This window comes from Cricetulus griseus (assembly GCF_003668045.3).
Source record: "Cricetulus griseus strain 17A/GY chromosome 1 unlocalized genomic scaffold, alternate assembly CriGri-PICRH-1.0 chr1_1, whole genome shotgun sequence".
Taxonomy (NCBI): Eukaryota; Metazoa; Chordata; class Mammalia; order Rodentia; family Cricetidae; genus Cricetulus; species Cricetulus griseus.
The window spans coordinates 32,051,363-32,123,145 of record NW_023276807.1 but is presented as its reverse complement, the minus strand read 5'-3'; the positions used below and the strand labels follow the sequence as shown (position 1 = coordinate 32,123,145).

Below are 71,783 nucleotides of genomic sequence, written 5' to 3'. Positions count from 1 at the left end.
GGCACTCTACTGAGCTCTGTCCCCACCCAGGAAAATGCTTACACAGACCAAGAGAGCATTTCTCAGAGGTGCAGTAGCCTGAATGAATGAATGAGTGTGTGAGTGGATGGATGGATGGGTGAATGAATGAATGAGTGTGTGAGTGGTTGGATGAGTGAATGAATGGATGAATGAATGAGTAAATGAATGGAAAATGGCCAGTGACTACCTCAGAAACATTCAAATGCTGAGCAGAAGGCTAGAGGCATTTGCCTTTGTCTCAGAGCTGAGTCTGTAGATTGGCTGCAGACCAGACCTCAGGTACATGATGAGCCTGGAGCCTGCGTTCGGAAGGCGTGTGGGAGACACACAAGACACACGCACAGCAGGGAAGCACCATGAATCACCCCGGCATCACCAGCCGTGTCATGCTATGTGACGTGCTTGGTTGGCGGGACTTCAGCTCTGACTCCCACCCCTCCCACCCCTTCCCTGACTGCCCAAGGAGCTCACATCCTGGAACCCACATCGGTGAACTTTCTCAGGAGTGACTCCTTGATACTAGTGGGTCCTGAAGTTAATGCCTCTCTTTTGCACCATTCCCCTTGGGGTTTAGGATAGAGTATACACCTACCCTTAGTAACTCATCCTGCAGAGGTTAGAAGTGGGAGCCCACGATGTCAGCTCCAGGCACAAGCTGAGTGCCCTGACTCTGAGTCCACCAGCAAAATCAGAAGAGATACTATTGTCTAGCAGCTCTGACTCTTGCCTATGAGTCTCCTGACTCCCCTTGCCTCAGTTTCCCATTGCAGAGTACTCAATGAACACAGGGTGAGTGACAAGGCACCTTCTTAATGGGGAATAGAAGCATCTAGACTAGATAGGGAAAAGCATATAGCCCCCTGGAGCCCCTGAACTGGCACCTGGTGGGACATGCATTCTGCCAATGCTCGGGACTGTGTCCAGCCGCCTTGCTGTGGCCAGTGACCTGTCATTGACTCACAGCCAGCTGTGGGTGATGCTGGGAGAAAGTGGCCCCCAGCTGAGCTCATGAACTCGAAATTAGCTCTCTATGCCCCCTCACCACGAACAGCCTCCCAGCTTCTACAAGCACACATGTCCCAGGCTGCCCTTTCCCAACCACAGCTGTGGCTATTGCATCTTATTTCAGCCCCGTGAAGCCTCTTGAAATGTCAGCATTGCAACTGAGCTAAGAGTCACCAGGTTCAACCCTCTTGTTCATTCAACACGGGAAGCAGGAGAGCGTGATGGGTTTCAGGTCACACAGCAAACAACTGTGTGGTTGGAAACTGACCACAGGCTTCACGAACTCACATGCAGCTGGCCTTGGGGGGCACTCTGCTGCAAGCAGCCCCTCGCCACATTTCTGGTGCCTCCCAAACCCATACCTGTGGATCCGTTTGCTATTTTGTAAGTCAGTCACTTCGAGCTTCTGGGTCAAAATTCTAAAATGAAACTAATTACAGTGTCGCTCCCCCAGGTTGGTTTGAGAATTTTTGTGAGTTCAAATATCTGAATTACTGCAAATTCACAACTATTACCCTCCAGGCATTTAATCCCACACTGAGGAGACAGAGGCAAGCAGAGTTCTGTTGAGTTCCAGTTCAGCCTGGTCTACATCCTGAGTTCCAGACCAGCTAGGGCTTCACAATGAGACTCTGTCTCCAAAACAAACCAAAAAACCTACCAGCTAGTTGGACAAGGTGACACACACTGTGGTTTCAGCTTTTAGAAGGCTGAGAAGATCTTGTATTTTAAGCCAGCCTGGGCTATATATAGCAAATTGTGCCTGACTGTGGAGGAGACTCTGTCTTAAAAGCCCCCCCCCCCCGTAAAAAGTTTCCTATCACTCTTTTTTTTTTTTTTAGATGGAAGATAAGTTTGTATTTATGTACAGAAAACTTAGCGGTGAGTGTACATTTAACCCAGTTTAGTAGCGAGTTCTTTAGCCTTTGCCTTTTACAGCTTGGCAATTCGAGCCACAGATTTAGGAGCCAGGACATTGCCTCCCCAGTGGCGTCGGATCTCATCATATCTGTCGTTGTAATTGGTCCTAATAGCTTCCACCAGCTTAGCCAGAGCACCCTTGTCTTCCGAGTTAACCTGTGGTACATGTTTTCCTGTGGACCAGTCATCCCAGCCTGGCTTTTCCCTTGATGATGCAGTAGCGGACCCCCATCTTCCGACAGGGCAGGCAGGAAGACCACCAGCTAGAAGCAAGCATGAGCTGTAGCTAGACGTTTGGAGCAGCAGCAGCAGCTACAGTGCTACTTTGTGGCAAATGCTCAGGGTTAAAAAGTTCATGTAATTGCACATCAAAGCTACTTCAGTCAATCCTATCATTCTTATGTGTTTGTTGGCATCATCAGACTTGGTCCTTGGTGTACAAGTTCTGGAATTCAATTTTATCAGTTTGCCCACAGGTAAACAGATTCCCAGAGGGAGGCCACAGAAGCAGACTTTCAGAAACTAACAGTGTTTCCATGGGGACAGATGTTGGTGTAGTCAGAAGGACCACAGAGGGCACAGACTCTGCCCTCCATTCTGGTAGTCACTGTTCAATGAGGACAGCTGGGGACTCTCCAGAGTCAGACTGGGCAAGCTTAGGGAAAGAGTTCTGAACAAAAGGTGAACCTCAGTTTGTCCTTCTGCAAAATGGGACAATCACAGCCTTCAGATTGGAGCTGTGAGGAGGGAGCTGCATTAGACCAGGTGACAGGATGCCTGGTCTGTTGCTTTCTTGCCTCCTCTGTCTTCTTTCATGCTTCTCCATAGTCTACCGGAAGCCGGTTGTTTCCGGCTCACAGCTGCCTCCCCCAGAGCTAGCAGCATAAAACTGACAAACCCCTCCTGTTCCAGGCCCCTCCTTTACGGGTCATCAAAGCTCCTTCCCTTCATGCCAGATAAGTTGCAGTCCCAGAACACGTACAACATTGAGGTGGTCTTGTTGCAACCCCAGAGAAATTGTTTAGCCGATGACTCGGTGAATTAATACATGGAACCATTCCCAGAAACTCCAGCAAACTCATCCGAAGCGCTGAACGTTGGGCAACACTCAAGATTCCACAGCCCTAGTCCACCTCAAAGCCAGGCTGTTCGCCCCTTGTCACTTTCCATCTCTCTCTTTGACACAGTCACCTTCCATGTGCCTCGGCCCCCACTGTGCAGTCTGGACAATCAGGGCAACTGAGGGCAGTCACAACCATTTTGTTGCCAGTAACCACTGCCTGCTGGCCAGTCAGAAGCCCTGTTATGCTCCCCAAGTCACATCTGTCACCTCCCCACCCTGCCCAACCTCCTTGGAAGAAAACTGACTCTTCTAGCTGTTGACCCAGCTCTACCAACAGCCTCAGGGCCAACGGAACTCCAGGGGCCCCCACCTCCAGGGCTCTGCTCTGATGAACCCCCTCCTCACATCACGTGACACTGCCACTCTGAATTCTACCCACGGAGGAGAACAAGCACCTCAGATGGAAAAGCCAGCTTATCTATCCTCCTAGGATCGTACATTGCTCTGAAAGCTGGGAGGCTGGGCATTCACTCTGTTCTCAGATGTTGGGAAGTGCCTTGGGCACTGTCTCTAGCTTGGTTCTAGCTCTTTTCCCACCATTGGTTCCCTGCTCTGGTCCCCATATGTTTCTGGACCACCAATAGTCCCTATTTTTCTATGGGAGGATTCCAAGAGCTTCCAAACCAGAAGACCCTAATGGATCACCCTGTCTAGTGGAGAAGGTCCCTAGACTCATTTGAAGGCATTTCTAACAGGGTTGTATGAACTAAGCTCTGCCTTCAGTGCCATGGGCAGGAATGTGACAAGCCCCATCCTAGACTACAAGGAAGTCTGTACAATGAAGACTAGCACCCTTAGTCTCCTTGGAGAAACACTTGATTGTAGCCCAAAGTGCTTCCCATGAAGTCAGAAACTGAGAGCCAGCACAGACAGTGTAAGCTCCTGGGCCAAGGTCATCCAGCAACTCTGTCACATCATCCTATCAAGGGGCACTCAAGACTTCTAGTTCTAGTTCTCTTTTCTTTTTCCAGGACAGGGTTCCTCTGTGTAGTCCTGGCTGCCCTGGATCTCACTCTGTAGACCAGGCTGGCCTCAAACTCACAGAGATCCGCCTGCTTCTGCCATCACTGTCCAGCGAGTTCTAGTTCTTAAGGATTCTTGACATTCACTCTCAACCTCCACCAGTGGTTATGGTGGGAGAGACAGAACATATGCTATGGGGAGGGCTTCATAAAGAGGTCATTTGAGAGGAGCCCTGAGAGGGACTTGTGACTCCTAAAAGTGGGGAAGAACCCGCGGGACATCGTGGATAAGGACTGGTGTCCGGGAAAGCAGGCAGCTGAGAAGGAAGAACAGACTTTGGAGAAAAGAGGGAAGGATGGAGGGAACCTGAAAGACAGGCAGGAGTTGAGTCTCAGGACTCTATCCATAAGCTGAGTGATGGAGCCCTGCTTCAGACTGTCGGAATCACTGAAGATACAGGAGTGTAGAAGGTAGAGCTCCAGGCTTGATTGGAAAGTGCCTGGAAGCAGCCACTGGAGAGAGGAGATGGGGAGAAGGAATCCCCTTTTAGACCAGTCCAGAAAACCACACAGGCTAGCTGTCAACAAGGCCCATGCAGTAGAACAACAAGCTCAAAGCCAAGCAGCATTGCACCAATGGGAGCTGTTCTTATCACTAAAACAAAGAGCTGTTGTCTTAATTGGCATTTTCCTGGGGACAAATACTAAGAATTTGAATATATTTTATGTGTTGCAGATATTAAATTTAATTTTTCAGTTTATTATTTTAAATATTTGTTTGTTTGTTTTTTGAGAGGGGTTTCTCTGTGTAGCCCTAGCTGTCCTGAATCTTGCTCTGTAGACCAGGCTGGCCTCGAACTCAGAGATCTGACTGCCTCTGCCCCTGAGTACTGGAATTAAAGTCATGAACCACCATGCACAGCTTAAAACCTTATCTTCACAATGTGTATATACGTGTATTCATTGTATGTATGTGGGTGTGTGCACATGAGTGCCTTTTCCCATGGTGGCCAGAAGAGGGCATCAGAACTCTTGGCACGGAGTTACAGGTGGTTGTGAGCTGCCTAATGTGGGTGCTGGGAGTGGAAGGGCAACTTGCACTCTTAACTGCTGAAGCATCTTTCCAGCCCCTGGATATAATTTATTACAGACTCATCTCAAGGATTACCAGTTGAGCGGCAACAGTCAGACAGCAAAGGAAGACAGCTCTGAGTAATCTGTAGGCAAGGGAGCCAGTGTCCATGGGCTGGCTCATATCGGCCCACTAATGCATTTTATTTAAAATCTGTTTAGTCTGGCCTTAACTGCACTAGCTTTCTGCTTTAGTTGGTATTGTAGTGTCTCTATATTTCAGCTATGTCTCTATTAACAATATAGATTTTCAATTTGGTTCTTATACAGCAGGATGGCTCAGTAGATAAAGGCACTTGCTGCCAAACCTGATGACCTGAGTTCAGTCTCCAGGATCCATATGGCAGAAGGAGAGTACTGACCGCTGAAAGTTGTCCTCCTGTCTCAACACTGTATGTCATGTACATACACACACACACACACACACACACACACACACACACACACACACTCACACTCACGCACACTCACGCACACTCACTTATACAGACAGGGAGAATAAAAAGTAAATTAAGGGGGCTGGAGAAACGGCTCAGTGGTTAAAAGCACTGACTGCTCTTCCAGAGAATCTCAGGTTCAATTCCCAGCACTCACACCATTTATCATAGGATCTAATTCCCTCTTCTCGAATGTAGAACACTCATATATAAAATATAAATAAATAAAATATTAAAAAATAAATTTAATAAGTTTTAAGTCTGAAACTCTAAAACTCTTTGCCTTTTAATGGGAATTTTTATCATTTTACATATAATACTTTTATATTTGGATTTAAACCTAGCTTCTTGCTAACTACTTTTGACATGTCTCACTTTCCTTTTTCTCTTCCTCCTTTGTTTTCCATAGAAATGATTTTATTTAATCGAGTTATTAAATTTAAAGTCACTCTTGATTTTTTTGTTCATTGAATTGCATTGTATAGACTTTGGGTCTATTTAATTTTGGTGTGTGGTAGCTTTCCTTATTCACAAGTTTTTTTTAATAATTAAGTTTATAAAATTTGAAAAAATTAAAATTTAGTATCTACCTAAAGATTACAGCTTGCATTTGTAAAAAATCTTAATATTGGTTGATTTTTTTTTTTTTGCTTTCTTTTCCAAAATCCAGGTAAGGTTTTTCAAAAACTTAACTCCTGTATACCATCATTACCATATATACATAATCAATATCCTTGGTACTGATTTATACCATTTGCATTGCTCTTAGTTTGACCTTCCAGTTAGGGTCATCCTGCTAAGAGAATCTATTGATATGGATCCTTGGTAGTTATATCCACCTTAAAATGTTTTTAATATTTTTTTAAATCAAGACAGTCTCACTATGCTCCCCAGACTAGTTATAAAATCTCTGGGCTCACGTGACCCCTCCGGTCAGCCTCTCAAGCCTCTGGAACTATAAGGGAGGGGCACATTACCATGCCCAGATTCTCTCCAATTCTGTTCCTCTAAGAACATACTGATTTTGCTTTTGACTAATTTTTCTAGGTGCTGAATACACTGTGCAACTTTTTATTCCAGTCACTGTGGCGTTTTAAGTTACAGCATCAAATGTATAGCTAGTTTTCATTTCCAGGGAGGCAAGTAGGGTTGAAACATTGAGTTGCACACTCATGGCCAATGATATAATCACTCATGCATACATTATGAACCTCTGTAAAAATCAACAACCCATTTAGGGGAGCCTCCAGACTGCTGAGCATGGTTGGAGAGATGGCTCAGTGGCTAAGAGGTCCGAGTTCAGTTCCCAGCACCCACATCAGATGGCAAACAACCGCCTGTAACTCCACTTCCAGGGAACCCAACATCCTCTCTTAACCTTCGTAGGCACTTGGAATCACACATACATACCCACACAGACACACCACACAAATACACAAAATTTAAATAAATAAAAACTTTTTAAAAAGCCACGCGTGATGACACCCGCCTTTAATCTCTGCACTCAGGAGACAGAGATGGGCAGATCTCTGTGTGTTCAAACTGACTACTCAGGGAGTTACAGGACAGCCAGCCAGAGCCGCACAGTGAGACTCTGTAAAAACAGATTGCTGACTCTGGGGATGCCCTGAGATTGCGTACCCAGAGAGGTCAAAGAAGCTGTCCCTCTCACAGACCTTGCCCTGTGTGTTCTTTTATTTTTAATTCTGTTTTTTTTTTTCTTTTCTTTTCTGAGACAGGGTTTCTCTGTGTAACCCCAGCTGTCCTAGAACTCAATCTGTAGACAGACTGACCTCAAACTCACAGAGATCTGCCTGCCCCTGCCTCCCGAGTGCTGGGATTAAAGGCGTGTGACAGCACCTCTGAGCTGCCCTATGCATTCTTTATCTGGATACTCTTTTACACCCTCTTAAACAGCCTTTGTCATAAATCACAGAACAAGCAGTGTTGCTCTCGGTTCTGTACATCTCTCCAGCAAGTGATGTGAACCCAAAGAGAGCGACAGGAACTCTTCAGCTAACAGCTGACAAGTCAGAAATACAAGTCCTTTGCAATTGGCATTGGCGATAGGCATCATCCCTAAGGTGAGCCTTTACCTTGAGGTGTCTCCACTACTTTTGGTGTGAGAATTGAGTAAAATTGTGCCAAGGTCCTGCTGCAGCCTAGGTTCAGGTCCTGAGATGTGAAGAGGCATCGGAGGAAAAAGAATTAATTATTCAACCACCAGAAGAGTTTCACACAAGTGGCCAGCCAAATCACTCAAGCTGTCTTTATTTATACTTCAAAAACAAGCAAGTTTATTCCACCTTCCAGCATTAACTTCCAGAAAAAAGAAAACAGGGGTGTTTTTTCCTGTTTTACATAAAAACAACCTTTAAAATAAAAACAATGCTCATCGTTTTGTTAGCTTGGCTAAATATGGAGCCGGGCACATCCCATCCTGACAAGCCAGAAAGTGATAAACACAGGCATACGTTCTTAAGAACAACATCATTCAAAACTTAACAAAGCATGTTCACAGAAACAGGGGTCATCTGCCATAAACCGATTGCATAGTAAGCTTGGATTTCTCTAGCTGTTCCCTTGTCCCACAAAAGGGTTCTGCACACTTAAATGTCTCTATAAGAAACTTGAGAAGCATCAGCACCCAAACAATTTTAGGGGAAAATATTGGGAAAAAATGGGGTTTCTGGGAATGATCACATCTTGATTACATGCATGATCACATGATCCGTGCATGACCAAGAAAGTGAAACTAAACTGTCAAGAGAACCAACATTATGAGAGAGAAGAAAGCATGCAGGCCACTTGGTCCCAGCAGTGTTCTGCACTGTCCCAAGGCCACTCACTGGTCCTTGCTGAGTGAAGACCATTTCCACAGGTTTTGCCTCACAGAGACCCATTAGGCGAACACTCATATGCTGATACAAAACCTTGCCACAAAGTTCCCAACAAAACACCCACCGGGCATCTGATGGAGGACAAACTGTCAGTGGGAAGAATTCTCACACACCCATCAGATGTGTTGTGTTTTGTGTTTTTCCTACCTCATAAAGCACTCCAAAGAATTCCAGCTTCCTCCAGACTCTCATCCTTCCTTGGAGAGATCAACTAGCCATCACTCCTTTCAAGGTAATCTGTATGTTCCTCTCATTTTTTTTAAGATTTAGTTTACATTATTTTATGTTCGGGAGTGTTTCATTTGCATGCTTCTATGTGCTCCACATACATGCCTGGTGCCTGTGGGAGCCAGAAGAGGCCATCAGATCCCCTAGAGCTGGAGCTGGAGCTATAAATGGTTTTGAGCCACCATGTGGGCATTTGAAGTTGACCCTGGGTCCTCTGCAGGAGCGACAGGGGGCTCTGAACCACTGAGCCATCTCTCCAGCCCCTCTCTGATTATGTCTAAGGTCTCCTTGTCTCTGATTTTCACTTCTGGCTGTACTCACTTCTTTGACAGAGTGGATGGGTATTCCTTCTCGCTCATCTTGCTCTAGGTTCTTGGTAAGCACGTGGACCCATCTCTCTCATGGCTGTCAGAGAGACCCCTCACGTATGACCTTAACCTACTCTGAAACTGCTCCCTGCCTCCTCCATGTCTCAGACCCTCTTCTTTAACTCCCCATTTGCTTTTTTATCTCTGTGCTTCATTCTGATAATTTTTTCTGACCTAGCTTCAGTCATGCCTGATATATTCTTAAATCTATCCTTTTAATTGTTTTCAGCTATTTTTTTAAGCTCTAAAATTTCCACTTAAAAAAAAAAAAAAGCAATTTTCTATTCTCTGCCAAAATTCTCAGTCCTGTCTTTTATTCCTATCTTTCTGAAATAGTGGGGTGTTTTTTGTTTTGTTATTTTTTTATTAAATGTGTGTCTGATAACTCTAATGCCCAGAGCCCCTAAAGTATGTTTTTCTTCTGTGTTTGCCTCTGTGTCAAATCCCATCATGTTGTCTGAATTTTATGCTGGGGTTTTTGTTTTGTTTCGTTAGTATTTCGTTTCTTTGTGGTCTGTTTGTTATTGTTGACATTGCAGCTACAACTTCTTTGTTAAAATCATTTCACACAGGGAGATGAATTTGAACCAAGAACAGTAATAAATGTCTAAAAGTGCCATGATGAAACTCATTATTTTGTATGTTAAAATGTTTTAATGGATAAGGGGCAGGAGAGAGGACTCAGTGGTTAGTTAAGGACTGCTCCTGCAGAGGCCCCGGTTTGGTTCCCAGCACCCATACAGTGGCCCACAAGAGTCTGTATCTTCAGTTCAGTGGATACAGTGCCCTTGTCTGACCTCTTTGGGCACAAGGAACAAATATGGACCACATACATGTATGCATGTTTGTATAAATAAAAGTTTAAAATTTTGTGAAGAATTTAGTAATTTTGTTGGGCATAGTGAAACACACCTGAAATCCTTGCCCCCCAGAGGCAAAGACAGAGGAAGGTCAGTTCAGCCTGGACTGCCTGGTGAGCTTCAGGCAAGCCTAGACTACATTCTGAGATTTTTAACTTATAATTAAAAAAAAAGAAACATATTGTCGTCTTTGATGTGTTTAAATGAATGCATTGTAATTCTTTTAACATATAACTTTTGCAAAGAAATGTGTTGAGTATTTATTAATAAAATGATATGATATATAGAATATGTTAAATTATCAGGTTGAGAAGAAACAAGAATAGCTGGAAGACAGGTGAAACAAGATTGACAGGAAGCTGATAAGTATTGGAGTCAAGTTGGGAGTGTTTGGGGTGCATAATAAAAAGGCCTGTTAAGAAGGCTTATTTTATTATTGCCAGTTATATGTGTGTCCAGTCCAGAGCAAGTGCTTACTGAGTTCAGAAAAGATCTTTTTCCAGAAAGAATTTACAAGAACCCAAGGGCATCAGCAGAGTGTGTCACCTTAATCCAGCCACAGGGGATTGGATTCTCCAGAGCGAGCGGAGGTACAAGCATCTGTGATGAGCCAGCCACAGCATGGGTGCTGGGAACTGAACCCCGGCAGGCCGGCCAGGTCCCCTGGAGCAGCCAGTGCTCTTCACTACTGAGCAGTCTCCAGCTGCAACAGTGGTGTTTTTCTTTCTAAAAAGCTGTTTTAGGGCTGAGAATGTAGCTCAGTAGTTCAGCATTTACCTAGTGTGTGCAAGGTCCTAGGACATCCCTAGCAGAGAGAAAATAAATAAATAAATAAATAAATAAATAAATAAATAAATACTTAATTTTAAAAGACTAATTTTAAAGCCTACAGCTTAAGTTGGATGTGGTGATACACACCAGTGTGTACTTAGAGGGCAGAGGCAGGAGGATCACAGAAACATCCAAGTTAGGCAGGCCTACCAAGTTAAGACCCTTGTCCTACTCACCCCCAAAACACTAATGGTTTATACAATGCAGACAAATGTGCTATGGGTCATCACAGCAGAGTTTATTTTTCTGAGTTAAAAAAAAAAAACAAGATTTATATAACTTATTGACTTTAATACCAGACAGGACCCATCAAGATAATAATTTTAAATGAGCATAGCTAAAGATGAGCAGGCTTTGTGTTTTTAAAATAAAATTAGATTCTGTTCATTTGCAAGAGAACCATGACCCACGAGGTTTGGCAGAACTGGTGGTGGGAAGGGAAGAATCACCCAGGGCTCCAGGCAAGAAAGAGGGCAAGTGTATCTGGGGGGCATGACCACCTTCACTTAAGGTGCTGGATGGAATCTAGAAGGAAAAAGTCTGACGCCATTAACTGATAGGTCAGAGAAGTTGGCCTGCCAGCTGCTATGTGAGCTCAAATTGGAACCAGGAGACATGGTAAACAGGAGTGAAGAGAGAGATGAGGGACTTCTGAGCAGCACTGGAACTTCAGAGGCAGAGGGCTTAAGATGGGTGTCACAGTGCAGTGTCTGGTACTCGGTCCTGAAGGCCCTGGCAAAGGGCTTCTGCCAGCCCTTGGTTGGGACCAGGTCAATGTGCCTGCTACCAAGTTCAGTGATCTGAGTTTGACCCTAGGACCCACATGGTCGAAAGAGAGAACCAGCCCCTCAGGCTATCATCCTCTGACCTCCACACACAATGCATACGTGTAAACACAAACAACTTTACAATCAATCCAAGTAAAGTGTTAATAACTGGGGTGGCCCTGGAGCCAATTTCTTTCTGAGAAGATGAGATGAGAGAGGCAGGTAGGGCCCTGCACAGGGAATCCTGAGGTGCTCAGAAGGGTGAGGAAGCAAGCCATCAACCAGGAAGTGGCAGCAAAGGCCTAGGCTTCTTTTTTAGAATCTGTGGGACTTGGAGAGAATGGAAAGGCTGATGATTCAGGGTAGGGTCTGTAGGAAGTCTGTGGACAGAAGGGAAGGCCCTGGAACCCACAAAAGGACGGAAGGATCCCTAGAGAGAGAGGAAACTGAGGGAGTCAGTCTTACCTCTGTGAGGCCTGGTGTGCCCAATGCCACCAACAGCTCTCATCAATGCCTTCCTCCCAATGGGAGAGTGAACACCAGGGAGATAGGGCCTGCACTCCTGACCACTTGGGACTCAATGGATGGGGGCAGCAGCCAGGCCTGCCAAGATGCAAAGCCCACCTCTCGGCCTCCGGTCTTCCCCCCACCCCTTTCATGGTTTCAGGAATTTCCATGACCATGACCACCCTGTCCCTACCACAATGTTTCCGTCATTACACCCACCATGACCACCGTCACTGTGACCACCTCCGTCACTGTCCACCCCACAACAATAATTACTCTCACCAACACAGTTCCTGTCCTTAGTGGGGTCTCCTATTCTGAGAGCATGCACACATCCAAATAAAGTAGCAGAGGCAGGGCCGGTGCCTATGGACTGTGAGGCTTGCCAGGAGCTGCTGGGCCTGTGTTTCTGGCTTCCTTCTGAAAGACGTGTCAAAAGCTGGGTTTTCCTTTGCCTCGTCTTTCCCATGGCCAGCTATATGGCCTTCCTTAATTCCTACCCTTACCCCACCCCAAATCCTCCATTCACTGTCTCTGGAATGGAAAAATTAAACAGATTTTTCTGAGGGGGAAAAAATCCTTAAGGAAGGGAGTGTATGCCAAAGGATTAGGGGCTGGCTGGCGCCCAGTCGTCCTTGGTTCTCCTCCGGCTTCCTGTAGGGACATGATCCCCATTCACCAAGAACCCCTTCGATTCCCATTGACTGTACCTTTCCTCAGCAACCCTGCCCATAAGCCCTCTCCCCTGGCCTGGGGAGATGGAGGCAGGGGGGAGGCCTGGAAGTACAGTCTCAGACAGTGTCTGTGCTAACTAACTTGCTCTGAGCAGCCCTGCCAATCCCCTCCTCACTAATCCCCAAGATTAGAGGAAGGGAGGCTGAGGAATACAGGAGGCAGCTTCTGGAATGACTTGGCATGAGTGGTGAGGGAGAGCACACAGGCTGGTTGTTGGGACCTGCTAAGCCCCTCACACCACTGCTGGGCAGCCTAGGCACAACCGTCAGCCTCTCCACTGTCTCCCATGTCAAGGGGACATGTAACACGCAGGCCTCTGTCATGCAAGCTGGGACGACTCTTCCTTACTCTCATACCCCACCCTTCACCTCATCTTCTTCAAGTGCATGCTGGATGGCGTGTCCCTCGTCCCCCTGCCGCAATGCCTGCACCCAGAGGGCCAGGCCCTGCTGCTGTCCTCCTCGGCAGGTAGGGGGGCTTCGGTCAGCTGGTTTGCTTGCTTTTGAGATGGAGTTTTCTTACACAGCCTCAGCTGTCCCTAAGCCTACCATCTTCTTGCCTCTGCCTCCAAAGTGTCACAATGGCAGTTCTGCACCTCAAACCCAGATGTGTGTGTGTGTCCCCCCCATGCCCGTGGCCACACCTCTTGACTGTCTTCCCAGAATCCATTTTTACCTGCACTTTCCTTGCCCAGGGGCTTACCGTACCTCTATACCTAGACTGGCATTCAAGGCCCCCTCGACACCCCCAGCCCCAGCCCCTCCATTCCCCCAGGAAGCCCTCACCCAAGCTCTAACTTGGCCCTGACTGACCCACAGCTCCGACCTTCTGCTGCCTCCCTCCTGAGTCCTTCCTTGACTTCTGAGTTGGGACTAATCCATCCATCTCTGGCCTCCGGCAAACTTAATAAGCCACCAACAAACCAAATCTCCAGCAGCATGGAGGGGAGGCCTCTCAATAACAAGTTATAACCCACTTACCAGGCGGATTTGCTTTGGGAAAGAAGCAGGTAATTGAATCTCTCCCTCCGGGCACCATCTGTCTCCATGGCTGGGGCCTCACCCACCCGATGCCTACCTGTATCCGGCAGTCCAAAGCCAGTGAGTACCGGGTAATAATAAAATTACTGCATTATTTTATTGAAAGAAGCTTGGGTATTGGGGCGGACTCGGGGAAGGTTCTCTGAAGATGAGAAGAAATGAAGGCCAGGGTCAGAGGAGAGCAACAGAGGAGCACTGCCACCCCAGGCTTTCCTGGGATGAAGTGGGGCACAGAGAATGCAGACCTCTGTAGTCTTGTTTTCTTTGAATTCTCAGCCACACTTTGATCCTTGCGAGTTTCTGGAGCGGTTGCCTTGTGGAAAGTTTCCCAGCAGCAGTAGAAGAAGCTTGGATGTGTTAGCTCCCACACAGCAGGGCAAGGGGCTCCACCCCAGACTGGCTCCAGCCTTCTGAGGGAAACCCTACCCTGGCCCTGGCCTGGCTAACACTGGGGGCAAACTATCCCATCTCCACCTAGCATATCCTCTATAAAATGGGGGACATGGTGGCAATCTCCACTCTAACTAATTGAGGACTAGAGAGAGCAGTTACAGCCCTAAAGAGAGCCATAGAGTCCTAGCCTGCGGTTTGCCCCAACCTACTACATTAGCCCTCCATTACCCTGTAGACAAGGCTTGCCCTCAGGGGTCATATTTGCTAAGATCCAGGACAGGGATAGTCATACAGCCAGGCATTAACTAAAAGTGACTTTCAGAGTGGTAACTGAGCCATGTTTCTTGCTTTGGGCCCTGTTACTCACTATGCTCACAGATCCTTTAGAACTACTAGACAGGTGGCCCCAGTCTCCAAAGCCAGCCTTCCTCCAGGGTCCCATTACAGGGTAGAGTGAGGCCCAGATCCAAGCTTACATGTCAAGGCTGCCTAACAGACAGGATAGGCACCAAGATGGCTGCAGGGTCTGTCAGGGAGCCAAGACAGAGAGGATCTGAAGCCACAGGGCAACCCAGACCACTGGACAGGAAGCAAGGCAAAGTGAGGGACCGTTTGGTAAAGAAAGTAAAGTGGGTAGACATTTAGTGGGGATCTAATATTGTCTTTGTAAATGTGAATGTCATAGCCCTGGCTGGCCTGGAACTCATCATATAGACCAGGCTGGCCTCACACTCACAGAGCTCTGCCTGCCTCTGCCTCTGCCTGTGCCTCCTGAATGCTGGGATTAAAGGTGTGCACCACCATGCCCAGATTATTTGGTTTTATTTTTGAGATAAGGTCTCTCTGTGCAGCATAGACGGCTCTTAAACTCTCAACAATCCTCCTGCCTCAGCCTTGTGAGTAACGGAATTATAGAAATGTTCCACTATCCCTAGCTCTATCTGTTGTCTCCATCCCATATCGTGACAAATGGTATGATTATCTGTATACTCCGCTCCAGACACGGAAACAGGAGGCAGTGAGTGTCCCCGGCCTGGAGATGTTCAAGCAGAGATCATCTGATGGCTTGGTTGGAATGCTGGAAGGATTCAGACAAGAGACAGCACTGCTCTCTTGCCTTAGGAAAGAGTCCCACGACCTTATTTAGGTCACTGTATGGGTTTGACTTAGCAGAACCAGCTGTGTAATCACCAGTCCTGAGTTCAACCTTCACTCTGAAACCTGGGGTTACCATCCTAAACTTTCTGAGCTTTAGATCCCTCTACTACAAAGTGAGAATAAACTGGCTTGCAGTTACTTAATGATTAACACATGACAGATGCTTGATGATTATTTTCATGAGTTAGTTCACGCAATTCCAACGACAACCCTATGTAATGGTTGTTATTTCCCTCGTTTCACATATTAAAAACAACAGCAGATCACCAACCAGAAGGTTCACAGAGAAGTGATACGTTCTGCCTTCCATCATTTGCCCTGGCCAGAGTCCCCTAAGGTTAAGTGACATTGTAATATGCTTCACAAATAGTTCACATTGGAAGCCAGGCATGATAGCAAATACCTGTAATCCTAGCCCTTGGGAGGCAGAGGCAGGAGGATAACTGTGAGTTATCAAGGCCAGGTTGTCTACATAGCAAGTTCCAGGCCAGTCAGGGCTATAGGCAAGACCTTGCCTAAAATATGAAATAAAGAAAGGAAAGGAAAAGAAGGAGGGAGGGGGAGAGAGGAGGGAGGGAAGGAGAAATTAGTCTATATTGGAGCCTTCTCAATAGCACAAGGGGAACAGCAGGCTCAGAAAATGTCCCAAGTTCATATCTATACTCAATAAACATAGAGCTTGTAGACACTGTTTTCTGAAGATAGATAGTGATAGGTACTATGGGTAAACCAGAAATGGGACACAAAGGGTTGCTAGACACTACCATGTTAAACAGGAGAGTCAGAGAAGTCCCCACCCAAGGACATATGACAAGACAAAGGAGCCCAACTTGTAGACATCTGGATGAGTGAGCAGACTGAACAGCAGGTACAGGTGCTCATCGTGGGCTCTCACCAGGAACATCTGAGAAACAAGAAGGTTCAAGGGGTAGGGTAGATCAAGAGACCAGGGAGTGGGGAGAAGAGGGCAAAGGAGCAATGTGGGGTGGTAGTTAGGGTTTCACGACAGCTATAATGGTATTGGGTTTTTTGTGGGTTTTTTTTTTTCTTTTCCCTGAGGGAGATGAGAGTTTAAGGTTCCAAGCAAAGCATGACATGATCTGGTTAATGGTTTAGCAAGATCTCCGGCTACTGCGGAGAATCTGAGCAACTTGGGAATGGTTCCAAAGCCACTGTCAGAACCCAGCTGAGACAGGATGTGGTTCTGAGCAGGTGGTGATGGATGGCCCTCAAGAGCAGTCAAACATGGATGTATTCTGAAGACAGAAGCAATCAGATTCCCTCACCGTTTGCACGATGCCCAAGAAATAGAGAGAAAAGTCCAGGTTGGCTGGAGACGTGGCTCGGACACAAAGCACTTGACTGAGAGGTAGAACAGTGGTTCTATCCCTAGGACTGGTGGAGGAGGAAGAAGCCACTGAAATGGGGACGGCACAGCCAGAGAGTTGGAAGAAAAAGTAGAGAATCATGTCCTACAGGCCAAAACGAGAAAACACAGATGACATCTCTGGAAATAGACATGAGCACTTTCAAAGAGTGAGCTTCTCTCAACTAAAACATTGCATTTCAAGAATGTGTTCTGAGTAAATACTTCTGACCTTGCATACAGATTCATTGCCAAGCTGAGGACTGTGGGGGTGGTTCTTGACTGTGTGGACATAACAGCAAAACCAGGAAACAACCTAATTGTTGGCTAGCAGGTGACCACCCAAACTTGAATACTCGATGGCCCTTGAATAGATTTGTCTTGTTAAGTACAAGCAAGCAGGTTATAAACTATGATCATGGACAAGGCCTCACACCAGTCAGGACATAGGCGCCTCACTCCGAAAGAGTGATTAAATACAGGGAATTCGATATTTACAAAGCTGGGAAGGGCTGGCTCAGATTTCTTGTTGAGTTTTAGGAAGTCGGGAGTGGCTGAAACCACAAGACACCTGAGCCTCTGGAATCAAAGCACAGAAAGAGCCTGAAGCTCCGATGCCGAAGCCCACGCATCTGCCCTCAGACCATGAGTAGCACTACAGCTGAGGTTTCTCTTCTAGACACCAGGTCTTGTGGCGGTGTCTCTCTTTGGCACGCAGGGGATTTGAGGACTTTGAGGACTGTAGCTCTCTGGCTTCTGGCCCCTGCTGAGCAGAAGAGCACAGACTATGAGCGGGAAATATCCTGAGCTGCCAGCAGACAAAACTGCACACGTTCAATAGTATGGCTTTACAAAGATAACATGCTAAAGACAAGGCTGACAGAATAAACACTGTGGTGAGCCAGATAACGCCCCCTCCTCGTCCACACCCCCTAATGCCTGGAACTTGTGACTGTTATGTTACCAAGCAAAGGGGACTTCACAGACACAAGTAAGTCTACAGATCATGAAACTAGGGGAGTCTCAGGAATCCATAAAAGCAGGGCACGTGCCCTTGGCTTCTCCTTTGCCATGTCTCCTATCTTCTTCTGCAGCATTGTTCCCCTGCTTTTATCCAGGTTTGGAAAGGGGTGCTCCAAGCCCAAGGGTCCCCAGCTATCATTTTCCCTGAGTAACTAACACCACGTTGTCAGTCCACAGGGGAAATTGCATTGTTTCTCCAAAGAGTAGTCATCTCGCTTTCTTGGCTCCAATCTCCCTTAGCACATCTGGGATGTGTTTACTAGAAGCTTCCCCCGGAGGCCTGGGCCTGGTACAGAAATTGAGGAGGCTGGAAATGAGTAAGACTCATGCCAGGGCACTGAACAGGACTCACCAATGGCACCTACTTTTCCACAGGAAGCCACATCAGTAGAGATTCCGCCATGGTTTTGCAAGATAGTTCCAGGGAAAGCCCTCTTGGGTTCTGGCTGGTGGAAGCAGCTCAAATGCCCCAGGCTTCTCACGCTACCATGTGCCCTGTTTTTGTTCCAAGTCTAAGACTAACCTTCAGGGCTTGCCTGTTTCCAAGGTCCTTCAAGCAAGGCCTTCCTGACTCTTCTACCTTGAGCTGCAGTTGATAATGTGAATCTACTCCTGTGACCGACCTCCCCTCTATATTCCCAGGTTCCTGTGGCTGGAAAATAGACTCAGTCCAGGTGCCCCTCCTGAGACATACCAAAAAGCAGCAGGGAAAGCTCACAAAAAGTCCTCGATGTTCCCAGCATAGAGGCCATCTAGTCTCCTGCCTCTAGTGCAGGTCTTCTGGCCTTTCTTGCTAGACCCAACTAACCATGCTCTTCCTCACTCCCAGCAGTTTACTTGTATCCATGTTTGTGTGTGTGTGTGTGTGTGTGTGTGTGTGTGTGTGTGTGTGTGTGTGTGCGCACGCGTGAATACACACACACACACACACACACACACACACACACACACACACACACGCATGGGTGAATACACGCGCAAGTGGGTGTATTCACCCATGCATGTTCATATAGAGTTCAGCTTCTAGTGTCTTGTTCAATTTCTCTTCACCTTGGTTTTTGAGGCAGGGTCTCTCACTAACCTGAAGCTCAATGTTTTGACTAGACTGGCTGGCCAGTGAGCCCCCGGGATCCTCTGGTCTCCACAGGCCTTCTAACACTGGAATTACAGATGCATGCCACCGTGTTGAGGTTTATATGTATGCCAAAGGCCTGAACTTTGGTCCTCATGCTTGCACAGCCAAGCACTTTACCCACTGAGCTGTCTCCCCAGGCCCCATTTGCATGTTCTTAATCCAAGAGAAGGATCGGAAACAAAGTCATCAATTCTCTTTCCTTCCTCTTGAAAGACTGTGAACCGAGGCCTGGGGGCGTTTGCCCCTCTGGTGCTCCTGACATAGTGATGAGGACAGAAGGCTGCTCAGACATCTGAAGAGACTCTGCTCTCCGGGCCACCTGGCCTCATCCCATTACACACCCATCACACACCCATCACACACACGTAGGTGCCCTCCTCCATCTCTGCATGTCATTCTTACTGGAAAAATCCCCCAACCTTTCCCAGCATGCCCTGGGCACAGAAGTGGTTCCCCAAGTGTGATGGTGATACCAGCCCAGTTCCTAAGAAAGAGCCCTTCCCAGGGGGTTCCACAAAAGCTTTGGGAAATGGTGAGAAGGTAGGAGGAGGTCACCTGATTTGGGGGAAAGAGGAAGGAGCCTGGAGGAAGAGGCAGGTGAGTGCTATGACTTCAGAAGCACCCCTGTGAAGAAGCAGCTGAAGCAGATGGGCCCAGTTTGTCCTGCCTCAGCACCAGAGCACTGTGCTCTCGCACTCCTACCCAGTGGGGAACACCTACCACACCCAGGACCAACCTCAAAGTGTGGGAGAGGCCCATGGCTCCTGACTGTGTCTTACCCTAGACACTGGGGCTCAAGCAAGGCCCACAATAAAAGACAGGTTCTTCAGGACACAAATGGCAGAATCTGTTTTCTCCCTGTGTCTGGAGTCTCTGCTCCTTGGCACCCCAGCCCTACCCATCCCACCCCTTATCCCCAACCCCCCGCCCCGGCCCTCATCTCCCTGCTTAGCTCTTTCCTCTCCATCTTGGGAAGGATTTTGTATTTCTTCATTCTGTTGGGGACAGAAGAGCTCCTACCCTATCAGTTCTGTCCATGCCACCTCAGACCCTCTCCCTCGTCTGGGTGTCACTTGTGGTCGCTAATTTGGGAGGCAGGGAGTTTTACATGAAGGAAGTGCCGTGGTTTGGTTAAGTGTTCCCCAACACACTCACTATGTGTTCCTTGGCCCACGGTGTTATTGACAAGTGGTGGAAACTTTAAGATGTGCCCGGTGGAGACGGTTAGATCACTGACTCCTGTCCACGTGAGGTAAGCAGCTTCCTCCGCCTGCTATATCATCATGTACGGAGCTGCCACAGGCCCCAAGTGACCATGGTCTGAAACCATAGAAACTCTGGGCCACAGTACACCTTTCTCCTTTAACTTGATTACCTCAGGCATTTGCCACAGTGACAAACAGCTGACTAACCCAGAAAGAACTGATTAGGACTGTGTTAGCACCTGGAAGCTGGGTGCTGAGTGTAACCCACCTGGTTTTTGTTGTAGTTATTGTTTTGTTTTCCGTTTTGTTTTTGTTTTGCTTTTTAGAGACAGGGTTTCTCATTGTAGCCCTGGCTATCCTGGAACTCACTACGTTGACCAGGCTAACCTCAAACTCACAGAGATTCTTCTGCTTCTGCCTCCCAAATGCTGGGATTAAAGGCGTGCGCCACCACACCTGGCTAAGCCACCTGTTAATATGTAAACTAAAGAGATCTGTTCTGTTTGACACATTTAATGGACACATTCAGGAACAGTCCTGCTAAAGGAGTCGCTATCATTGCAAACCATTAGTACTCAACATTGTTCTGGAATGATTGATAAGAACACTACAGAAGAAAAGTTATCACCACAGAATAATGTTGTTCTGTACTTGAATATTCCAAAAGGATCAGCCAGGGCTAAAGAGATGGCTCAGGGATTAAGGGCTCTCGCCAAGAGAATAGGGGTTGGATCCCCATCACCCACATAGTGGCTCTCAATCATCCATAACTCGAGTTCCAGTGGATCCAACGTCTTCCTCCAGCCATCACCCGCACCAGCCCAGCATGTGGTGTGCAGACACACATGTAGGCAAAGCAGTCATAAACATAAAATAGAAATAATTTGTTGCTTAGACGGTGTCTTGCAGCCTTTCCCCCTTTTATATTTTTGTTTCTTTTAACGTTCATTAATTGTTCTAATTACCTTTGATAAAATTATCTTTTCTTTTTTAAATCCTATGTTTTATTCTTTGTAAGTTTCAGACATTTATACAGTATATATTGATGGTGCCCACCCACTACCCTCCTCTGACTAACCCTAGTACTTCCACCCCTTTTCTCCTCAATTTCATACTCTCTTTTCTGTTGCTGTTAATAACCCTTTGAGTCCTATTTGCATTGTCCATATGCACATCGGGCGTGGACATCCACTGGGGATGAGCAAGCTACCAGCATCTGTGTCCTCGGGGGAGCATGATGTCTCCTTTCTCAACAGGGATCAACAGTCAATAGTTGGGTTTTACTTTGAGACAAGGTCTCACACATTGCCCAAGGTGGCCTTGAACTTGTGGTCCTCCTGCCTCTGCCTGCCCAGTAGCAGTGATTACAGGCTTATACTACAAAACGGTTCATCTTCATCACAGAACTTAGCACAGTGTCTAAAAACAAAATGTCCTAAACACAAAAGGTCACTAACAAAATGATATGGGGGTCCCACTTATGAAAAGAACAAAAACATCACATAAAACACATTTTAAAATGTGCAGGCGTAAGTGGAGAGAGCTATAAAACCCAAATGGGGAGCACAACCACAGACCTGAGTGGACGGAGGGGGACCTTGCTTGTGAATAAAGAGTAATGGTGTGAACATGTCATTGTAACTGAGGTGTCATTTCAACTCTCCATGGTTCGAAGGGTCAGCTGCTGTGGGAGCGGCAGGGATAATCACAGATTTAACTGGGAAAAATATATAAGAGAATAGACAGAAAATTCCTGAAGGAAACAAAATACCCTAACGAAGAAAGAATTCTGTAAGACAGTCTGCACAATATTACACAGCAACAGTAATTAAAATGGCCTGAGACCAGAGTCTGCCCAGGGATCAGCTGTGAAGAATAAAAAAAATTTAGAGACCCAAATAAACAGAAGAATTCAATAAATTGAGTCACTTCACCAGATATTTAGATCATAAATAAATAAATCTGGATTCCAACAAGATCAAAGAATTAAAGAAAACACTGGGAAAATAAAGCTATAAAAGTATATGTCTGGGCTTGGGATCCAGCTCAGTGGTTAAAAACACTGACTGCTCTTGCAGAGGACCTGGGTTCAGTTTCCAGCACCCACAGACGGTTCACAGCTGCCCATGACTCCAGTTCTAGAGAATTCAACACCTTCTTCTGAAGGAACCAGCTTCCTTTTGGCAGCCATAACAGCCGAACACATGCTTGCCATAAACCTGCCTTGGTCACGTAGAGGTCAGATGCCTGTCTCGTGACAAGGAACCCATCAGAAGTTAGTCACTAGAAAGTCAGATGCCTGTCTCATGACAAGGAGCCAATCGGAAGTTAGCTGGTGGCGCTATGCTTTACGACCCTGGGTGTGCTTTACGGACAAGCGCACGACAATGACGTAGAGAGCATAGCAACCACCCTGGGAGGGCCTATGAGCCATAACAACCAGTTGACCAATCAACACAGGGCAAGCCCTCCAAGCCTGGAGGCACACCAATCGTAAGCCTGTGCGTACCCCTAGACACTCCCCTTACGCTGCCCTATAAGATCTTTTGGGAGACCCAAGGAGCCGTCTTTTTCTAGCCGTCTGCCATGGCGGGTGGGTGAAAGACCCGAGCTAACATGGGGTTAGTTCGTTAAATTACAATAAAGCCTCGTGCAGTTTGCAGCAAGCTCTCGAATCCGCCTGGTGATTGGGGTGACCGCGAACCTGGCCTGAGACCCCGGATACTTGAGTTTTTCGGGGGGTCTAACACTTCCAGCCTCCAAAGGCACTGCCTGATACAGACACACAAACACGCACACACATACACATACATTTTTAAAAGAATTTGTGTGTGACTGATTTTATGATCCTGGGGTATTAACTTTCTTAGTCACAGAACAAAACAGAAGTCATAGCATAAGTGATTAACAAATGTGCATGCCAACAAGGAAATTAGAAGGGGAAACGTTACAAGTAAAAATCAAAAGATGAGCCAGGCGTTGGTGGCGCACGCCTTTAATCCCAGCACTCAGGAGGCAGAGGCAGGTGGATCTCTGTGAGTTCGAGACCAGCCTGGTCTACAAGAGCGAGTTCCAGGACAGCCTCCAAAGCTACAGAGAAACCCTGTCTCGAAAAACAAAAACAAAAAAAAAAAAAAAAATCAAAAGATGAAGTCAGAGAAGTCATGAAGTCAGAAGTCAGAAGTCAGAAAGATACCTCCAAGATGTGTGACAATGTACTTATTTTCATGAGTTTGAAGGGACCAGCTTCCCTTTCGGCAGCCATAACAGCTGAACACGTGCTTGCCATAACTTGCCTTGGTCACTTAGAGGTCAGATGCCTGCCTTGTGACAAGGAACCAATCAGAAGTTAGCTGGTGGCGCTATGCTTTACGGCTCTGGGTGTGCTTTACGGGCAAGCACACAGCAATGACGTAGAGAGCATAGCAACCACCCTGGGAGGGCCTATGGGCCATAACAACCAGTTGACCAATCAACACAGGGCAAGCCCTCCAAGCCTGGAGGCACACCAATCGTGAGCCTGTGCGTACCCCTAGACACTCCCCTTATGCTGTCCTATAAGATCTCTCGGGAGCCCCTAGGAGCTGTCTTTTCTAGCCATCCGCCATGGCGGGTGGGTGAAAGACCCGAGCTAACATGGGGTTAGCTCGTTAAATTACAATAAAGCCTCATGCAGTTTGCATCAAGCTCTCGAATCCGCCTGGTGATTGGGGTGACTGTGAACGTGGCCTGGGACCCCGGATACCTGAGTTTTCCGGGGGTCTAACAAGTTAGAAACATTGGCTTTGGTTGGATTGGGTGTGTGTGTGTGTGTGTGTGTGTGTGTGTGTGTGTGTGTGTGTGTATGTACAGGTTACGAGGATGTGGATTCATGTACATGTCTGGTTGTGCATGCACTGATGTGGAGGCTAGCAGTCAGCCTTGGGTGTTGTTCCCTTGGGGGCTGTTTTTGGAGACAGCGTCCTTATTGGGCTGTGGCATTTGCTGTCCATTCAGGTAGGCTGGCTGGGAGAGTTGCAGGGTCTGCTGTCTCCACCTCTCCGGTGCTAGGATTATAACAGCTTCTCCTGTGGTTTCTGGGGACTAAATGCAAGTCCTGCTTGCATGATAAGCAGTTTACTTACCAAGCTATCTCCCCAGGCCCTGGCTTGCTTTGTTTTAGAGAGGGTCTCACTATGTAGCCCACACTGGCCTTGGACTAGCAATCCTATTGCCTCGGCCTCCTGAATGCTAGGAATCCAGATGTATGCCATGATCCCTGGCAAAAAAAAATAAGTAAATGAAGATACTTTTCAAACAACAAAGAAAAAGGCCAGAGACCCTATAAAAAAAGCAAAGAACATAAGCAAGCCTCTCTCTCTCTCTCTCTCTCTCTCTCTCTCTCTCTCTCTCTCTCTCTCTCATACACACACACACACACACACACACACACACACACACACACACACACACACTGGCTAACATGCTGGGCAGTGGTGGCGCATGCCTTTAGTCTCAGCACTCGGGAGGCAGAGGCAAGCGGATCTCTGTGAGTTCAAGACCAGCCTATTCTACAAGGGCTAGTTCCAGGACATCCTTGAAAGCCACAGAGAAACCCTGTCTCGGAAAAGAAATAAACAAACAAACAAAAATCCTGGCTAACAAAAATGCACTGTCCAGAGGCTGGAGAGATGGCTCTGCAGTTAAGGGCACTTGTTGCTCTTACAAGGACTTGGATTCAGTTCTCTGCACCACATGGTGGTGTACAACCATTCTTAACTCCAGTTCCAAGGGATCACCCTCTTCCTACCTCCTGTGGCACCAGGCACACTCATGGTGCACATACATATACACAGGCAAAACACTCACACACATAAAAGGAAATAAATAAATGTTCAAAAAAGAGATTGATACGTAATGTTCCATCTCACTAATGATTTGAAATGCAATGGAAAGAGAAGCTTAAGTTTTCACTTAGCATTCCAGCAAAGATGAGGAAAGTTAGTGGCACCCAGTGGCATGGAGAATGTGGCTACGTGGCCAGTCTCCCATGATGCCACCAGAAAGAACTTTAACACATTCTGAAGAGTGTTCCAGCACTGTTAGTAAATGTGGCCTGCCCACACTCTTCTGTCTAGTGCTGTAACTTTTAGGGCTCTGTTTGTGTTTTTCTCTTGTTGTTACGCCAACTACAGAAATGTCCAAAGACATATATACAAAAATGTTTATCACACATAGAAAGGATGGAAGCATACACCTATAATCCCAGGCTCCAGAGGCTGTGGAAGAAGGATCAGAAACGCAAGGTCGGCTCCGGACTATATAGCAAAACACTGCCTCAATAATAATAATAATAATAATAATAATAATAATAATAATAATTGAATACAGTAATTCCAAAGTTGGGATGCTAACACAAGAGGCTCGATCAGGAGTTCAAGATCAGCCTGGGCTACATAAAGAATTCAAAACCACTCCAGTGCATATGACAAAACTCTGTGCCCCTCCTCCTCCAAAAAAAAGGTGTGTACCTTTAATCTCAGCAGAGGTAGGCAGATCTCTGTGAGTTCCAGACCAGCCAAGGCTACATAGTGAGACTCTTGTCTCCCAGACAAAAAAACAAAAAAGAGAGGACAGAAAGATGAAAGAGAACAGCAAGATGCTTCAGTGGTCAAAAAATGCTTGCCACCAAGGCTAATAACCTGAACTCCAGTGAGACCAAGGGCCCCTTTCCTGCCCCTGGTGGCACCACAGCATATATGCTCACCGTCTTCATGTCCCCATCTTTCCCCAGTCACCTCTTCCACCCCACATGTGTCCTTCAGGATGTGACGGCAGAGATATTGTCTGGAAAGGTCTGAGGCACCCTCTGGGGTCATAGGTAAGGGGGCTTCCCAGATGCAGGCGGTGGGTGGGAGCCAGGAATTACGACACCTAGCAGCCAAGCTTGTGGGTGAGTGGGCAGTGGCTGCTGTGGTGAGGACGGAAGGGTTTGTGGGAAATATGGCTGACAGAAATAGCTGAGGTGCTGTGCACCTGCAGCCTCAGAGCCTGCTCTCCCAGGGTCTGTCCTGCAGACTGCTGGCTGGCCACCTGTCTCTTTGCAGGCTTTGAGTCACTTCCTGTGTTTTCCTTTCCCCCAGGTGTGCTCTTGACTCAGGCCCTGTTTCCTGTCACTCCCTGTCTCAGGAGCAAGGACAAGGCCCACCTAAGGGTCAAGACAAATGTCAGGGTCCTTGTCCCTCCTGTCCTTGAATCTGTAACCACAGCTATAAGGAATGCCAATTCAAAGGTTACCCCAGCCAGTTCCCTGCATTTAAGCAACTCAGTAACCCTGACCCTCCCCTCAATGGAAAAAGGCTGCAGGGCCTGGACCCAGCACCAACTCTGGCTCCTTCCTGAACTCCAGTCCTGCATCCCAAGATGTTCAGCAAGGGTAATGTGGGGTTTTAGTGTTGGGGGTGGGGCAGGTAACGAACCCAGGGCCTCATGCATGCTGAACAGGCCTGCCCCATTGAGCTGGACTCTTAGCCCTCTTTGAATTTTTCCCAATGTATCTATCTACAAGATAACATCTTACTGTTGATCCAGAAGGCACGCTCAGAAGAAGGGAGGACACTAGACTTTTATTCTAGCTCAAATGGTGACTGTCTCTTTTCCCCATTGTCTGGGTCCTACCTCACATCTTTCTTGATTGGCTTGAAAGAATAAGGGGAGAAGGGCCCCAGCTTTAGGCCAGAATGCAGGTCTTTGTGTAAATAGAGGTTTTACCAATAGGGGCTTAAAACATTTGCATAAAGGTTTTACAAGTGAGAGAGAGGTTAAAAGGTTCTAATTCATTGTCATCATCACAAGTCTTAGAATATGTGATAGAAAAGACTCATATTTAATGTTTATTATAATCCCTCCTCTTAGTTTTCAACAGTCTTTTCTTCAAAAATTGATAAGATGTTGGTTCTCTTTCTCTACCATGTCTTACCTTTTTGTGTTTTGTTATTTTGTGATGGGGGAGGTCTCACTAAATTTGCCCAGGCCGGACTAGAACATGTGACCTCCAGGCTCCTGAGTAACTAGGATTACAGACCTCAGCCTCCAGGCTGGGCTCCTTCTCACTGCAAGGCAGTGGGAGCAGCTCTCTAGAAACAGGTCTGTTAGGAGTCTTCCCCTTGGGGAGGCCTCTGTCAGCACCCCCCCCCCCAGCACTTGATCTTTAACAGCCCTTCCCTCCTCTAAAATCCACATAGCCTTCCCTCACCTGCCAATCAACGAAACCTCAACACCCCACCTGGGAGCTGCAGGAATGAGTGTGTGGCTGAACTCTGACTAATCAGACCCAGAAGCAGGTTCTAGAAACCTGTCAGGCAAAAGTTTTCTTCATCTTAAAGACAGATCTAGACAAAGAGATGGCGTTTCTGCAGCCTCTAGGCACATCACCTCACGGTCTGATCTCTGGAGCTTCAGCAGCTTTTTACAACCTCGAGGACAAGGAAAGATCCTACACCTTGAAGATAGCAGAGAAAGAGACCAGACCAAATGCCTGAAAGTACAAATCATCAGGCCTTTCCTTTCCCTTCTTGACTGTCAATGCAGCGTGAACAGATGCCTGAAGCCTCTACTGTTGTGCTTTTCCTCCATAACCGACTGTACCCTCAGAGTGTACAGAAAGACATTGTATCTTGCTAGAGGATATCGGCCTACAGCCAATGGAACAGCCAGGTTGGAAAGAAAATACCCATTTCCCTAGCTGTTTATAGATAAGAACTTGAGTGTGAATTTGAGTCCATCAATTCTATAACCCACATATGAAGTTTGAAAGATGTTGATGAGACAATTTTTGCTAATCAGCATATATCTGACCACATGGGACTGTCTTTAGTAATTTTCAAGACCAGATAAAATGAAAGGGGGATAGGGACTAGAAAAATCACTCAGCAGTTAAAAGAACATATTGCTCTCGAAGAAGACCTGGGTTCAGTCCCCCCACCCAAATGGCAACTTACAATCATCTAAAACTCCAGTTTCAGGTGGATCTGACGCCCTCTTCTGGCCTCCAAAGGCACTGCTCATATATAGTACACATAAATACATGCAGGCCAACAAAGACTTAGACACATAAAATAAAAATAAATCTTTCAGTGAGAGAGAGAGAGATCTGTTTGAAGATGCTGTAAAGCAATAAAAGCGATTTATTAGGCCTTAAGGAGCCTCTACTAATGTTTCTCGAAGGGAAGTTTGTTGGCTGTCATCTATTCCATTATAAACACAAGTAGACTCCAAAACCAGTATGAAGGCTAGCTTACCCTGACATCACTACTCATTAAGACACCACTGGGGATAGTACTGTAACTTATTTTATTTACTAAGAATTTTTCTTTACTCTGTGTGTGTGTGTGTGTGTGTGTGTGTGTGTATGTATGTGTGTGTGTGGCTTTCAGAGGCCAGAAAACGGTGTTGGATCCCCTGGAGGTGGAGTTACAGGTGGCTGTGAGCTGCCTGATGTGGGTGCTAGGAATTGAACTACAGTCTTCTGGAAGAGCAGCCAGTGTTCTTAACTACTGACCACCTCTCCAGCCCAGGTGTAATTGAGGTGTAATTGAGGTGGTTGTTGAGACAGGATCTTACTGTGTAGCCCTGGCTGGCCTAGAACCCACTATATAGGCTGACCTTAGATTCATAGATGTAACTGTGTTTTGACATCCAGGAATCTGGAAAATGGAATTCAAAGTAGGTCCATTATAAACACATAGTCTGATGTCCAGAGTGAATCTTTTATCCAGTTATCTTGAATATTTACCTTTTTTCCCTTTGTGGTACCTTGTGCATGCTAATTGGGTATCCAAGTGGATAAAATTCTTTAGGGAAAAAAAAAAAACTTCCTTAGAAAAAAGAAAAGAGAAGATGACGGAGCAACATCTGGTCAGTTGCCCCCAACACACCCCTCAGGATTTCTTTTCTTAGGTAATAATAACTTCCTGTACTGTCTTACCCATTTCAGTTTCTACTACTTGCAGCCAAAGGTCCCTGATATTACTGGGAACTTTGGAAACCAAATGAGTCGTATCAGCATGTGGGGTACATGGTCACTTACATTTCAATCATGATCCAGAGAACAAGCCATGGGAGGGCTGAGGAAAGCCAGAGAGGAGTCTGGGGACTGAAGGAGAGGCTCGGAGATGTTCTGCAGAGTGTTTTTTTATCATCATCCATGCTGCTACAAGGTACAGAAATGCCCATTCATAGGAAACTGGTTAAATGAATTACAGTGTATCCATAGGGTGGTCATAGACCCCCACAAATAGGAGACACCAGCCAAGCAGGAATTAGATGGTGCCACACAGTGGGCCTCCACCAAGAACCTTCCCCTCCACCCTGGGGGGTCTCTGCCAAGCTCCCCCTTAGGTTACTCATTTCTCCCTCAACTCTAACACTGCTGCTTCCCTCTGGGGGACAGAGAGCCCCATTTCTATGTCTCAGGGTCATAAAGACCCAGGTTAGCAGTCAGGATGGACATCCTGGGCCCCAGAGGGAAAGACCAACTGCTGAAGATAAAGGAGATGGTGTAGAAAAAAAAAAAAGGCAAGGAGTCTGGAGAACCGGACTTCCAGCAGGGTGTCATGACAGCCAAGCAAGTAGCACCTGGGATAGGCAGAGGGAGGGACAGAGTGGGAGTAGGGACAGCAGGACAAGGAGGCTGAAGTGTACACAGTATGGGGAAGGACACAGGACTGTGATTCCCAGCCCAGGGTCAGCACGGCCGTGTAGCCAGAAACCTGAAATCAACGTTTTTAAAAAATCAATATATGTACACACATATGCTTGTCTGGTTGGAAGCAGATTGGTCCAGTTCCAGTGGTCAGCCGTGTGTCTGGCAGGAACACAGTATGTTGCACACAGTAGGTGACCAGCAGGGAAAGCATAATGACCGATGGAAAAGAGGAGCAATGGAGAGGTTGGCAGAGGATGGAGGGGACGAGCTGGCGGCATGAATGATCTCCCCGAGGAAAAGGCTGAACCCGAGCTCTTCCCACACACAAAGCCCGAGAAGGTCCTAATGGAAACCCAGGTGTATCTTATTGTAGGGGTCCAAGGCCAGGCACAAGGGAGCAGGTGGGGACCTGGTAGATTAGTAAGATTCTCAAAGCCAAGCCTCCCAGAAATGTGGGGGAGCTGGGGGGAGGAGAGGCACAGTGGGCAGAGTTAAGTCAAGCAGGGCTTGGAGACAAGTATTCTTCCTCATGGGGAAAACGCAGGCCCTCTCTGGTTGGTGCTGGTAGTCTGAACAATGAAGGTAGGCCAAGTATGCAAGTATCAGGAAATCCCCAGTGTCTTTTCCTCCAACCTGCCTCCAGCCCAAGTTCCCTACCCCGACATACCTGCTCCCTTGGGAGACCTATTGCCCTCAGCCTGAAGCCGCTGCCATTCTTACGTCATGTGGTGCTGAGAGTTCTGCTGTGTGGCTAGTTGGCTGGTCTCTCAGAGTCTCATTTTTCTCATCTGCCAACCAAGGTTGATTAATTGTCACCTAAAGGACTGCCCATGAGTAACAGACTAGTCCACAGGAAGTACAAAGAGATAGTGGCCAGTGGTGAATTCTCATGCCTTTCCTGGGCCCCAGGCTGCTTCCTGAATAACACTCAGCCTCTAAACTTAGACCTCAGTCACACTGCGTGTCTGCTGTGAAACCAGTGACCTCAAAAGGCCAAGGTAGAGATGGGTGAGTCAGCGGGGAACGATCAAGGAAGGCATCCCAGAGGAAAGAAGTGCTGAGAAGCAGGGAAGAAGTTTCCCATGCAGGAGTCCTAGCATCTACAAAACCACACTGGGACGGAGCTGGGCTGGCGACTCCTGGCACGCCAGCTTGAGCTTGAGCCAGCTCCCAGCACCAGAAAGTTTAGGAAGTTCCAAAAGGCAGGTCCTTGTGGTCCTGGTCCTGACCCTGCCTCCTGCTTGGAGCCAGCAGGGAGACAAGGGAAGAGCACACACACACACACACACACACACACACACACACACACACACACACACACACACGCCCTGTCTGCCAGGTGAGCCTGGGACAAAGCTGCCATCTGCCACCAGAAACTGGCAGTGCTAACAGAGACAGGGGCAGAGACCTGGGGAGGGAAACAATGCACTCTGTGTTCACTAGCAGCGGTGGGACCAGCTCTTGTCATTTTCCTAGAATAGGTGAGGATGTGGGAGCAGTGTGGTCTGCCCAGAAAACCTGACTTGACCCTATGTGCCCTGAGTCCCTGTTCCTGTCCTCACCCTGTACCTTCAGCAGCCCCACCCCGGCCACCCCACTTCAGCTCCTTAGTACCCCCTGTAGCCACACACACACACACACGCACACACACACACGCAGGTGTCAGCCTGGGCCCCCAGTAGTTGATGGAGAGGCAGCTTTCCATGAACCAGACAGTTCAAAAGTTACCATGTGAAGGCAGAAAACACACACACACACACACACACACACACACACACACACACACACACAATAAAATATTAAAAGTAAAAGTAAAAACACTTGCTGGCCAAGTCTGATGACCTGGGTTTAATGCCTCAAACCCACCATGGAGACAAACTTCAGAAAATTTGTCTCTCATACCCACAGAAGTTCTCATGCCTCTTCTTCTCCTCCTGTCTTTCCCTCTCTCACTCCCCCCCCCACACACACACACGGGATAATAATAAATATTTTTTTTTTTCTTGAAGAAAGAAGAGACTAGGAGAGTCAGGACAGAAACAGAAAAACAAGAGAAAGGAGAACCACCCAGAGCTGGGTTGGGGGCGACAGAACCACAGACGCAGTGAGAGGAAGCTGTCTCAGAGCCACAGCAGTGGTGGCAGCCTGGGGCTCCGGAGGTTGACAGGGTCATTTTTCCCTTCAGTGTCACAGGACCCCAGTAGTGTCATTCACCCTCACTTGTGCCTGCTGCTGGAAATTCCTAAGGCTTTGCTATCACAGCCTTCAACCCCTCATTATCCACCACTTACCACTTTGAGAGACAGGAAGGGCCTTTTATCTTTGAGCTCCCAAACCCAGGCTTCCAGGCCATGCTTGGCCCAGCACATAGATGTCTCCCATCCTGGGGGTGAGAGTGCTCACTTGGCACTAAGCCCACCCAACCTGTCTGGGATATAGTCAAGGATTCTCACTCACAGGAGCCCTCAGAACACCACCTTGTCTTATAATGAAGCACCTCCCATTGGGAGAAAGCACCCTCCCCCATTTTCTAGGCCCTATACACAGCCCAGGACTCTGGCTTCCCCTACATTTGAGGAGCTTAACGTCTATGACATCTGTAACGCACTCAGCTTTCTCCTGCCTCCTTCAGAGACACATAGGGAGGCCAGGCCCACCAGGGACATCCAGGATGTCTGGGAAGAGGCTAGCCACCTCCTCCTGTTTCCTGTATCTATCAATAACCAGTGTCCCCAGTCCCACCAGCAGGTTGGAGACAGCAGCACTAACAGGGATCCTTGTTGTGTGTTCTCCCATCTTGTCTGGGTACCAGGCTGTGTGTGTGTGTGTGTGTGTGTGTGTGTGTGTGTGTGTGTGTGTGTGTGTGTGGACATGAGTGAGTATGCCCACATAGAGGCCAGCTGACCTCTATCACTTCTTCTGTCAAGATGGCTTCTCAGTAAACCTTGAGCTCATGCTCTTCTCCTAGGCTGGGGAGCCAGCAAGCCCCAGAAATCCCCTATCTCCCCAACATTCTCTTCCCCTACCCTCAACCCCCAAGGCTGGATCTGAATCCAGGCTCCAGGCTTGAGCACTCTTGCCCACGGCCCCATCTCCTTAAAGAAGCTGCCACACCACCATTCCTTTGGCAAAGCAAGACTGCTCTGGGATCCAGTGCCTACTGTTTTGTCACAACCTCCCACCAGGCCTGCTGTGGAGACAGAGCTGCAGCCTGGGTTCAGCTGGATCCTGCCCCCTCTAACCCTAGAGAAAAAAAAGGCTTCCTGCACAGAGCCCCCTGCCAGACCTACAGCTCCACACCCTGCCTTCTTGTCCCCAGCACCTGCCAAGGGACATTAGAAGACCTTGTTCAGGAATGAGATGAAGCCAGAGTCCTAGAAGAAAAGCAGTCGGGGAGACCAAAGGAGACCATGAAGGGCAGAGAGAACCAAGGGAAAATGGACACAAAGAGAAGGAGCCCCATTGCCGTCCATCCCCACAAAGGACATGCAAGAATTTGGCAGGAGACTGGGCTTAGATAATGGAGAAATCTTGCTGACAGCTGGAGCCCTAAGACTCATTCCCACAAGGAGGGAGGAGCATGCTGGATGAGGCATGGCAGTCAGGCTTCCCACCACTCTTGGCCCCAGGTGTGAGTCTGGTTCCACAGAACTGTCTGTGTGTGTCTCCCTCTGCCTCTTGACATTCAGTCATGCCTTGGGTGTTCTCTCCCTCAGCCACAGAAGTGAGCTACAGAGCCTTACTGTGAATCACTGCCACTGAAACCGTCTTCCTGCTGGCCCAGGGCCAGCCTCCAGCAGCGTGTAGCTTCCTGGCTTTGCCATGCTCTTCCACTGCTGGGAACCCTCTTCCCAGACCCAGCTGCCCCTCGTCTGAGGTGGACTGCTCTTCCCAGAGCAGACGCCTTAGGAGAATGTAAATGAAGGGAGAGTCCGTGAATGAAGAAGATGGCCTGATGTGGCCGTGACTCTGGCCCAGCACCCCAGGAGCCCTGAGCAAGACAGCAAAGCTGAATCGAGGGAATGCAGAGAGCACGCACTCAGCCCATAATGTAGTAAATATGTGGATCACTCAAGGTTCTTTGAACTGATTGAGTGGCTTTGTATCAGGAAGGGCTCTATTAGATGGGCTTTCCAGGCTGGGAGTCCAACAAAGGCTGTCTGCATGCCGGACAGGCCAAGAACATGGTGGTTACTCAGTCCACAGGGCCAACCCCTGGCTGTAGAACACTGCAAGCCTGCCCCGTCCCAGCCGTCTGGAATGTTGGATCACCTGGGCCACTGCTTCAAGGGGTCTTGTTTGATCAATCCATATTAGTCTGGAAGGAATCCACAGCTTTTCAACTTCTGTGGAAACAAAAAACAGAACCTCTTTCCCAAAGTAACATATCCTTAGACTTAAATTTTAAAGTAAAGGCATTTTCAAAATGTATATGTTGGATTAATCCAGCAGCATTTATAGTCAAAATGTCTTTTAGCAGCTGTTGCTCCTTCCTCAGAAGTCAAACAATTCAAAGACAACAGAATAATATACAGCATCCATTCTTTCTGTGCATTTTCCATCTTTACGTGGCTTTTTTTTATTACTCTATTTCTTTTACTTTTATTTTTTATTTTTTGTTTTTCTGAGACAAGGTTTCTCTGTGTATTTTTGACTGCCCTTTAACTCACTTTGTAGACCAGGCTGACCTTGAAATCACAAAGATTCACCTGCCTCTGCCTCCCGAGTACTGGGATTATAGGCGTGCGCCACCACACCCAGCTATTCTATTTCTTTTTTAAGGACTTTATCCTTTTTCTTTTCTCTCCCACGATTACATATATTTTTAAATACACTGTATACTGTTTAGAGGTTTTGTTTCTCTGAATCTGTCTTTACTGTGTATCTATCTTTTTCTGACCACATGAGTCTTTAATCTGCTAAGTAGCATGGATAAGATTAAAATGGTGAACTGCTGGCTACACCCAGTTCAGTTTCCAAATTGGCAGTGGTACGGCTGCCATCAGCTGTGGGAGCTGTGCTCACCTCCTTGACTCTTGTCTGTGCGGCCATTAAGCAGGCTGTAGCACACAGCCCATAAATCTTTTTGTCTGTATGAGAAAAAGCTAAATCTGCCCACTGTGTCTCCATTTCTGTGCGTGCAGAACCCTTTTTAAGCTTTTGTCAGGTTTTATGTGGAAATTCTTGCCAAACAGTTGGGTGCCATTTGTAGATAGAGGTTTCTGTTCAGCCTGGTCTCGAAGTTGTTTAGTCCCAAATAAACACACAGAGGCTTATATTAATTATCAATTGTTTGGCCAATGGCTCGAGCTTCTTATTCCCTAGCTCTCTCTTAATTAGTAACCCATTCCTATTAAACTATGTATTATGTTACTCCTTCGGTGGCTACATGGTATCTCTCTGGCGACTCCTCTCTACATTCCTCTTCCCTGCGTTCTCCTAGTCTGGTAGACCCACCTATACTTTCTGCCTGGCTAACAGCCAATCAGCATTTATTGGCCAAGAAAAACATATATTCACAGCATTCGGAAGGGCATCCCTCATCAGAATGAAGGGAAAGTGAAGCTTGCTGGAATGTGGGGAAAGTCTCCACAAGGTCACAGCCCAGTGTTGGAGGACCATTCTTGATTACAACCTTAGCTTCAGGAAGGTGTGTGAGCTTGTGTGAGTAAACCCTTCCCATCCACAAACAAAAGCCTGAGTCTGTGTGCCACTTCCTTTCTAGGGCAGCTGGGAAATAGAAGGCCTGCCACATGGGGTGCCCTGGGAGTGGCTACTGTAGCAGATGAAGGGATGGGGAACCTCCTCAGTCACTGGTCTGAGATGAAGAGTGCCTGGGGATAGGATTTAGAAGTTGAGGAAGTCAAAAGGCAGAGACCAACCCTGTGTTGGTGGCACACACCTTTAATCCCAGTACTCGAGAGGCAAGTGGATCTCTGTGAATTAGAGACCACCCTGGTCTACAAGAGCTACTTCCAGGGCAGTCTCCAAAGCCACAGAGAAACCCTGTCTAAAAAAAAAAAAAAAAAAAAAAAAAAAAACACACACACACAGAGACCTTCTGGATACGAGGCTGGAGCTTAGAGCAGGTATGAAAGGCAATCTCATATCATTGAATCTCAGAAAGAAAAACAAAACAAAACAAAACAACAATGACATCAGTCCTGTTGTCATCCCTAGCCACATGTGGGAGACCCAGAAAGGTTATCAGACTTGCCCACGTGGTTGGGAAGAGACTGAACCAGAATTCGAACTTGGCATTAATAAGACTGCTCCACCCGAGCCTTAGTGCTACTGTGACTTGAAGACCTGGCAGGGAGCAGAGAGAGTGGAGATCAAGGCCAGAGTCAGAAATGACCTGCCTCTTAGAAAGCCTTGGCCTTTCATGGAGATGTCAGAGGCTTCTCCCAGTGAGGGCCCTGGGCTAGGCAGGGAGCTGCTAATACAGTTGCTCTCCCTTGTTGAAGTGGGGGTTGGCTCAGATCCAAGGGGTGTGCCTGTATGACAAGGGCCTGGGCCAATGGCAGGGCCCCAGCCACCCCCACCCTGGCTTGACAGGGAGAAAGAAAACCCCTCCTGGGTATTTCTATTATCTGAGAAGAAAGTGAGGCGGGAAGAAAAGTTGGCCGGGAAACAGACTGAGTTGCTACTTCATTGAATAACCCGATCCAGTCCTGTGGTTCCCTCCCGCTGTCCCCTGGAGGGAAATCCAGGCCAGGCCTGAGGCTGGGAACCGGGAAGGTTGTCCAAAGGACCTCCCAGCCCTAGCTTCCCAGTAAAGCTTTGGAGATGCTAGAGTCTGTTCTCCTGGAACCAGCAGCAGCGTCCACAGCTCAGCCTCACTCTACCTGGGGGCACTGTGGGCACTCCCATAGCTCAACAAGAAGGAGGTCCCCAATGGATGTCTGTATCCTGCACTCTTAATTCAGGTCATGGATCCAGGCCATGGGGGTGGGGAACATCAGGTCACAAGAAGTCTCCTAAGAAATATTGGCATGTGACTTCCTTCACAAGGAGGGAACATACGCTTCTCAGACAGAGCAGCTGTGAGGGCTTTGACCCCACATTACCCCATCTTGGTACACACCCTCATACTCATCCATTTGCACAAGCTTCTGCGCACCCATTCTCACGCCTCCACACAGAGATAGACTTACATGGACTCACTCCACAGCCATTCATTCATATACACAGACTCATTCCTATACATAGCCATGCGCACACCAAGACCTGCTCACAAGCACTTATATGCACATGGAGACACACTCGGCTGTAATATGTATGCCTGCACATATTACACAAACACATTCATACATTTGCATGCACACATCCACATAGTCACACATACATGGTCACACACACACACACACACACACACACACACACACACACACACACACCTCCTCCAGCACATGCCCAAGGTCACACATACACACCTACCCCTCAGAGGGTTAGAAGCAAAGGGAAATAGTGTAACTGGGGGGACAACCTGCATGGTGACTGCCAAGAAGCAGGCTGGGAGCCCAGGAGCAGAGTGACAAAGTGGGCTGCCATGCAGAGGCAGGGCTATGAAGGAAGACGGCCATACTCCTGCCCCTTGGCACCCTGGCTAGCCTCCATGGCTGCACTGTCTCAGACACTTTGGGCAAGGTTCCCAGGGCTGCCTGAACTCCCACCCTGCCAACCGGCCTCTTCACCTTTCCACACCCTCCTTCCTCGGTAGAAGTGAAAGGAAGTTCCCAAATCTCTGGTGTCTATCCCTCCACCACACAAGGCAAACTGATCCCCAAAACCAGGCTCCATTCATCTCCACCCACCCACAGTAGACGGCGTGGGCAGTACAACTCACCCCACTTGTCCCTTAGCTATGATACCAACTCCACTCATTCCTGGTGGCATCTGTCCTTTTCATGTGTTGGGCTCAGTTTAGGGCAGGCTATCTCCCTCCCAAAGCCCCCACAAAAGGCAATGGGAACCACAAACCCTTTTAGTCTTGAAGGCTAAGTGGGGACTGGTGATGCAGTTTGGTTGTCTGGCAGCTTGCTTAGCTAGCATGCACAAAGTCATGGGTTCAATCCCCCAGGATTACATACACTGGGCATGGTGGTACCACCTGTGACACAGGAGACTCAAGGTCATCCCCAGCTATATAGTGAGTTGGAGGCCAGCCTGGACTACATAACACCATATTAAAAAAAAAAAAAAAGACACATGAACAGAGCATGAGCACACATGTGTAGGATATGTACACATACACACACACAAGCACACACATACACACGTGAGTGCACGCTCATGTACATGCCCCTGTGTGGGGACAGGGTGTGGGTGCAAGGGGAACCAAAGTAGCTCCTGTTCAAGAAACTGTTTCTTTCCTGGTCCTCTGAAACCCCTCCATCTGCTTTCTGTGGCCACAAGCATGAGGTCTCTGTCCTCCCGAGAGAATAGGGCCACCCCACATGGCAGGAAAGAAGACCAGCCACTGCTCCCCCCCTCCAGTGTGCACTAAGCAACTTGAAACACACCCCCTACTGGGCTCCTTAGGGTAGCAATTGAAAGGCCACCGTGGGGGCTCACAAGGTTCCTCCCTGTTCTGTGCCTGAGGCAACTCAGGCTCCCTCCCAACCTGCTCTCCACCTGAGCCAGAAGGTTTTTTCCAAAACACAAATCGGATTCCATCCAGTCCTTGCTTTCAAAGCCTTTGAAAGAGTTCCCAGGGCCTTCTGGGTGTCTGCAGAGTGTTCAATAAGCAGGTCTGCACTGTGAGTTCTCCACCCTCGCCCTTTCTTCCTGGGAGGGACGCTGCCTCCCTAGCCTCCTCAATGAACCCCAAACAGTGCTTTGCTTGGGACCACACTTCAGTTACGATGGAGCATTTTGAATGGGTTCATGCTGGCTCCCCTAGGACTCCTGAGCTCCCCAGAAGCCGAGGGGCACTTGGCAGACAGAAAAAAATAGATGATCCCTTGGACTGGACATTCACAGTCTGCCTGGGATTCTGCATTCGTCCCTCAGCTGGGCCTACTTAGGGCTGGGGAACCCTAAGAACATCTGAGAAAGAAGGCCAGTTCCTGGCACTGAGGAACCTGGGTCAGAGAAGAATCTTGCAGAAGATAGCAACTCTACTTAGAATAGGCTCAGCCAGCAAGACCCCTGGAGAGGCAAGAAGTCAAGGGTAAAGAAGGGCCATGTGGTCTCCCCCTACACACACCATCCCATCAGCTTGTCATGGCTCAGTCACCTCACAGCCAAGTCACCAGTGCTCTCAGTGCCTGTGAGCAGAGGTCAAATGCCTATCTGGTACTTGTGGGGCTGGTGGGGTGATGCCCACAGTGGGCAGGATGCAGGCAGAGCAGGCACAGGGCTGACTGGGTACCCTCCATAGGCAACTTCAAGCACCCCATGTCCTAAAATGGAACTGAAGCCATCAGGAGAGGGGACTCAAGGATGGAACTTGAGAAGTTGCTTCAAGTCTCAGGGTGGCCAGAGGTGGCGACTGTCATCTTCTCACACTGATGCTGCCCAGGAGGCCAGGATAGCTACTGGTGGTCATATCTATGCTAATCCCTGCCTCATGGAGTCACCACACTTGCCTCTGGGAGTCCTATCAGTGCAAACACTCGGTGGAATTTTTTCTCCATTTTTTATTTAAATTAAAAATGAGATTATTTTACATGTCAATCCCAGTTCCCTCTCCCTCTCCTCCTCCCCTGCCCCCCACTAACTCCCTATCCCATACCCTTTCTGCTCCTGAGGGAGGGTGAGGCCTTCCATGGAGGCTCTTCAGAGTCTGTCATATCCTTTGGGATAGGGCCTGGGTCCTCCCCCCTGTGTCTAGGCTGAGAGAGTATCCCACTATGTGGAATGGGTTCCCAAAACTCATTCGTATGCTAGGGATAAATACTGATCTACTACCAGAGGACCCATAGATTTCTGAGGCCTCCTGAATGATAACCATGTTCATGGAATCTGGATTAGTCCTATGCTGGTTTCCCAGCTATCAGTCTGGGGTTCATGAGCTCCCCCTTGTTCAGGTCAGCTGTTTCTGTGGGTTTCACCAGCCTGGTCTTGACCTCTTTGCTCATCACTCCTCCCTCTCTGCAACTGGGTTCCAGTTCAGTTCAGTGTTTAGCTGTGGGTGTCTGCTTCTGCTTCCATCAGCTGTTGGATGAAGGCTCTAGGATGGCATATAAAGTAGTCATCAATCTCATTATCAGAGAAGGGCATTTAAGGAAGCCTCTCCACTGTTGCTTAGATGGTTAGTTGGTATCATCCTTGTAGATCTCTGGACATTTCCCTAGTGCCTGATTTCTCTTTAAGCCTATAACTTCTCCTTCTATTATGGTATCTCTTTTCTTGCTCTCCTCTATTCTTCCCCCAACTCAACCTTCCTGCTCCCTCATTTCCTCCTCACCCCTCCTCTTCTCCCCTTCTCATTCTCCTAGCTCCCTCACTCAGTGGATTTTATAACCTAGACCATGGAAGGTTCCCGGCCTGCCTGCCACTGATGCTGTTATGGAGAGAAACTAAAGTAACGCATCAGTTTCCTCTCCCTGCAGGATACTCTTGCTCAACAACCATCGGTGGCTCCCCATTACCCATAGGAAAGAGTTGTATTTCAGTGTTCATCTGTGCTCATTCAACTTGAACCCATTTTCCAACTTTATTTCCCATGCACATAAGTCTTCTGCTCCTTGCAGAGTTCACCCAGCATGGTTTTTGCCTTCTTACCTCCAGGCCTTCTCCCATCACTACCTATTGAGTTTACCATCATCCTTCAAGACCTCACTATGGCACCATCTCTCCTATGAGGCTTCCTTCCTCAGCAGAGTCGAAAGGAATCTTATTCTTCCCGGGGAGAACTCTGTTGAAAACAAATACCACAACAGTTCCTGGCACTGTGCTCATGAAAAGAAAGTTGTCATGACCACACCCGAGCTCTAAACACTTTACATTCACTGACTCATGGAATCTCCACAGCCACCCAACGTTTGCAAGACTGTTAGCATCTCACTCTGCGGATGGAAGAACCAAGCCGGGGTCTCTGTGAAGTGACAGCCAGACTTACCTGGTCAACTACCCATGGAGGCCATGTGCATGTCCTCAAAGGCCACCAAAAACTGTGCCACGTCCACTTGTTCATCTCTGTCAGTCCCCAGCCCAGGCCCTGGAGAGTAAGAACTTAGTCAATATGATGATGGGCTGCAGCGTTCACAGCTGTGCCAGCAACCCCTTGTGGACATGGCCCTGCAGCCAGCTCCAAGGTCCCAGGAAGTGTGAACAAATGACTCCACAGGCATCCTCAAACACTGCAGTGCCTTTCTAGGGGTGGAAATGGGACAAGCCACACTTTGGCCAGCAACACAGGACTGCCCAGAAAGCCCTGCTAACCAGATGGGCACTTTAGTGATTACTCTGCCCATTGTCATGGCATGTAGTCTGAAGCACCCAGGGCAGTGTAGACAGAGAAAACAGTCAGAAGCAGAAAACCTTGGGTGCAAGGGGTCCCCGGGTCTCAGGCTCTAGCAAATGAGGAAACTAAGGCCCATGTGTTGGAATGACTTGCCTAAAGCCAGAGAACACAGCAGGGGTTGACAAAGGTGGCAGCGTATCCCTGAGCCATTTTTCTGAGCCTGGGCCTGGGCCCAGCTGTTCCCTCAGAAACAGCTTGATATTGGCCTCACACAACCTGTAGCCTGGAGTTCTGAACGCTGGAACCATGCAGCAGTGGAGAAAGGGGACCTGCAGGCAGCTTGCTCTGGCCTCTGGCAGCCAACAACAGGCCAGTTGAGGAGTGCTGAGAAGTTGGGAGAAGGCCAGGCGCTAACTGTGGAAAATAAATCAGGGCCATCTAAACCAGGCGGCTGAAGAGGGGCCTACAGCACGTAGACACGTTTCCTTTGTGTGCTTGCTCACCACGCTAAATTGTTCATTGAAAGGCGTGAGTTATATAAGTTACATGAACACCAAAGAAGGAGTTGGAAAGAGCTATTGAAAATCAGCCATTTGCTGAGTTGTTTGGGGACCACAAAGGGTCTCAGAAAGGCAGGCAGCATTGGAAGGCAGCTGACCTCAGGAAGACATCCTGGAGAAAACGGTCCCCGAGTGACAGCACCCTGGGTCCAGAGACATGCTTCCTAGGGTTCTCAGATCAATACTATACCTGTGTTCTAGTTGATGATTCTTCAAGACATCACAGAGGGATGACATGATTGATGCTGGTTTCTCACTTTGAGACAGAACCTCATGTATGTCTGCCCCAGAGACTCTCGGACCTGGCCCTTTGACTGGGGCTCCTGCAGTGCACCCCTCAGGCTGAGGGCAGACAGAACCTTCCTCAGTCTAGATGAGCTATATTTCCCCCAAAGACTAGGACCCCTCTCAAGACGAGCTAGTAACCCCTAGTAGTTTGAGGCACCTTTCCTCTCCCCTCAGATTAAGGTTCCCTGAGGCAGGGGCATGGTCACTCTGTTGTCAGCCCCACCCAACACTGGCCAACTCGGACTGATAGAGACACGGAGCTACTTGCCTCTATGGGAAAACATGAGTCCATGCCTTGAGTTGGCACAGGAAGGGTTAAGAGCGGGCTTGAGAAACACAGTGCTAAGGGCACCTTTCTTATTAGCCTGCCCTCCCCTTCTTACCAGCTGCCAGGGCTTGGTTCGGCTTCTGATGGGTTCCAGCTGACAGCTGGGCCTCCTCCATTCTCACCCCCAGGCAGTGGTGTCCTGTCATGACCCCACCCGGGTCCCCCCACCGTCCAAGCTGAGGAGGACTGGCATCGGGCATCTGTTGGAGCAAGACACGAGGGGAAGCTGGCTGCTCTGCCTTGGGGAGAAAGCAGGACACGGGCACACAGAAGGGATTGGGGAATTTAAGGGACAGCAACTGCCCCTGGCCACTTGTCCCTGGGGCCTGGAGGCCCAGGGCAGGGTGACAGGACTGCCCTACCCACATAGGCTAGTTTCTTCTACTGCTACCAGTTTGAAGGTGGAGACTTCCCCATAGTCTCTCTGACTGGACAGCAGCCCCATGGCACCCCCAAGCCCCTCCTTGGCTAAGTCAGTCCTAGCAACCTGTGTGAGTATAGCAGTCAACCTCATCCAGTCACCAGCAAAAAAAGAACAGACTGCAGAACTGACTAAACTGGTGCTGGACACAGGACCACCCAGCCTGACCTATGGAGGAGACCAACTCTGAGTCTAGAGAAATCTTTACTTTGGTTCCCCATACACAGTCTCCTCTCTGCTGGTCCCTTCCTGCCTGGCTCCCTGAGAGTCTGATATCCTCTTGGGATGGTCACCTTTGGTTCTCTCCAGGTTTCCTGTCAGCATCCATAGGCCCCCAAGACTCACCCTTGGCACTGTGGCTGGCCCTTTACGTACCTTTACATGTTTCTTCTCTCAGTGTATATGTTGTATATGTGTACATGCATACACATATACATGTGTGTGTAGGCACACTGCCCCATACATCCATGTCTGGGGCTGAGAGACTGACAATGGTGTCTTCCCCTATGGCTACATGTTTTGAAACAGGGTCTGTCATTGAACCTGGAGCTCACTGTTTAGGCTAAACTAGCTGGTTAACAAGCCTCTAGTGATTCACCCATCTCTGCAACCCCCTACCCCAGTGCTAGGGCTAAAGGCATGTGCTGCCATGCCTGAGTTGCTTTTCCTCACCTCTTCTTAGAGAGGGAGCTAGAGAATGCCTCTACCTAATTCCTCTCAACACTACCAACACCCATCCCAGACTGAGGTGTTTGCAACAGTTTACAAAAATGAGCACAGCCAGAACGCAGATAAAACCACCAAGATCCAAAGAAGCAACCTGTACTGGCCCTGCCCCCTGTAAAGTTCCACCAACCATGCCTAAACAGGACCAGGAAAGTTCTCACCTGAGCTGTTTCCTGGTTGCCAAAGTCCCTGAGAACCAAGTGCAGCTTACCATTTACAGGCTGGGGTCCCACAGTGCCGCACAGTGGCAAGTGCCAAAGAGGGCTGGGGGCTGCTGTCTACAACCCCTCCACTCCTCTCCACATCCAGCCTGGCGTCTTAGAGATGCTTAAGGAGCAGTGAGTGGTGACCAGCAGCATAGACTTCTCAACATCCATCCTCCCCAGCCATGGGCCTTCCTGTATGGTGTGCAGAGGGAAGAGCAAAAACTGGGACGGAAAAACTGAAGCTGCTTCCTGTCACAGTGGCAGTGAGTGTTGAATTGAACTTTATTCTCAAGACCACTGAGGATCTGAAGACGACTGGCTAACACCCCAAAGACAAAAAAAAAAAAAAAAACAAAAACAAAAAACTACCTTATGACCAGGTAGTTTGGTCCCAGCACTTGGGAGACAGAGGCAAGAAGATCTCTGTGAATTCGAGTCCTGATCTACATAGAGAATTCCTGGACAGCCATTGCTACATAGGGAGGCCTTGTCTCAAAACAAAACAAACCAACAGACACTATCCTACATCTCATCTGCAGCCGCAGATCTGGGAACTAGGCATAGACATACATAGGGTTATAGAGGAGGGCAGGGATGAGGACAGAGACCCAGCATCTGACTGCTAGTGTGGGCCCTCAAAAGAGCAGTGAGAGCACAGCTTCTTCTTGGTGGCACTGTAGTGTGGCTCTGCAGCTGGTGACCTCATGATCAAAGAAGAAACAACAGCTTACCTGGTGGCCCAGCTCTCCTGAGTGGCTCTGTACCTGGAAGCTGTCTTCAGTCTACCCTAGGACCTCTGCATCCTTCTACAGCCCCCTCAAGTTCTACTCCCCCACCAAGCCAGCCACACAAGGTCTGCTGGTGGGACCTCGTGCCCTTACCATTTTATCTCCCGAAAAGTCAGGCCACAGAAAATCCAATGATAAAGCCCAGGCTAGCTTAGAGCTGAATCTGCTTTGTGACAATGGTGCCCACCTGGCTCCGCAGCCAGTACTGCTAACCAGCTGAGACCCCCTCATGCTGTAGTGACCCCCACCATAAAATTATTTTCATTGCTACTTCGTAACTGTAATTTTGCTACTGCTATGAATCATAATGTAAATATTTGATATGTGGAATATCTGACTTGTGACCCCTGTGAAACAGTCATTTGACCCTCAAGGGGACTGGGACCCACAGGTTGAGAACCCCTGTTCTAGACAGAGTGGGTTCTATGATCAGCTAGTGAGATCTGCCCGAGGTGCAGAAGTGAATGGTAACAATATGTGTAGTTACTATTCAAGGTTAACATGAATGGAGGTGCTTCCTGTTTAAGGCAGGCTTGGAATCACCCAGCCACGTATCCCAAGACAGCTAGCTACCCAACACTAATGCCACCTTGCAGATTACTGACTCCATCTGCCAGTTTCCTTATGAGCCCAAGCTCCTAGCTCTTCTGGCCTACTCCAGTTGACAGTCCCCCAACCCAGCACCCCAGAATCTATACTAAGTCTTGTGATTACCAGGGTCCTGACCATGGGCATTACCCTGAGGAAGAGCTGGCTCCCATGTGGACCTCGGTTCATGTGGTGGGAACTTCCTTTATCCTTGAGCCCCTACCTACCTTTTCCAGGAAGAACTCTCACCCCCAGGCCCTCTAAAGGCCCTACCTTCTGTGTCCACACAACTTATTCTCCAATCAGTGCACGGCAGTGGCTAAGTGCCTGCTAAGTCCACGGATCAGTGTAAGAAGCCAGGGATTGCTTCAGTGTGACCTCACCAACCGCTGGTTTCCCTTTTCCCATCCTCACCTCCTGCCCCTTCCCGTACTTGGACACCTTTGCTGACACTCACAGCAGGTTCCCAAATCTCCAGGAAGGCTGCATGCAATGGGGCATCCCGTATCCCTCTGAGTCACCACCCCCAAACCCCATCTAGCCCACTGCCACAGCTAGCTAATGAGCAAGGCAGATAATTATGTGTTCAGGTAGATCACTGGCTCCTGGTGAGGGAAGGGAGCTACTCTCTAGCACCACAGAGGTCAGGATGGGTGGCACGTCATTCTCCAGAGAAGAAAACCACCCCTGAGCCCACCTCATGGCACCCCAGGCTGGGCTCTCCATCACCAGCCACACTGTTTCTGCTAAACGGAAACAGATGATGTGCTTAATTGGGGTGTACTGGCGGGCTCTGGGCCTCATTAAGCCTAAGGGTTGACAGTGAGTGATTTAGCAGGTCATAAATAGCACTGGAGAGGCAGGTTCCCCAGTGTCCACCACCCAGGATGGCGGGAAGAGCAGCTCAGTACAGAGAGGGCTTGGGCCTTGGAGTCAGGCTGGGTCTGGAGCTCCACAACTTTATTCAATCATTAGGCACCAAGTCTGAGGCAGCCTGGGCACACAGAGCTCAGTGACCACTCCTGAGGAAGAGAGAGGTGCGGGGTGGACACAGCAACTGCAGAAGGCAAAGAAGCCCACAGGAGGGTGGGCAGGAGCTGCTAGAGGAAGGGCGGGCTCTTGAGGACTTAGCTCCTCCCACCAGAGCACCAAAGCTCAGCCCAGCCAGGCAGTCCCAGAAAGAACACCCCCAGAGAGACCCCAGGGAAAGGCATAGCATCTCTCTCCCCAGGGGTCCTCATGCCAAACCGCCTGGTCTCAAGCCCAGCCCTACCAATTAATTACTAGCTGTGTGACCCCAAGAAGAGGCCTTGGCTTCTCTGTGCCTTAGTTTCTCCACCCATAAAGTGAGGTAACTGTTGCTCCTTTTTCTTTTTTGAGACAGGGCCTCCAACAGCCCACACTGACATTAGTAACCCTGAATTTCTAATCCTACTGATTCACTTCTCAAGTACTGGGATTACAAACATGAGCCACCATGGCTGGTTTATAACAGTGCTGAGAACTGAATCCAGGACTCCACGCATTCTGGGCAAGTCTGTACCAAACTGGATCACATCCCCATCCACCAACATTTCCCCTTGAGAACTGGATTGGTTAATGGCCTCGGTATGGTGCCTGGCACACGGTTCTATACATCTGGTTTAGGTTATTATTTGCAAAACCAGAGACCCTATGTTGGTGAAACAGGGAAATCACTACTTCCCGTCGCTGTCTCCTGACACACCTTCCATGTCCAACTTCAGAATCGCCACCCTCACCCCATTAGGGTCCTCAAGCCATGGAACAAACAGGCCTCGATGCACTTTGGGAGTGAGTGAGCTAGCTGCATGCCAGTGATGGCCATTTTATTGGCATCTGCTATGTGCCAGCCAGATACTGGTCAGTGTGTGTGTGTGTGTGTGTGTGTGTGTGTGTGTGTGTGTGTGTGTATGTGTGTGTGTGTGTGTGTATACGAAGACACGAGTGCATGCACACAAGTGAGTAGATGCATGTGTGTGCATTTGAGAGGGTTTCGTACACATCCCAGGCTGACTGAAACTCACACTTCTCGAACTGCCTCCTGAATATGGGATTACAGGCCTGTGACACAGGCTGATACTAGACTTTATCTGTGCTTGCCCGGTTTGGTCTTCAAGGTGAATATTGATGACCCATTGCCACGGATGAGAAGGTGAGACATCAAGAAATGTCCAAAGTCACCTAGGGAGCAGCCAGAATTTTCCACTTCCAGAATCTGAGATCTGTCTTCAATACAGTGCGACCCTTGTCCACTGAGGTTAACATCCCTGAGGGACCTTTTCAACATATAGAGCCCAGGATCCTCCCCTGGCCTCTCCTCTCTACACTGTAACCTCAAGAATCAACATCTGAGAAAGATGGGTTTTCCCAGCTCTCCAGACTTCCTCTTGCCTGGCAAACCCACCACAGACAGTCCCTGTCAGAAAGAAAACAAAAGGGAACTCTTCAAATTGTACTGGTACTGTATTAACACTGCTCTGGAGTCCCCTTCTGTCCCTAAAACCCCTCACACTCTCTCCTGGAACCTGAGACCTCAACAGGCAGAGTCAATCAGAGGAGAGCAGGAAAATGTCTCTAGCCTGCTGGGAGTAGGGTACCAATTCCTGGAAGTGTCAGGGCCTATAGGCCAGTGAGAGTCCCCTCTGAATCCACTGGGGTTACAAATAACATAACACACTGAGAGCTCAGAGCTCCCGTCAACTAGAGGCACAAGATCAGACATAAGGGATCTAGGAGAGTCTTTAAGACTGGTCCCTCCACCCACAGCACAAGAGAGCCCTCTGTCCACTGTGATATCCTCCCCAAACCCCCATGGATATGATGGGAGAACCGCCCAAGCTCCCCAGCCTGCGGGTGCATCAGCTGCTGGTCCTCAGATCAGCACACATCACATCACGCTTGGCATGGCCCTCATTGGTGGGCAGCATGCCACCTTGTCAGTGAGCCTTCTCCCTGCAGAATAGTCAGCGGCAGGGGAGGGGCTGCCTCAGAGATGAGCGCCTGGCAAGAGTGGCAGCCAAGAGATCACCCCTGAGCGGCCCACCCTACTGAGACCCTTCTCAGTCTTAGCATGGCCAGAGCCAGGCTGATGAACTGGAAGGAGAGAAGAACACCAAATACTGGAGATGGGTCCAGCCACAGGAACTGGAGTCTCAGTTCCCAGACAGAGACCCCCTAGCAAAGGGTGATCAGCTCCCCTAAGAAAATTCAAGTGATCTCTGGCTCTGATTCTGCTGCTCCTGGAGCCATGAAGCCAGTATTGGGGACAGGCTGGCTGGTAGGAAGCTCTCAGCTCTGGACCATCCCAGACCCCTCCCCAGAGGATCAGATGATGTGACTAAAAGTGGGACGGAAAACCTACCATTACCTTGTATCCCAGTCCAAGTCCCAACAGTCCTGCCTCCTGAAGGCAGGCCTCAGAGCAGAGCACAGGACTTCTTGCTACCCCAAATCTGTCCTGCCCTCCTTATCTCCAGCCTCCTCATTGGCCCATCTCAGTTTCAACACTTCCAGACCAATCCCTATTTATCCCTGGAGGCTTCCTGGACCACCCATAAGCCCCCATGCTTCAACTCCATCACTGTAAGATTAATTTGGGGGTGGGCGGTGTCCTGATGGCATTTTGAATATTTCGAAATCTGAGGTACCTCCCCTGTGCCAGGCCTAGGGCAGGGCCTTGGCCATGCAGATTCAATTTATGGTCCAGGCAAGTAGGAAGCTTCAGAATGGACCAAAAGATGCCATCACTTAAAGGTTTAACTTTTCTTAACTCTGTGTGTGTGTGTGTGTGTGTGTGTGTGTGTGTGTGTGTGTGTGTGTGTGTTAGAGCACACGTACTCTCGAGCACACGCAACTAGGCAGGAGGTTAGCTTCAACAGCAGGCACAACTCCAGGTAAACTAAGTCCCTGGTGAGCCCTCCCGAATCCCCTGGGGTTCTCCTTCCCAGCACATTCCGATTTGTATATTTTTATTTGTGTAATTACTTGGTGTCAGTCTTCCTGAGCACCTGGCACCGTTACTGAATGAGTAAAGGACTCTGTGGGAGGACAGCATTCTGCCATGTCCCCAGTACAGAATTTGCAGGTCCTCCATGCTCAGACCTGGCCAGATGGGACAGATAAAGAATCCAATCTTGCCAGAACTACAGATCAATCCCAGAGAAATTTCATCACAGTTAACCAAGATGGTCTTCCTGGATGAGGGGATGGCCTCCAGCCTCAAGCAGTGCTTTCTGTTCATTGTCTGCATCTGACCAGAACTCCAGAGGGCAGAGGTTATGTCTGGGTCTCAGGAGTGTCCCCAGAACACTCCACTGTATACTGCTAGCTGTGACTCACAACTCCTGAGCTCTTCCTCTTTGGCCAGAAACCCAGGAGCAGAGACCATCACTAACCACAGTAATGTAAGCTGCAGTAACCACACTTACGCGCAGAGCTCCTCCGCACCAGGCGAGGGCAATGACCTTACATTGTGGGTCAGTCAGCAGCAGGCAAGGACGGCCCTGCCCAGAGGCAGAGGCAAAGCCCAGATGGGCTTCCTCAGAGGCCTAGCATCTAGACTCTTTCTCTCAACTGGTTGTACTGTCCCTACTTTTCCACCAAGCAGCCTACATGCCCTGCTTCTACTACATAAGGTGAAGACAAAGGACACACACACACACACACACACACAGACACACAGACACACAGACACACACACACAGACACACACACACAAACACACACACACACACACACACACACACACACACACACAGAGACACACACACACAACACACACACACAGACACACACACACACAGACACACACACACACACACACACAGACACACACACACACACACACACACACAGACACACACACACACTCATACACACACACACAAACACACACACACAAACACACACAGACACACACTCACACACACTCATACACACACTCAACACACACAGACACACACACAAACATACACACACACACACACAAACATACACACACACACACACACACACACAAACATACACACACACACACACACCAGGAAAACAGGGGAAGTGAGCCAAGCTGCCCCATATCGGCCCTTCCTCACCACTAGGCCTCGGACTCTCAAATGGGGAAAAGTGGCGTCTGAGGATGTGGCCACAGTGGCCAGCTCCTGGCGCCAACAAAAATCCCCACACCTGTCAGTGCCCTGTTCAGACGTGTTGCTGGCCATGACACTGAGTAAGTGCTGAGAAGACACCTGCTCCTGAGGCCACACCCCTGCCTGCCCTCTACTCTCAGACACCCCCCTCCCAGGGCTCAGGGCATTCCAGTTCCTCCAGGCCAGTGAGGGCCCAGCACATCCGCCCCGAAAGTGAGCATCAGCGAAGTGAAAGAGAATGGCAGGATCTAGCTTCACAGCTCAGCCGTGTGTTCTGAGAAAAACTGCCCAACCTCTCTGGAGTCCAACTCACCCAACTGTGAAAGGGCCAGTTTCTTAGGCACCTGTCAGTCTACCATGAGACAAAGGTAGATGCACCTGCCCTTTCGTGGCTGCTGTTCAACAGCTCTGGCAGTAAACACTAAGTATAAGAAAAACCAAGGCCTTAGAGAAGAGAGAGAACCAGGGTCTTAAAGAATACCAGGGGCTTTATGACAAAATTGCTTCCCAGCCGGTGGGCGCACCTTTAATCCCAGCACTTGGGAGGCAGAGGCAGATGGATCTCTGTGAGTTCGTGGCCAGCCTGGTCTCCAGAGCAAGTGCCAGGATAGGCTCCAAAGCTACACAGAGAAACCCTGTCTCGAAGAACCAAAAAAAAAACAAAAAAAACAAAAACAAAAATTGCTTCCCAGTGCCCATTCTCCTCTAGTTTTTTAGCCAGATGCCCATAGAATCAAAACCGTAACACCCAGCTTCCCTTGCAGCTAGGGTTGTCCGTATGATTGAATTCTAACCAATGGAATATAAGAAGCATGTACAACTTCCAGGAAGATACTATAAAGGGAAGGGACATGTCCTACTTCAGGATTCTTTTGTCCTTCATGCTGGTGGGAGCTGCAGAAGCCACCTGGGCAATATGATGGCTTTGGAAACAGAAAGCCAGCAGATCAATAAGAGGAAAGACTGGGATCCTGCAGCACACAGTCATTGCTTTATCCCAACAATGCTTTTCTTCCAGGGTTCAAGCACATGAGTGAAAATGTACATTGAATATAAACCAGACATTCAGTGGTACAGTCTATCCTCTGGTAAACTCCCAGATAGAGCTCCCATCTAGGTCTGGGACCCCCACCTGGAAACAGCAGAACACTCCTCACCTGGCTGATTTGAGGAAGTGACTCCCGCAAGGGACTCCTGTTTTGTGCATGTCACATCGTCACACCAGGGGAGGGTGAGGAGCAGAGTGGCCTGCAATGTGCAATGTAGAAGGAGAAAGTAGGACTCTCTACCTGGAACACCATCCCCAGTCCCTGGAGACCCAAAAGACAACGCCTTCAACCCATATGAGCGTCCCGGGGCATGGGGCAGGCTGGGGTGGCAGCTGCCAATGGGACAACGCAGCCCCACTGCTAAGGAGCTCCTCTGAAGGGGCAGTGGCTGAGTCAGCACTCCTTATCCCCCAGCCATGCCCTCAATTGGTCACAGGAACTGGCAGAGGCCAGGCAGGGCAGCAGAGACTTAGTGGAGGGCAAACACAAGCTGGGGAGGAAAGGAGCTGAGCTCATGTAGCCTGAGGAAGACAAGGCTCAGGCAATATTGAAGCCATTTTGGGTAGGTCAGTGAGATAGACAATCACTCTTCAACAAATCCCTCACATTAAACTCTGAGTGTGGCCCCCACAACAGTGAGCAAGGACAGAAGGACAATTTCTCCTCTGGTGGAAAGGAGAAATGGTCTTCATTAATGTCAGTGTAATCGGGAGAACTTTGGTTCTGGGGGAGAATTCTGGCTGCCCAGGAAAGGGGCAGTTGTGTGAAGAAATATGTGGCCATGTCAGGAGGGGAAGGCACAGCCTCGATGGTCCAGGTCTGAGACCACCTTGGCACAGACCTGCAGCCAGCAGGCTTCTGGCTGTGAGGTCATACAAGGAGGCTGTTATGATGTGGAGTCTGAAAGCCACTTTGAACAAATCACCTAGCTACTTTTACCTTTCTCCTGTTACCACATACACGCGCGCGCACACACACACACACACACACACACGAAGGGGGTGAGAACTGACTCGGATGGTATATGGGAAGACTAGCCATGCCTGCTACACACGCACACATTCACATACGTGCATGCATGCACGAGCACACACACACCCACACATTGGGGGTGGGGGGTGAAAACTGGCTCAGACAGCATGTGGGAAGACTGAGCGTGCCAGCTTTGAGCCTGGCATCCAGGACGGCGTCCACAAATATTCTCTAATGGGGCTGCTATTTTTTTTTTCCTGCCTGGGCAGAGGTTTGAAGGAGAGTGCCTCTGGGTTCAAGAGTAGAGCTCCCTGGCTCCACAGTCCCAGGAGGCTCTGATCAAGATTTTGGGATCTGAAGACTGGGGATGACCTAGCTGACCAATTTTGACCAGGGAAACCCTGGCCCACACCTACATACAACACAATTTAGACCCTCGTCATTGTAGAAGGGGCTTTGCCTTGCCCAGCACGTGTCCCAGCCTCACGACTCCCGGTGGCCGTGCCAACATCTCTGACCTATTCTCGGTACCCCACCTGGAAGCAGGCAGTGGCATGAGCCTCTCCGGCTGACTGCTACCTCACACCTCTAGTCCCCTGACAATGTCACATGCTGTGGGAGTTGGCAGGGCTACAGGGACCATGGATGCCAACACAAACACCATTCCTTTGGAGGGAGAAGAGTCCATGGGGGTTATTTTTAACCTGTTGATCAGAGGTACAGCCTTGGCCCTAGGAGGCCTGGGGCTGGGGGCTCTGAAGGAAGCAAGCTAGCTGCCAGGCACCCCTCAAGGACTCCCAAGGGCACAGGGCCACAGAGACCCTGAAGTTTACCTCACTTTGATGGAGAAGGGGAGAGGAAGCCGAGCTTCGTAACATGCCCACTCTTGCCCACTGCTGTCAGCTGGGGCAGAGTCCAAACAGGATGAGCACTCACCTAGAGAGGACTCTCTCCACTTCCTGTGGACACACCTAGGGAAACTGAGACCTGAGAGATGCCAGCTCTGGCTTCCTCACCTCCGTCTGCACCTGGAATCTGACATTTCAGCAAACAAACATCCAAAGCAACCTCCTAAGGTCAGTGCTTGCCTCCACATCCAGGTGGAGCCATGCCTTCTCGCTCGGCCCTCTCCCGGTTTGTCCTGTGTCAATAAGCTAGCCCCCAACATCCTCAAGATGTGGTCCCCAAGCCTAACTTACCATGCAAGGCATTTTCTAGGTGCCCAGGCAGCGCCCCCTAGAGGCCAATGGCAGAGCAACGGCCAGCACCAACATGGCTGAAGGCCCAGCGACGTGCGGGCCAGGACGTGCCTGCGTGGGGGGAACAAGACCCGGTTTCTGCCAAGGGCCTGGTGCTGACTGCTGCTGAGTCTGTGATCGCCAGAGGGGGTGGTGAGTAGACAATGGACCCCATGGTCCGGCCTCCTGGCCTTGGCCCCTTGAGCTGGGCAGACAGCCGCCTCCACTGGCCCCTCACGTAGCCCACGTCCTGCCTGCTGAGTGGCCCTTATCACCCAGTACGTGTCAGGAACCCATATCCAGGCTGTGGGGAGGTAACCAGGAGCCCAGGAGGAGTAGAACCAGTGGGAAATACAGCTTCCTGTCCTTCCCAAGGTCCTGGTCCCCCCTGCTGGTCTCCTGTTCTCAGGAGACCTTAGCCACCTGGCCAGGTCCCAACTCTCACTGACTCTTCTCCTTTTGGATGGAAGGGGTCGAATGAGGAGAAGAATGTGGATACCCCAGGCCGCCAGTTCACACATGCCCGTCATCCCTCATAACAAGGCTATGTATGCATCAAGTCCTCATCGGTAGCCCCTTTATTACATGGAATAAGTTGAAAATCTCAGCTGCACAGCTGGTAAGATCTCCTACTCCGAGGGTATGGTGGCTTGGAGGTCTGACACAGGTGCTTCTGGGCCAGTGTCTCCTCGCCAGTGGAGCGGGTACTGTGACAGAGTGAGGAAGTGCAACCGTGCGTACATGCACGTGTGTGTGTGTGTGTGTGTGTGTGTGTGTGTGTGTGTGTGTGTGTACACGCCCTGAATAGCATAGCAAGCCCCCCCAACCCTTCCCTAGCAGAGCCCATCACATCCTCCTATCTCTGCCTGTCCCACAGAAGCCCATAGTCTGCCTCCATGCCGAAGTCCAGACCCACAAAATGGCTGCATGCTGGCATTCAGGATAGGCTACAAGACGCTGCTGTGCCACCCCTGCTCTGGGCAGCCCCGGAAGCACACGCAGCTCATGTTCTGTCGTGTAGCCTTTCAGGGGCTTTGGGTTTTCACTGCCTTCTGCCCAGGAAAATGAAGCACCTGGAGAGGGAAGCAGACAATAGGGCCAGACGACAGTCTGCTCACAAGGGACAGTCCACAGTCAGATGTGAGGGCCAGACAGTGTGCTCACAAGGGACAGTCCACAGTCAGATGTGAGGGCCAGACAGTCTGCTCACAAGGGACAGTCCACAGTCAGATGTGAAGGCCAGACAGTCTGCTCACAAGGGACAATCCACAGTCAGATGTGAGGGCCAGACAGTGTGCTCACAAGGGACAGTCCACAGTCAGATGTGAGGGCCAGACAACAGTCTGCTCACAAGGGACAGTCCACAGTCAGATGTGAGGGCCAGACAGTCTGCTCACAAGGGACAATCCACAGTCAGATGTGAGGGCCAGACAGTGTGCTCACAAGGGACAGTCCACAGTCAGATGTGAGGGCCAGACGACAGTCTGCTCACAAGGGACAGTCCACAGTCAGATGTGAGGGCCAGACGACAGTCTGCTCACAAGGGACAGTCCACAGTCAGATGTGAGGGCCAGACAGTCTGCTCACAAGGGACAGTTCACAGTCAGATGTGAGGGCCAGACGACAGTCTGCTCACAAGGGACAGTCCACAGTCAGATGTGAGCAAGGCTGTGTAGACCTGCAGCCCAGGCCAGTCTGCTCCCAGGAGCTGTGTGACTTCACTGGTCCAGGAGTGATCACTTTCCCCCTCGACATTCCAGGCTTGTGAGGAGATGACACCACATCAGTGACACACATCCCTAGAGAACTGAACTCTGCCTACGGATTAGAGTTACAGTGTGTGTGGGTGGGCAGGACGACATGGGAACCAAACATGGAGGTCAGAAAAAGGAGTTACAGGGATTCCCCACCATGCTGTGGATCCTGACCGGGAGGACACGTGGGACAAGGAAGAGAGGCTGAGGGGCAGAGTCACCGGGCATGCTAGGTCTGCTACCTTCCCTGCACTGCCCTACACACTGGAGAGCTGGCAAACAGGACAAGAAGGGTCCTGTGGCAGACTGTTTCCAGGATTCCAGTGGAAACAGCCTGAGAGACAAGACTCGGCTGGTCCCCTTAGAAGGTCCTGGCATGATGGGTAGACACAATTGCCCTCTGGGAGTCCAGCCTGGCCCAGGAGGGGAAAGAGGTCTTCAGGGAACTTCTACCCTGCCAGGAAGCTATGTCTAATTCACCTTGTTGAAAATCACAGTGCTTTTGCACTCAGGGAACCCTCAGCTCAGGAGTGTGTCTGAAAAAGTGCATTTGTGCATTTGTGCATTGGCACTCTCCTGGCTTCTATTAGACTCTCTGGGCTGCTGATGGAGACAGGCCTGCCCTCAGTGAGCCAGAGAGAAAACCGTTTCTGCTTCAGGCAGCCACAAAAATATCTAGGAGTCCTTGTTCCTGCCCTCAGACGTGATCTCCATCTTCAGGGAGCCCACTGTCTGGGACAGACACAGACACACACATGTGCACATGTGTGAGTGTGGACCTTATTCTAGCTTCTCAGGCCCTACCTGTGTTACAGGAGGGACAAATAGTCCTCAGAGGGTGGACAGAAGATACACGGTTGGATCCTAGGAAGGGGGGTCTGTCTTAGAAATGTTTCTGGGAGTCTGGGAGGTAGAAAGAGGGTGTGGAGAGACAAGAAGGCCACCACATCTTGTCTGGGGGTGGTTGGGCTCACTGTCCCAAACAGCTGGACTGCATCGAGCTTCCAGACATTCTCGTCCTGATCCATGATTCACCCCAGCCGAGAGGCAGAACATGGGTGTTCAGCTGGGCTGCATGAGCTCTCCCACATGTATGTATGTAGCTTTAAAGACACATGGCAGAGGGCACGAGGATCATGAGTTAGCAGGAGCTACACTCTTCCTCCACCAGGCCCGCCAGTCATTTCTGATACAGCCACGGAGGGGTGATCCAGTTCATCGTGAGTCACTATGACTCAGTCTCCCTGCCTGGAAGCTCACACTTCAGCTTCAAAGTTTCTCTGCAGGTTCCGTGAGCCAGCTGGGAGTCAGAGAGCAGACGGCAGAGGACAGGAACTGTCCAAGTGCCCACCAATCCCTTTTGAGGGATGGAAACCTCCAGAAAAGAAGAAGAAAGGGCTGGGCAGGGGAAAACGTCTGAGAAGGAGGAAGTAGGGAGGGCATGGCATTTCTTTGTCAAGTCGGAACCCCCTGAAGACAGGGGTATGACTGTGTATCTCCCTCAGACTGGTGCTCCCTGAAGACAGAGCTATAACTCTGTCTCCTTTGCATTGTGGCTCTCTAAGGATAGTCCCTCAAGCGGGGGCTTCCTTGAAATGGGGCCACATCTTCTGTCAGACTGAAGGTCAGGCTATGTCTCCCTAGGCCTGGGTCTCCTGAGAAGCAGGGGAAAGTCTCCCCAATTCCACTGTGAATTCCACTAAGACAGGCACGATACCTCTCCAGCAGTCGGGTCAGAACTGGATTTCCTTTGGTGTCTGAGACACAAGTCATCACCCATCTACAGCATCATTTCAGGTTCTTAGGCTTGTTATAGGTAGGGAATCTACTTTGCATACGCCACGCTCCTGGGGAAGGACAGCCACTGTCACTGAGCACCCAGCTCTATCCAGAGCACGACACAACCCCAGACTCTCATGTTGAATCATCACGGCAGACAAGACAGGGAAGATCCACGGGCTATGTATGCAGGACCTGGGAATCTGGAGGTCCAGCTGTGAGAACAGCCATTTTATACCATTATCTCAGGCCCTGTGCCCTCAACTGAAGGGAGGAGTCTTCAGAACCATTTGAAAATGAAGATGACCCCAGTCAGACAAGTCTGCATCTGTGACCTGGAAAAGTCATACAAGACAGGCTCTTATATCCATGAATCCAAATCTGCATGGGAAGTGTGCCTATCAATACCGTCCTTATTCCCAGCACCAGCTCCTGGGGCCAGGGAAGGGAAACCCCAGGAATGTGCCACTGAGAGAGTTATCATCTACCTCAGAGTAAAACAGGCAGGGCCTGGGAACCCCTGTGCACCCCCCAGCCCTTCCTGCAGCTCCTCTTTGGTTTCTTACTTCCGATACCCCTTTCAAGAGTGGAAACAAGGGTCGTGTTGAGGCTGGGGCTGGGGTAGCCACACTGGAAAGAAAGGATTTATTTCTATTGGTTGGTCTGTGAGGTAGAATCCAGGGTTTTGCTCATCCCAGGCAAAGCACTCAACCACTGACCTTCATTGCTAGCCGTAGAAGAGGCTTCCGAGCCCTCCTTGTCTCACTGACAGTACCAACTCCAGGATACCCGGTACCTCTCCAGCTCCCACTGAGAAACTGATATGCTAAAGTGCACTGAGATAGCCCCATTTTTCAGACAGGGAGACTAAGGCCCCGTGGCTCCTGAAGAATCTGGACAGATCCTGCTCTGCAATGACCCAGCCAGGCCTGTGGTTGACACCCACACTGCCTGAGTCAGGGTGGCCCTTCTCTCGGCCAGACCATTAGCTCCCTGAGGTCAAGGGTCTGGGCCGGTCTCCAGCTTTCCCAGAAGAGCTTGCTAGGGAGTGGACTGAATGGAAGCCAGAAAAGCACAAAGCCTAGGGTGGGATCCTGCAGGCATTGAACCTGAATAGCATAGCTCCAAGACTACCTCTGGGCTCCTTACTCCTGGCAGCCCCACATCCCCAGTACCTAGTCAGGAAGGATCTAAGGTGGCTTAAGCAGACACAACAACACTCAGGCCAGACGGAGCCACGGAGGGAAGTCCTCAGCCTCAAATGCAGAGGACTTGGCAGGGCTTCACTTGCTTGACCCTCTACCCCTGGGCCTTGGCCTCTTGGCTGCTTTCTGTGGCCAGGCTCTCCTCACATTCAGGCCCTTCCTCTCTCACCCCAGCCCTGCAATCACTCATCTTTCAAATACAGTCCTCACTATAGCCAGATGTCCCAGTCCAGGCTCATCCCCCAAAAACACGTGCCTTGCCCTGCAAGTCTCACCTCAACCCTTCTCTGTCTATACTCTGGAACTGTCTGGGCCACTGGGCTCTCCACCCTCTCTGTGAGGCTCTGACCCTCTCAGAAGAGCTGGAAGGGTCTCTGCAGAGGCTACAGGGATGGGCAATAAGCCAGCTTTCCCGTAACTTAGCATGCCTCTGTCTTCCAAAAAATCCCCAAACTGCTTTATCTGTGCCTACTGTCACCCTGTGCCATCCCTCAAGGTGGAGAGCCACTTAGGTCTGCTTCCCACTTCCCATAATGTGGGCAGGGACATAAACTCTCTTATCAGATGCCAAGACTTACACAAACAGAAAAAAGTGAAAGAGTCATCAACCGTCAAGTTCACACTCCCGGATGCAGAGGGAGGCTCACACGCAGGACCTAAGGCTCCAGTCGCTAGTCCTATTTCACATACCTTGGGGCTGGGGGGTGGCTTTTCTTCTTAACTGTTAATAGTGTTGAAACATACAGAACGTGAAGTTTCCCATTTTAACCATTCTTAAGTGTGGCTCAGTGACACAAAGCACATCCCACTCTTGCACAACCCCACCACCCTCTCTAGACTTGGTCTTGCAAAACCGAAACTCTTCCCATCAAACCTACCTCCCCAGCCTCCAGCAACCTCCAGCCACTTTCTGGGTCTCTGTAGTTGGCAACTCTAGGTGCCTCATTCAGACAGAGTTGTAAAAGCCATCCTTTTGTGACTGGCTAATTTCACTTCTCATAAGGTCTGTGAGGTTCATCCAGGTTTTAGCCTGTGTCAGAATTTCTCTTTTTTGAGATTGAATAATACTCCACTGGTAACCACTGATAAGTACCCTCTCTCCTGTAAGCAGCCTCCCACCTGTACTCTGGCACGAAGCCCTAACTAAACTCAGTGTGCCGTACACCAAAAGCAGACACAGGGCTGCAGAGATGGTGCTGGGGTTAGGTGCACTTCCCACTATTGCAGAGGACCTAGATTCAGTTATCAGCACACAACTGCTTTAAACTCCAGCTCCAGGGGATCTGATGTCCACTTCCTTTGGCCTCTGTGGGTAGCTGCAGGCATGTGGTGCAAATACATATACACTCAGGCATGTGCGCGCGCGCACGCGCGCGCGCGCACACACACACACACACACACACACACACACACACACACACACACACACAATAAGTAAATTAAATAAATCTTTTTTAAAAAGAAAAAAATCATTATAAAACAAAAGGGAGACTAGATGAGAAGGGTTCCAGAGAGAGAGGTGGAAATGACTAAAATTCATTATCTAGATAAACTTTATCAAACAATTAATTGATATGAACTTTATCAAACAATTAATCGTTTTAAGAAGAGAAGGAAATGCAAATGTTAAGGCCACAAATAAACATGCTGAATCAGAGGCTGGGAGTAGTCTATGTTTTAACAAATTTTCCAGGTAATTCTGACTCACTGGCCTACATAAATGATAAATCATACAGGATTCATGGATTAGAAGGGCTAAATAATACAAAGATGTTCATTCTTTCAAATGTCCACTGGTAGATGAATGAATAACAAAATGTAATACATTCAAAAATGTATTGCCAGGATATATCCATTTTCTTGCTCCATCTCAGCCATTTTTCTTTTAATCTAGTCCTTGCATACTCGGCAAGCACTCCACACTGAGCTGTGTGTCCAGCCCCAAAAAGCTTTGTTATTAGGTATTGTTTTAGAAAACAAAAGTAATATATTCTCATAATAAAAAGGCTTAGTAGGCAAAGACACTTGTCACCAAGGCTGACAGTCGAGTTCCATCCCTAGGACCAACATGGTGAAACAAAAGAACCTGCTTCAGCAAGCTGTCTTCTACACACATGCTATGGCTCATGTGCACCTACACACATACACACACACACACAAACACACACATATACACACATACCTACATAAACACACACTTACATATGCACATACACTAAATAGAATAAAACGTTTTTAAATACGTTATCATTATTATATTCTTTGTATAGATGGATATTTTGTCTGCTTGTATGTCTATATCATATGCATGCCTGATGCTTGCAGAGGCGTCAGATTCCCCTGGAACTGGAGTTGCGACAGGTTGTGAGCTGCCATATGGGTGCTGGGAATCAAACCCAGGTCCTTCAGAAGAGAAGCCACTGCTCTTAGTTTATGAGTCTCATCTCTCCAGGCCCATAAAAAATGTTTTAAAAGAAATGGGTTAGCCAGGCAGTTGTGGTGCATGTCTTTGATATCAGCAGAGGCAGAGGCAGAGGCAGGCGGATCTTTGAAAATTTCTAGGCCAGCCTGGTCTACAGAGCAAGTTGCAGGACAGAGGAACCCAGTGTCAAAAAACCAAAAGGAAAAAAGAAAATGAATTAGCTGGGAGTGTTGGCACACACATATAATCCCAGCACTTAGGAGGCATGTAAGGCTTGTGAGTTCCAGGCCAATCAGGCTACACAGTGAGACTCAACAAACAAAAAAGCTCTGCCTGTCGCTTCTTGCCTCCTTGCTCTGCTCATAGGAAATCATTTCTGGTGAATCCTAGAAACCAAGGCAGAATAGCCAAGAGATTTATATCTATTTTTGATTCATGCTTCCTGCCAGTACTTCTCAAACATCCATTACACACAATATGCTAGGTCCCAGACCCAGGGTTCCTGATCCAGGAATCCAGGGTGGCCCAACATTGTATTGAATACGTCCTCCAGCCATCCCCTCCATGGAGCAGTGGCCATGTGTCTTTCATGATAGCATCCCACAAAGCTGGGCCCCTCCACTGAGCTGCACACTCCACAGGCAAGCTGCCTATCACATACTTATCCAGGACCCTCCTGAGGTGTTTGGCATTACTTCCAGGTTTCCAAGTTTAGAAATAGAATTGGCAGAGATTGTTTATGTGTTTATTTTAAAACAGGGCTTCTCCAACTCGGAATCCCCCTGCCTCGGCCTCCTGAGTGCTAGCGTTACAGGCATGGGCCGCCACGCCTGGCTTTGCTCACACTTCTGTGTGACCCCCCACTCACAGCTCCATTCCTTGGCATGGGTCTTCTGAGCTGTTTATGAATTCATTATCATTTTTGTTATCAATCTCTTCGAGGCACAGTTGCCTTCGTACTTCCAAGGATGCCTGTGTTCACACAGTGAGCAGCTGCCCTTTCCATCATAGCCAGTCAACTCATCGGAAAGAAAATCTCGTCATCTCCAGGTTTTGATGCAAGAGGACTTGGGCTGGGGAGAGCATTTTCTCCTTGTTAATCACTTGTTACTCCTTTTCTGTCCCCAGCTCAGTCCAGTTTTCTGTTCCTTTTCTTTGTTGACTTAGAAGAACTCACTTGTCATCCACATAGGAAAAAAAATTGCTACTTGGCTGTTTGCTTTTAGATTTTAGGGCCTGGGCCAAGGGTGCAGCTCCAAACATAGGGTGTTTGCCTAGCACGCATGAAGCTCTGTGTTCCATCCCTAGCACCTCATAAGCTGGGTGTGGCGATGCACACCTGGAAGCCCAGTGTTCGGGGCGTGGAAGCAAGAGAGCCAAAAGCTCAAGGTCACATTCCACCGTGAATTCCAGGTTAGCCCAGGCTAGAGACCCTGTCTCAAAACTGGGCGTTGTAAAAGGGGGAGGGTAGAAATAGGATATTACATTTAAAGCTAGCTGGGTTTGTTGTGGTTGTCATTGTTATTTTAACTACCCTTCTGACTCTCCTGTTTGTCATACTTCCCAAGAATGCTTTTTTTGGCTAATATTTTCTTCTAGTAATTCTATGGTTTTCTTTCTGCATTTATATCTTTGCTCCATCTGGGGTTTACTTCAGAAGTGGGGAGCTCACTTTAGTACTTTTCCTAAGCAGCTAGCCAGTTATCTGATTTGATTGAATCATTCATCCTTTCTCCCCTGATCCAAATGTCATTCTATCGTTTATTAAATTTGAAGCTGTCTGTGGGTGTGTGTCTGGACGTACTCTGTCCCTTTGATCTGCCTGCTTGTTCTTATGTTAGTGCCCAGCTCTTTTATGATCTGAGCTTTAGATGGCACCCTCATGCACTTGTCGCTTGTAATACTCCTTGTAATAGTCCCAAGTTCTTTCTGCATGTTTACTTCTCCAGATGAACTTTAATACAATTTGTCAAACTCAAAAGATCTTGCTTTTCACATCTTCTAACAGATGTGATTTTCTGGTTTCTCAGTCCACAGACAAATTGAAACAAGCCAAGAAGGATGGGGTAGGTTGGGGGGGGGTCTGCCTTAGGCCCCAAAATGAAGGCTGCAAACTGGCATTTGATGTTTGACATTGCTTCCGGGTTTCCAAGTTTAGAAATAGAGTTATGACAACCCACTTACCCGTATACCTGCCATGAATGTTTCTGACACTTTGGGGATTGGGAGGGATTGCTTATGTGTTTAACACAGGGCTTCTCCAACTCAGAATCCTCTACCTCAGCATGTGCCTCCATGGTGATACAGGGTAATAGAGTTGATGAAGCAATCAACAGATTATTTTTTAAATTCATTTATTTTTAGTACATTGGTGTTTTGCCTGCATGTATGTCTGTATTAGGGTGTCAGATCCTCTAGAATTGGTTACAGACAGCTGTAAGGGGCCATGTGGGTGCTGGGAATTGAATCTGGGCACTTTGGAAGAGCAGCCAGTGCTTTTAACCGCTGGGCCATCTCTCCAGTGGAATAGATTATTTTTTAAAGTAGACAGAAGAATAGTGGAAATAAAAAAAACAGCACCTGGGAGGCTGAGGTAGGAAGATCACCAGTTGGAGGCCAGCCTGGGTTGCACAGACACTTGAAGGCCAACATGGGACCTTATCTCCAAAGAACAAAAATAGCTCCCCACCTGTAACCCCCCCCCAAAAAAAAGGCTGAAAACATGAAATGGGTCTTCAGTGTGAAGCCTTGACTTTCACGGCTAGCACCAGCAAACTCTGGACACAAGACCACAGCCAGGGTCACAAAGACTCACATGTTCCAAAGCCTCTGATTAAGAAAGCCGGGAAGTGTAGTAATAACCACTTCTGTTCCCAAAATCTCTTTTTAAGGTTTCAGATATTAATGTCTGGAAACTACTATGGAATGGTTCATTCTTGGATGATGACATAAACATGACAAGTAACTAGGCTCTACAGCTTTTCTGAAAGCCCACCTCAAAATTCCAAGGAGTTGCCAGCACTGGCATTTTGAATTCACTCTGCCCAAGGAAATAAGAGCTAAGGAAAATGTTCCCAGATCTTGAGCCAATGAAAATAGTGGAGGAAAAAAAAATATATATATATATATATATATATATATATATATATATATATATTGGATTTACCTGTTCCTGAAACAGGGGCTCAGAGAGGTCAAACAACTTAGGTACAGTCAAGTGAGTAGGAGACAAAGAGCCCTCAGCCACCTTCAGCCACCTTCGAGCTGACCAGTATCCCTCCAGATTCATCCTACTACCACCCTCGAGAGGGCCAGGAGCAGACAGTATTATTTAAACATCCCTTTGTAAGCGCCCCCCCACCTGCCTTGCCAAGTGCCCGCAGCTAGGCAAGCCCTCACAAAGGTGGCATGTGAAGAAAGAAGAGAGTGAGATGCCAACCTGGGCCAAGTTGGGAAGGGACAAATTCTAGATTATTTACCTGGCAGGTTTGGTTCGGAGATCAGGGATTAAGGAAGTGTGGAGGGTGCCCCTGGGACTGTGAGTGCTTACTGCACGTTACAAACTCCCTGCCGTCCCAGAACAGACTGTGTTCACCCTAACACACCCTTGCCAGCAGTGTGGGCAGAGCCCAGCCAGATCCTGGACACCAAGGGAGTAGGAGCTGTGCAGGTGACAAACCAAGGGAGGAAGCGACTCCGGAGGAAGGCACTCCCGAGAGGAAAGTCGGGTCAAAGCCCCCTGTGTTTTGCCTCCCCAGGCCCTTACAGGGGGCTTCACAGGGCCTGCCTTAGCTTCAGGCAACCACAAGTGGGAGGACGAGGGCCTCCAAGATGAGCGCTCCTGGAGGAATAGTGGTAACCTCTTCTGTCAGCCCTCTTCCAGCTCCCAGCCCAGAACCTGGTGTACTATAGGGCAGTGACCCTGTGGACAAGGAAGGAGAGCCAATCGAAGCATCCCAGCACCTCCCAAGAAGGGCCTACTACTCGCCAGGGATGGTGCAATTGAGGTGGGAGATTTAAAGGGCCTGGGCAGAGGTGGCGGTGGCCGGAAAGGAAGTGGCGTGCGCGGAGGGACCCTGGAAGAGGGGCGGGCTGGCTGGTGGCTACCGCCGAGCATCACCAGCCCCGCAGCCGCGCGCGGACGGACCGCGCGCTCTGGGCTGCGGCGCCGCGCACGCGCGCCCTCCTCCGCTCCCCCGCCCGCCCGCGCGGCCCCGGCTCCCGCGCGCGCGCGCACTCGAGGCCTCCCTTGTGCGGCTCCTCCATTCGCTACGTGCAGAATGGCCGTCGGCAGCAGCTGCAGCGCGGGGTGGGAGGGGGAGGAGGGAGGGGAGGCGGCGCTCGGCCTGGGGGAGGGGCCGCGCCGCGCCCGCGGGGAAGGGGAAGGGGAAGGGGCTTGAGGGGCTTGAGGGGCAGGCCCCCCGAGCGGGGCGACCAGGCGGACGGCCCGGGTGGGCTCCGTGCTTAGCCCGGGTCCCCCTCCCCCGCCAGCTCCTTTCTGCGAGCGAGACCATTCCGGCCATCCTCCTGCTCCCTTCCGGGGATTCCTGGAAGGCAGCGGATCCAGAGGGTTGCTCCCCTCCCTCCCCGGTGTTGTTCCCCTCCCAGAATCCAGAACCCCAGACTCAGGAAAGAACGGCCCCTGCTGTCCCTTCCTCGCTTTCGGTCCCAATCACGTTGTCAAGCTTTTGTGTGAACCGACCCAGCTGTAACCCTTCCCCACTCGGCCTACCATGAGGCAGAGTCCCTGAGAGGTGCTGCAGCCTCGCTGCCCTCCGTCCTCCTACCCACCTGGAGGCAGGGTGGACCCCAGGACATAGGTGCCCCCTTTCCGCATGGAAAAGGCCAGCATCACCCTGCTCCCAAAAGCAGAGTCACAGAAAGGTCTGGTGGAACCTGCCGCTGCCCAGCAACGTCAGGACGACCGAGTCGGCAGGAATTGGGTGGTGTTACGGTGTTACAACTGAGCACCCTTGCAGCAGGTGTGTACCTGTCTATAAAGGGCTCCCCGGGAACGTAATGGTGAGCAACCACCAAGAGCTGGATCCTGTAACCCATGAGCTGTCTTGCCAGGATTCCAGATGTGGCCCAGATGTCCACAGCAGTCCCTCCCACAGGGTGGGACACAGCTATTCTATGCAGCCCCTCCCAACCCTTCTCCCAAGGTCAGGGAAGGAAAGCCGGCCACCTCCAGGGCACCCTCCTCATTCAAGATGCAGAAAGAAGAGATGATGGCTCCCCTCAAGTTCCTTCCTGCCCGAAGCCACCAGGGTTCATTCTGTGGTCTAACTGCTAGCCCTCTACTGACAGGTTAAGTCTAGATCCCCAGAAAGAAAGGCAAACTTCCCAGGGCCCATTCATCTCTAGAGAGAGAGAGAGAGAGAGAGAGAGAGAGAGAGAGAGAGAGAGAGAGAGAGACTGGACTTACTCGCCCTACACAAGGAAGGATTCTCGTCCATCTCCCTAGTGGCCTCGGTCCTTGGGCAGCGCCCTCTGCTGGCCAGTGCAAAGTGCGGGAAAGAACAAAGTCCTGCACATGTACGCAAGGAAGATCTAGGGAAGGGGACAAGGGGCAGAGAAACAAGTGAGGACTTTAAGCTCCCCTATCAAAGCCCATGCATACATTAAGACGAGCCCCTAGACGTGGGAAAATCATGACCAGCTTTACTTGGGGCTGGGGGGTAAGTAAGCTAGCAAACAGGGCTTTTGACATCCCAGAAATGGCACTCCCTGCCCTGAATGGCTCACTTGCCCTCTGTCCCTGAAACCCTTGTGCCTGCCAGACGGCCTTCCCTGCCACCTCCTACCAGGACAACATGCTGGAAGGCCAGGTCTGGTACCCTGAACCCAGGAGCTTAAAGAGAGGGCACCCCAAGACTTAAGCGTGCAACTGGCAGTAGCTGTCTCTCGCACTTCACACACACAAGAGCGCTAAGCCCAGACCCCAGCGATGGCAGGACTCAAAGTAGAATTAGGCCCTGAGTCACAGCCTGGCATGAGCGTGCCTGACCAAGACTGGCCAGCTTGTCCAGAGGTGAGACTTGGGTCACAAGCCATCGTCCTACCTCCAATGCCAGGTATCCTTCCCCTCACGTACCACACGTGGGGTCAGGGCGGGGCCTGGGGTGGACTGGGCTGGGCTAGTGCTGAGGCCACAGAGGGGTGGGGCAGAAGAGAACTTAGAAAGGTTGGGAGGAACAAGGTTAGAGAGAGGAGGGACATTTGGAGTGCTGAGGGAGGGAGGCCACCAGTGTCCCCAAAGACTGGTGGCCTCTGGTTATGCCCTGACAGTTGCTTCTCTGGTCCTCAGAACCTTCAGCCAGGTCTTACCTCCAGAGGTCGTCTCCATTCCTGACCTTCACAGGCCCATTAGGGCCTGCGGCCCGGGCCAGACTTGTACTCCACAGCCTGCAAAGCCAGAGGGCCAGGCTGTCTGCACCACTCCCCATGAAGCACATGACACCGCGGCTGCCTTTTGTGGTGCCCTCCCCGCCTCACTTAACCGATTCACTGATCCACCTAAGTGGCCAGGTCCCCTACCAGCCAGCCTGGGAGGACTCCCGGGGGCGGGGTTGAAGCCCAGGAGGAACAGAGAGCTAGGCGCTTTAATTGGAGGTAATTAGTTAATCTACTCTGAAAGCAGAGGGGGAGGGGAGAGGCTTTGGGAAAAGAGGGCTCCGTACAGGCAATCTGGTGAGTCTCTTTTGGGGCACGTGCACCCACTTAAGAGGCCTCTCTTCAGCCCCAGAACAGACCGTGGGGCAGCTTTGCACGCAAAAAAAGCAGGTGCCCGGGGGGTGGAGGGTAAGCTAGGAGAACACCACGGGAAGCCAGGACGATGCAGGGGCTCTACGACAGAAACTAGTCCCTCTCTGTCACCTTTGCTTCCGGCCTCCCAAGGTCACACACATACAGCCCTCCAAGTTAGGAGCCAGTGCTCTCCCAACCCAAAGGCTAACTTTGCTAGCCCAACTAACTGCAAGAAGCCATTCCCATAACGGGGAAAGGGGCGCCGGAGGACAGAGCCCCAACCGGACCCCAGGGGGCGTGTCCTCGGCCCCAACGCGACGCCGGCAGGCAGCGTGGCGGGGACTCTGGCCGACAGCCTCCCGCGCCGCCGACCGGAGCAGCTGACCCGCTGGCGGGCGGCCAAGTTGCGGCGGGCCGAGAGGCAGCAACGTGCGGCGCGGCATGTCGCGGGCGCGGAGACAGGGAGCTGTGGGGGCGGACCGGCGCGCCGCCTCCCACTCCCGGCCCGGGCCCATTCATAAAACCCAAAGGCATTGCCCGGGCCTGGCAGGCTTGGACTCCTAATTGCAAACTCATTAAGGAGTTTGCATCTCATTTGCATGGAAATCATTTCCTGGGCCCTCAACAGAGAACTGTCCTCTCTATCCATCAAGCATCCTGTGCTCAGTTCGACCCTTCTACAGACCAAGGGACAGAAAGGGGTCTGTCTCTTGGCCAGTGCCCCTTCCCCATCCTGCCCATTTGGGAGTCCGGGGAAAGGGGGTGGTTGGCAGAGCACCCACCAGCAAGGAATCCTGCCTTCGCCCCAGGTGATCTGGCTCTGTCCCAGTGGGCCCAAGTGAGGGAGGTGCTCGCCAAGTCATTTGCCCCCCGGCTTGGCCATGCCCAGGGAAGGGAGGAGGCGGTAGGCATTGGTACGAAGCAGCTGGTCGTACCTGGCAAGACTAGGGCTGGTGGGTGAAGCTGTTCGTGCCCAGCCTCACGTACCTCCCTGCTACAGGCTATGCCCCCACCCCCACATCCCTTAACCCACAGAACAAGCGCTTAGTGACTCCAGACACAGACACCCAGTCACAACGCACAAAGGCACCCACAACTGGGCCAGCCAGCCGTCATGACCACCATCCTGGCAGCCACTCTTGATGGCAGACAAATCCTTCACAAGCCATTTTGTCCAGGGTTAGGAGAAAGAGTCTTATCCTGAGGAAGTGGGCCCAAGGGAGGGGGTCCCTTATGTACCTAAGACATGACCTTCTTTGTTACAATGCCTTTCAGAAGTCCCCAAGTGCTGGCTCTTGCAGAAGGACCTACCCAGGCAGTATGGACTCTCAACGATGGTACCCTTAGACTCGATCAGAGCTGGTCTCTGTCCTAGTCCTTCATGTATATAGTTGAGAGGGTGCTTCCAATGTGCCCTGTGTGGGGAAGGAGTATGCTTAACTGTTGAAATGAAATAGAACTGTCTAAAGTCCATGAAATCTGGTTTAGTCTAGAACACAGAATCCTGGTTCTGTATCGCCAGCAACAAAAATGAGATCACTTGTTCAGCATTTGGAATGTAAAATAAGAGCCAGCTCTTGTTCGGATCACCCCCTCCCATCTGACTCCCAACCCCTCACCCCAAAATGCAGCCCTGCTCTCACTTCCCACCTGAGCACCTGAGGTTTCTCCCTCTGGTTGCCAAGAGACAAAAGGTGGGCAAGGCAGCCGACCTAAGTAAGACTGAACTGCCCCTACCTCCCAGCCACTGCAGCATTTAGGTTTCCCGTAGAAAACGTTTGCCTGCACAATACAGGGACACTGGAAGAAAGTACTAGAACACCCCTGCATTTTCTAATATTGAATCTCACCCCTATTTTCATTTAGCATGAGTATATTACCCAAAAAAGCAATGTACAAATATTTAAGTTACTGGCCATGGTGGCATACACTTTGATCCCAGCGCTCAGGAGGCAGAGGCAGGTGGATCTCTGAGTTTGAGGCCAGCCTGGTCTCCAGAACGAGTTCCAGGATAGCCAGGACTACACAGAGAAAACTCTGTCTCAAAAAAACAAACAAAAACTTCAGTTGCAAGTATGCATGAAACTTTTTTTTTAATTGCTAGGACATGAAACTCAAAAATACCTTGAGAGGTCACTGTTTGAAACTTCAGGTGGAGTGACATGAGGGTGGCTTGTCTAGTCCATCTTCATATATGGCCTGGAAAGGAACAGATGTTGGGGACAGAGTGGAGAGGGAACAAAGTCCATCTGTAGAAGTGACAGGTGAAGAAACTGAAATGACCCTGAGGTGGAGAGATTACTCAAAGGAGGGCGTGGGCGGGAGAGTCTCCCACATGCCCTGTGTCTACAACCTGCCTATGCGTGACTCCTGGCACCCCCAAACCCACTCCAAGAAGCACAAACACTCTTCCACTTGCTGGGCTCATTATGGGTACCTCAAGAGCATAGCTATAAAGAATGTCACCGGCCATATCACTCCCAACCTTCAGGAAGCCTAGTTCAACTTGACATCCTAGAAAATGCCAGAAATCCACCTGTTGTGGGAAAAGACTCTGACTCCAGTCCTCCTTTAAGTGAGTGACAGGTCCAGTTCTCTGTTTTCTCACTTGTAATATGGGACCAACCCCCATGCCTATTCACAGCATTGCTGTGGATACTGGCTGACCTAGTGTGTACAGGACCTGGCACACGGGGATTAGGGGTCATCCTGGAAGAGCCTTGCCTCTGTGTGCAGCAGGTACCGTATAACCAACCTGTGTCTACCCAGGGAAAGAGAAGGAAACTTTGCAAACTGTTTCGCTCTTAGCCAGGTCATCTGGGTCCTGGGAAAGTGAGTCACTGCAGACATCTTCCTGCAGCAACTGCCTGCCCAGCCCAGTGGACTATGCCACTGCTCCAAACCCATCATCTCCCTAGAGGGAGAGAGAGCTCCAGCCAGGAGCCCCTACTGTATAGCCTCACTTCAAGTATGAGTTGAGGCTGACACCTAGTGGACATTTCTAAAACTGCAGGGCCCTCCGGCAAGTCCAGTTGGCCAGGAGCCTCCTCCTTGTTCCAAAACTTCAGCTCCTTCAGCTAGAGGGAATGCACTACGGCCCCTGCTGTTATAGTCCCTATCCCAGACAAGAAGCAAAACTAGTTAACCTTCCCCCGTGCTTACTTCTTGCCAACTCGTTGGGGGAATGGACGGCACAGAGAGGCAAGCGACACACCAAACGTCACATGGCTGCTCAACACACAGATGGAATAAGTAGAGATCACACTCAACAAACAGGACACCAGACAAGAAGACGCCAGGAGACAGAGGCGGGCAAGAGGACCTGCCTCGGGCTTAGAAACTTCAAGTTCCAGCTCGGGGTGACCTGCCTCACAGTCTGCCGTTCACCGAGCCTGTCTCTTCAACTGTGCCACAGGATGATCTACCATCTAGTTGGTCGTCTGTGCCATCCCTGTGCAGGGTTTCTGAGCAGTCATGCTTGCCCAGTCTTAAGAGGGAAATGGAAATCAGAAGGGGTAGGGCTGAGGCAGGGTTATCGTTCCGAATCTTTGTCAATGATTCTCAGTACAGCCAGCCTCAGAGCACTGCCCTTCAGATGACAGCGCCCCAAGCATCTGCCTGACCCTAGGCCTCTCCAGAGAAACCATTTAACCTGTTGGCCCAGACTCATAGGATAAGTGGTCTCCCCTTCTCCAGGGGTCCCAGAGGGACACCAGCCAGACCTTTCTAGAGGTGCCATGGCAAGCTTGAGCCTCCTTAGTCTCTGACCTTAGGTCTAGCCTCTGGAGCGGGGGAGGGAAGGCCACAAGGAGCTTAACCTCAACAGGATGAAGGCGCCATAATTAGGGTCAGGCGGTTGGCTCAGCCTGCGGAAATCCCCTGCTTAGTAGGGATGGGGGCCTCAACCTGGGGGAGGGGGTCAGAGCAGAAGTGAAGGGGCAAAGGAGGCCAGGCATGCAGAGATCCAAGGCTTAGGCCCCAGCCATCCCTGAAAGAGCCCATCAGAGACACCTGCACATAGCCCCTCCCTCTCCCAAGCAGCAACTCTCATGGAAGAAGGGTGGCTCAGACTGCCCAGCCCCACCACAGAGGTCCCCATGCTGTTTCAGGCTGGGGTGCACCAGTGTCATCCCAGCCAGTGCCTTTGGCAGGAGGAAGGGAGCCATGTGAGAAAAGCTGGCCCCTGCATTCCCAGGGCAGCCCAGGCCGGCTCTGTTTGTAACCCTAGCAAGGATCACTTTCCACTGTGGAATGTAACACCCAGGAGATGAAACAGCACAAAGCAGAGCAGGGACCTTGATGGGGGTGTCCCCCAGCTCCTCCAAAGGCT

At 49.7% G+C, this 71,783-nt stretch overlaps 2 long non-coding RNA genes across 6 annotated transcripts; one reads left to right on the top strand and one right to left on the bottom strand.

Moving 5' to 3' along the window:
- Positions 1-39,918: 39,918 nt before the first annotated feature.
- On the bottom strand, positions 39,919-64,310 carry LOC118239677. 5 transcript variants are annotated; one of them, XR_004772460.1, is made up of 4 exons: positions 64,183-64,310; positions 40,870-40,968; positions 40,533-40,665; positions 39,919-39,978 (listed from the first exon to the last, which is right to left on the bottom strand). It is a non-coding gene; the product is annotated as an uncharacterized LOC118239677 (long non-coding RNA). The 5 variants fall into 5 exon arrangements; XR_004772456.1 differs by lacking the exon at positions 39,919-39,978 and having other exon boundaries at positions 40,156-40,665; XR_004772457.1 differs by lacking the exons at positions 39,919-39,978; positions 64,183-64,310 and adding an exon at positions 58,972-59,107 and having other exon boundaries at positions 40,156-40,665.
- Positions 64,311-65,118: 808 nt separating this feature from the next.
- On the top strand, positions 65,119-68,924 carry LOC118239676. The gene is made up of 2 exons (XR_004772455.1): positions 65,119-66,737; positions 67,014-68,924. It is a non-coding gene; the product is annotated as an uncharacterized LOC118239676 (long non-coding RNA).
- Positions 68,925-71,783: the final 2,859 nt, after the last annotated feature.